Source organism: Lutjanus erythropterus, chromosome 10 (genome assembly GCF_056507025.1).
Source record: "Lutjanus erythropterus isolate fLutEry1 chromosome 10, fLutEry1.hap2, whole genome shotgun sequence".
Taxonomy (NCBI): domain Eukaryota; kingdom Metazoa; phylum Chordata; class Actinopteri; order Lutjaniformes; family Lutjanidae; genus Lutjanus; species Lutjanus erythropterus.
In genome coordinates this window covers 22,347,855-22,402,826 of record NC_139326.1, presented here as the reverse complement: position 1 = coordinate 22,402,826, position 54,972 = coordinate 22,347,855, and the positions used below count along the sequence as shown (strand labels likewise).

Genomic DNA, 54,972 nt, shown 5'->3' with positions numbered 1-54,972 from the left:
TGGAGACAGACACGTTGGAAAAGTTTCACATATGAAACATGAAACATTGTGGATGACTTAAAACTTTTATCTCGATTTATTTCCCCGATGTCTCCAAAACACCGAGTAGCCAGGGTGACGGTGGGAGCATTTTCTTACTAATATCTGACCAAAGTACCGACCCGCATCGTTAGTTAAAATACAGGTGGACATGTGGCTGTGATGAGCTGCATCATGTGATAATGCATTGACGTCAGTGTGACAGAGATTGTTCAGGCTCAATTTCATAGTTTTAATGCCAGACAAAAACAGTGTTGTTTTAAAAAGTAGTATATGGTATATGGTGAGTTAACTGCACTGTCTGAATCAATGCGATGAGAAATAAAATCGCCCCCTGTCACATCCAAAAAAGGGAAAGGCAGTAAGATCTTCACCTTCTCTAAACTCGTGAATTCATTTAATAGTCATCGTCTGCTTTTGATAGTGAAGTCAAGCTGCTGCATTCATATCTAAACACGAAACAGGTTTCCTCTGAAGAAAACTCACGATTCCCAAACTGTCAATAAATGTTTAAAGATGATAGAATAGTGAATGTGATTGCTCATGCTTGTCAAAGCCTCTAACACACCCAGCTATATTATATGATAAAGTGTTCTTTCGCGTCACACGTGCAAGTGCGCCAGGCAATCCTGGCCCAAAAATTGCGTTTGGCAGGCTCCAGACGCACTGGGCAGGGCGCACTTGACTGAAATCTGCGCCGCAGGATTCACGTAATTACTGCAAGGGAGTCAGCAGCAGCTGCACTCGATGCAAGTTTAAATATATACGATCATATGGATCATATTGTTTCTTCTGCTTTATTTCCACGCAAGGTTATTTATTGTTTACAGTAAGATGCAAGTGCACGTACGCGGTGGCGCGCCTGCTCGTAGTCGCACACAGGGCAGCCCCTCCCACTGCAAATACTTCTTTCCCGCCTGGTTCTCAATGAATGTTATTCGCAGTTAGAGAACAACAGACAAAACAATCAATCGTGATGAACTTTGAAACATACTTGTCCTGCATGCAGGTTACATATGGCGTAAGTAACTTTTTATTAGGGAAATAGTCTTCTGCAGCCTGTAGACTTAAGGTAATATAATTAGGTGTAATTTCATCACCAGATTCACAATCTGACCTCATACCGGTAAAGAAAAATGCAGAGAAATGTACATGGTCACACACGTAATTCAAAGTTTGAATATAATGTTAATTGTTAAATAAGGCAAACAAAGCATGAGCCTATTTTCTTTATTATGAGCCTATAATTAATTATTGTCTGCACGTGTAGTCGTGGGGGCGTTAGTCAAGTCCAGACAGACACCTGATGATGTTTTTCTGCGTTTTTCCCTCAAAACATAAAACAAAAAGTCAGCGTATGTGTCTAAAAAACCCTCAGTGTCAGACTCATTGGTTTAAAATTAAGGAAAACATAATGAGCTCTAACGAGATTGTTTAAACTATGCTCGAGGGCGATGGCTCTCAGAATAAATAGCCTAATAAAATGATTATTTGCTACCCTATTTAAACTTTGGCTCTCAGAAGGAGCTTTACTGCATGGGTTTTATTTTGGAAGTTTGTCCCGGCAGTCTTTCTCTCTGCTTGGCTGTCCTCTCCTCTCTGTGGCCATAATGGAGTAGATTGGATTGCTGGCGGATGAGGGCGCTTCACCGCCATTTGAAACAAACACACACTGGCACCGTCTCAACTACGCAGTGTGTGTAGCCCCGAAAGTGAGCTGGATGATGAAGTGAGCAACAGATTGGACAGAAAAATCTTCACCAGGAAAGCGACACAGAGCCGATTTCAATGATCGGGTGTTGCGAAAAGTCCTGATCGCAGAGGTCTTTGCTGGGCCGAGCTGCAGGCTGAAGTGAAGAAGAAGCAGGACTTTTCGTGCCTGTTGGGGCTCACTCACGCTGGCCATCAGATGACCAAGTTGTGAAAAGTCTGTCTGCGCTGTCCTTGCAGTTTCAACTTCGAGACTTCGTCACAAGTAAGTGTGTTTATGTCTTTTAAAGCGTGCAGTGCGTGTCCTTCTGTGTTCATCCGTTTCTCCAAAAAAAAACCCCACGTTCTGGGCAGCGTAAGCACGACTCGGGAAACTTTCCTGGAATTGCATTACATTTTCTTTTACATTGCACGCTGCTCACTGCAAGTTCTTTTCTGCCAATCGTAAAGATTTATTATTCTCAGCCTGCTTCTTAATATCGCGCGTCATCCGTCAAAGTGTCATAAACTTGAGATTGTGTCAAATTTCGCTGCAACTTTTAGCGTTTCAAAAGCAGTTGGACGCTGAATGGATGAGGTGAAGTGACAGCCATGGTTGCTCCCGACGGATGTTGCCTCCTTACCTGGTTAACTTATCTCCTGTGGTAGATAAGAGACTGCTAAATATCAAATCCCGAGGAGGTAATAGAACAATTTGATCGAATGAGTTAGAAATGCTGGTTCATTTAAACTGGGATCAAGCATTTAAATAATCCAGTATACAGCTCAACCTTTGGTACTCTAAAATATCCTGGAGTTGCCTCACTGTTGAATCAGCCTCTTGCATTGATGCATGGATGGAAATCAGTTTGACCCATAATCGCTTCAGTGACCATAATATGCCTGATTATATTACAGTAGACAGTAACATAAAATGATTAGATGACATGGACAGTGTAACTGTGGTGATTATCCTTTTAGCTCTTTTAAAATGTTAATCCACAAATAATGTTGAGTGTCATTGAGAAGTTGGCAGAGTTCCAGATGATTCCTTTAATTGGCTTGTTTACTTAAGCAATCCACAACCCCAAATTAATTCACTTACTACTTTAATATGAATATAAAAAGTTTTTTTTTTTTCTTGGAGGAACTGGGACCAGTTCATGTTTAAGATTCTTACTGGTGAAATGTCTAACTATTAAAATGAGCCTGACTGATCTTATCAGCCTGATTATTACAGCTATATTGGTCTAAATCGGTATTGGTGTAGGTGTTGTCCTATATGCTTCTGAAACTTTAAATTTATTTTTATTTGTTATTTGTAAGCCCTACACATAATCCCTGTTCTATATGTTGTTGTTTTTTTTAAATTAAAGTTTATTTATAATTGTTATAATAGAGTTTTAGTGTTTCAGCACCCTGATATCATTTTGGACAGTGATGTTTATTGTTAAACTGTAACATATCCTGCTTCCATTACATATCTTTGTCACAAGTGTTAACCACTTTTAAGGGATCATTGCAAAAAATGTGTGTTTATGTATATATTCTATATACTGTAGATTGTATTCTTAATATGGCTAATATATTGATATCAGAATTTGTTTTACTCTCTAATATCTGTATCAGCATCAGCCCCAGAACTCCAGTATCAGCTGGGCCCTTCTTCAAAAATATATAATAAGTTTGCTTCTCATGCCAGCTTCTCCTCTCATTTTGGTCGTTCTTCATCAGTGATGTGCAGACTCTTGAACTGACTACAGGAGAGCCCCTCTGCTCCTCCGCTGCTTAGATCAGAAAGCACACCACATTGTGATGAGGTGCAATGTGCTCACTTGGCCACTATAGACGGCACACTACAGTGGGGTAATTACCTCCTTAAGAAAAAGGTTTTATTGCACTGTTGAGTCTCGTAAATTGAGTTGAGCCTTGACAATAGCGTTGCATGATATGGCAAAAATAATCATATTGTGATTATTGCCACAGCATCTCTTCAGCACAACGGTACATATAATGTAATGTCGTCTCACATTTTACTTGCATCACAAATTTACAGCTGCTACAATTTGGATATTGCCCTTGACCATATTGTGGTTTTGATAATATTTTGATTAATTGTGCAGCTGTACTTGCCAGCAGTGTTTTCCGCTCAGCAAACCCTTCTTTAAGACCACACAGTGTGTTAATATTCACCTGAATATAGCTGAACCACAATCAGTGGGATTTTGTTGTTGCAACAGTTGCTCAGTAAGTACTAAAGCAGGTAAAAGGCATGATGAGAGACATGCATAATGACAGCTATTATAGCATCCGACAGGCAGCTGAAGTAAGATACGTTTTAATAGATGCGGCGAGGAGTTTTTAAGAGACATTAGTTCCAGTCTCAGTGTTCGCTACACTCCCACATATAACAATAAATACAGCTGCAATGTACTATACCCTTTGACAGCTCAGCAGCACTCTGGAAACTATTAGATGTTACACACATGCATGTACACTTGGTCTTCAGTGTTGTCAGGAGGATGTGTGTGTGTGTCTGACACAGAGGGAAAAAACAGCTGAATTTAGATCATATTAGAGAGATACATGCTGCATGTCTATACTTAGTCCTCTAAAACAATGAGTGGGTTTATACAGGACTTTTATTTATTCTTTGCAATAGGATTGAACTCTCTAAAATGCTGAATCAAGTAAATCATTAAATCCAGATTAGTTTACATGTGATTTTCAATTCTGATTAGTTTGAACAGTCGTTTGTGAGCATGAGTGACTTGGAGTTTGTCTGCAGCTAAACTGGCAAACTACTGGACCCATCAGCCTAAATTGTTTGAGCATATTAATGACTGTATGGTCAAGGACCTCTTGTGACTGTGGTAATTCATACCTAATCCTAAAAAGAACTTACACTGACTACTGACCAGCAGCATTTCTAGACTTTTTTGACCTGGGCAGCCCAAGTGGGGCACTAACTTATGCAGGGTTGGCATGAAGTGTGTACTTTGATTACTATCATCACAGTATCTCACAGTTTCTCATATTACTCTTACCCTTTTATTTAAAAGATTAATTGTGCTAGCAGTCACGATACAAGAGTGGCAGCATAAAAATGCAATATAAAGTTCCATACGTGATTCTTTACGTCCTCAAAAAGTAATTGTACCACCATTTATACCTCTTCCCCAGGATGTGAGACTCTGAAATTCATCCTCTATACTCCATCATGAAAGATAATTTTGCTTTTTATTATTAAAGTAAATTAAATTTGTAAACCACCTCACTCCTCTTAACCGGCCGGTAAGGGCTGCAAGTCATCAACAACTGCTAGGCTAAAAACAAGGCTTACGTATGAACAGTGTTGGACAGTAACCATTTACATTTAGTTAGATATATGTGATGTGTCAATTAAAAAATAAATGTAATTGTAATTTGTTACAGATATTGACAAAAAAATGTAATTGAATTATAGTTACTAATCAAAATGTTGGTGATTCTTTTAGTGTTGTCTGGCAGAGATCTGCCCTCTACTAAGTGCACTCTTCTAGTTCTCTCTGAAATTACCAAGAAGTTATTTTTACCAATGTCAAGCAACTGTAATGGATGAAAAAGTTACATTTTAGGGTTAAAATTTGACTTTGGTTTAATATCTTTGACAAACTGCTGCATGCTCATGCATGCACACACCCTGCGTGGAATGCTGCAAAGAAGAGGTTTTCCACAGAGATCAGTCTTCAAATCTGTACAGCAGCACACACTTTCTCTGTTTCTGCTGGACCTCGACTCTTGCTTGCACTCTTTACCTTCCTTGTTCCCACTCCGATACACACACTTGATTTTGTACAAACATGCATGATGCATGCACGCGCATGCACGCGCATGCACACAAGCACCCACTTTTTTTTCCCTCACTTCCAATACACACAGCCTGTAGCGGGGTTTGCAGATGTGTGTCCTGATTCGCTTCCAGCACAGGCTCTTCTCATGCCAGTGTGCTGACTCTGAGTTTTCCACTCTCTCTTATGAAATAAGAGCAGGAGACATTAGACACATCCAGCAGCCAGATCTGGATGCCTGAGAGCCCGCACATGCACGCAGGTTAAAAATGCAACCTGTGTCTGCATGTACAAACACATAAACACACATATACATGCACTGTCACTGCAGGTTAATGCATTCATGTAAATGCATCAGACAGTTGAAAGCATATCAGGAGCAGCTGGTTGAGCTGCAGTTTTGGGGCCCCGCCTCACATCTGAGGGGCTCTGCCCACCTGTCCTCACCAGCGTCTGGTGTGACATACAGCCTCATGTTCAAGTCTATGGCATGTTTACTCAATTTCTGTTTATTTTAAACAAAAAGCTCAATGGTGAAGGGGAGGGTCCAGGGCAGAACATCTATTTGCATGATTCTTGTGTAATTATTGAGACCCAACAGCGGACCTTGGACAACTTTGTGTATTTGTATGCACAGACATGATTATTTTGAAATAATCATAATAATTTCCAGCTTCTCAGATATGAATATTTTCTGGTTTCTTTACTCATCTGTGACAATAAACTGAATATCTTTGGGTTGTAGACAAAACAAGACATTTGAGGGCGTCAACTTGAGTTTCAGGAAACACTGAATAACATTTTTCACCATTTTCAGACATTTTATAGATCAAACAACTAATCAGTGAATCAAGAAAATAATCAACAGTGGTCATTTTGACCGTCTGAATTCCAAACTCTAAAATTGCTCATGATAAACACCCTTTTAAGAATTAATACATTTATTCTACTATGATATATTTTTTTTAAAAAAAAGGAAAGAAAGAATGCTAAAATGTAAGTTATGTGAAGTTTTATTATCTATTTATCAATAAATTGCATATAGTAAACTGTATATTTGTTGACGATGCGCCTCAAATTCTTCAATTATTTTACTGATCAGGACAGTTTAGTCTAATTATTTGTACTTTAATGTAGGCAAATTAATGGAACTTGAGATCTCTTGCGAAGTTTTTGGACAGAGGTAATGATAGTAAGCAACCCAGATGTATCTCCAACCCAGCAAAAAGTAAGAATATAGCCACAGAAATTTTTGTGCAGTCAATATGCATTTCTGCATATGGCAGCAATAGGTAAAAATTATCATATTTTCTTTTCCTTTTCTGTAATATGTATATATATATATATATATATATATATATATATATATATATATATATATATATATATATATATATATATATATATATATACATTTTAAAAGAAAATAGAAAAACTTTTAGGCAAAGTGAGGTACCATCAGTTATTACACATATAGCCATTGTGGCTGTTCTAGTTAATCAACAATAAAAAATTATTATTTTATTTTCGTTAGTTGCAGCCCCAGTATAGTGATTAAATATGTTCCATTTAGTTGATGTAGTTAATCATTATTTAACCGTTTTGGACTATGTTTGTACTTAAATTCATACAGTTATGTTAAATGGCAGATGCTCTTCAGTCGTGTTTCTCTCATTTTCTAGCACTTGTAGTTGCCATTTTATCATGTGAAACTTAAAGTGATTTCAAACTGAAGTCTTTGTAAACCCATCAAAATCTTCAGAGACTATATTATGGGTGTGTGTCCATCAGGCCTACTTTTTCAGAGCTCTTAGCCTTTTTTTTGTTCTATGGCCATTTTCAGGTAGTTTTGAGTTGAAATTCCAGATGACAGCTTGTCAGAAGTGCTGCACTTAGCAGTTTCTCAAACTGACAGTCACATCAGAGGAGGCAGCAGTTTGAAGTTTCGTAATGTAAGAATGGGAAAGCACAATGGCTGAATGTTATGTCTTCTTGGTATGTTTTTTTTATGTGTATATATCTTTTATATTTGCATGGTTTCCTATGGGGGTGTAACACTGGCTACACCACAGGCTAGCTAACGTTAGCACATTCTACCCAGATCACTTGTTCCTCTCTGCGGTTTTACAGCCATTAAAGAGTCCTTGTGGTGTCACAGTCATGCTTTATTCATCTGGGCTTTATTCCATGATTATAGTTGATTGCCTTTGGTTGAATTTTTTCTGGCTTTCTTTGAGAAATCTGAACCTGAATAGCATTGGGAGTTTGTTATGTGAGCCTGGCTGGTAATTCAGTGACCAGAATCAAAGTAATTATCAAGGTCATACTAAATTGATTCACATTTTTCTTTAATTCTCCTTTAGCTCTCAATTAGTCCAGTGAGATAAGCACTTTGAGCTTGGGGCATTGCAGTGTTTGCATTGATAGATAGGCTGGATTAAATGAGAGAGTAGGGCTAAAGAAAGAGTGAAGAGTGCATATGAGTGAGTGAAAGATCAGGACTGCACTAATGGGAGGCATTGCAGTCACACTATTGTATTCAAAGACTCAAGGAGTCCCTGACAAAGTTGCTGGAAGGATAATGTAGTCTTGCATGTCTCCACAGCTGAAACCCTGTTAGACTAAAGGTATATTTGCCTCAGTCTCGCTCTAGAGGCCCCATCTAACTGGAAATACCAGTGGAAATATAGTGGAACAAAGCTGAATGAAAAGAGTGTCTTAGTATAAACAGCAGTGTGCCTGTAGGTAATCAGTTATTGGGTTCGAAATATTGTATCACATTTTTGTGTTAGCGCAGATAACTTTTTCCCTACACACCTGTCACATTAAACACAGTTTTTCTTTTGTTAGTGCAGATTTTTTTTGATAGGACTCCTTCTAGTCCACTGGCTTGTGTTTTAAATATGCAATTCATCCATGTTTTATATTTACATGGAATACATTTTGCTTACAATCTTAAAGGTAGTGTCTGAGAGGCACATAGAGAGAGCGGGCCCTCAGACGGTGTCTTGGGTGGAGAAGGGGCCCCTGTGAATGAGTTGTAGGTCACCAAGTCAGAAATATGCCTGCATTCAATGACCAACTTCTGTTAAAGTGAAGATTATGCCATTTGCTATATATTACCTCAAAAAGACAAAACCATCTCCACCCTGGTTTACTTTTTGTTTTGTCAGTTATTATTCAATCAAATGAATGATGTTGTATACAGATATGCAATCATGATTGCTGTCCTGTAAAAAACGCTTAGCTCCAAATGTGGTGATTTTGAATTTTTTGCTAAAACTAAAGGAGGAAATACTAATTTATGAGTTTAGACACTTTTCATATGTCTTAAGCCAGCCAAACGTTCACAAAGCCACTGGATCATCTGTAAATGTATTGACACAAAGCTGAAAGCATGGTTGTTTTTCTCAGCGCCTGAAAAGTTTTTGAAGATAATTGTTTTTCATTGGACAGCGACAATATGCATGTTGAGCCACGGTCAAATCTTTATTTGATCATGTATGAGATAATATAATATAAGATAACTAGTTTAGGAGCAACATCTGTCAAGACTGACAAGCTGATTGACTCATTCGACTGTAAAATCCAACACATTGTTGGTCAAATATATATATATATGTATGTATGTGTGTGTGTGTGTGTGTGTGTGTAACCAGCCAGCAGTTGATGTGTTTAAGTGCGTCGTAGGTCTAAGGATTGTTTTGAATTGATGATCATATATTCCACCACAGTTCTCTTGCAGTTGTGTGGGTTACTTCCATCCTGGACAGCCCAAAATTGCAATGTTTGACTTCCTCTGAGGGTCTTTGTTCATGTTGTTTTTACCCCCTGTGGCACGTTGCTGCTCACCTCTGCCAGCAGCACCTCTCTCACACTCCGTGTGCGTTACACTTCATTTCCTCAGGACCAACTCAGTTTGTCACCATGACTCTCTGATATTACTGCAGTGTTGACAGAGACAAAGAAAAAAAAAGATAAAGGATAGAGGCTGATGTTAATTATCCTAACTCCGAACCACAGGATAACATTCCATCTATCTTTACATGTGTGTGTGGACCTGTTTGACACTAGTGTCTCACACAGATTGGTGCTGACAGCTAATTTAGGGTTGTGAATGCTTCCATCACAGCATGGGGTCAGAATCCCATCCCATCCCAGGGGCAACCGAATTTTTCTGTGTGCATTTACTATGTTTGTGCATGGATGTAATTATATTATAATGTTAATGAATGTATGATGTCAGTGTTTATAAGCCTAGTCTCCATCAAAAAGCAAACATCTGCATGCTCCAGATTATAATTTCTATTCTACTGTTCAGGTTTTTCAGGATGTTAAAGTCAATAACTGTGGTAGCGCATTTGTACATTACTATATATGTTAATCTCAGATATTTAACTTGCAGCTCAGTGAGAATAAGAAAAAAGTTTCATAAACCACAACACTGATGTGCAAACAGTAAAAAGTTCTCCATGTATATTTAATTTAAGGTGCCCTGGGGAGTTTTTTTGTAATGATCTTTGTTTACATCTCATTGTTTATACAGATACAGATACTAAATATCGAACTTTCATTGTATAAAATATTAACATGCAAAACCAAATGAAACTTTTTGTATAAAATCAATTGCTTTTTCAGGATTAATAGGTTTTTATAATAGGTTTTGCAGCAATAAAACTGACTGAGGTTAGATGAACAGACAAAGTTTTATCTTGTTACATAAAACAGATGTTGACAAAGTTTTTCTTTAAGGATGTACTTTGCAGTTGTAAAAAGGAATGAATGGCATCCCAATATGGTCATCCCAATACTCACTGACTTACTTACTATTGTATCATGATGAATGGTCATAATATTGTGTCGTTGGGTCTGTGGTGATTCTCACCCATAATTGTTTACATTCATGTTTATGTGCTAGCAGTTGGTCTTCACTGCCATTTGTCGGCATACGGCTACACTTCCTGGAATAATGTGAAACCGATAGCAACCTGCGTGCATGAATGTTTGTTCTTGTGCACGAAACAAACAGGCTAACTTCAACCAATCAGATCAATGAATCATATGATGTAGTAGTTTTCCCCTGCAAGGCAGCTGGATTCACAAGATCACGCAAGAATCCTTTCGTTCTGTGCAGCAAGCCATCTGGTGTGTTAGGTCACTGCAAATGGAGCCAGTTGGTAAATCAAATTCTTGATCAAAAACATGTTTTTCATCGAGAAAAGCCTTCAGTGCTCTTCTTTGTTCTTCTTTCAGTGAACAGATACTCTCCAGTTCTGATATGACTGATGCCTCTCACAGTCGTCACACCTAAAACCACACCCCTAGCTGCCAGTAGTCCCTCCTTGGACACTGATTGGCTGCACCACTTTTGGTGTGGACACAAATGCATAATTTGAAGCCTGGCAAGATGGATTATCGCATGATCTCATGATCCTGTGATTCCAGCTGCATCTGAACGTAACCAGAGTGCCAAAAGTGGTCATAAACTTTACGGGGTACCTCTAAGGGCACTAAGAAAAATTCAGAAACCATTTTGTTATTCTTTTAAAAAAAAAGCTTGAATTGTAGAATTGTATTTTTAGAGAAATAATGTAATGTTATTATAGATAATCATGAAATACTGGATTAGTACAGTACTGACTTTTTGTTCAATAAATGCATCCAGGCACTTGATAATTTATCTTCAGCAATCCAAGACACAGTACCTCAGCATGAAAACAAAGACTGACTGCATGTTAGATTGTTATACTAAGAAAACTTTTTCTCCCAAATCGGTGTCCAAAGCTGTTGTATATATTGAAACTACAGTATTAAAAAAGTTCAGTACAGAAACTTAACTTTGAAGAAGTGTGTCCCGTGTTTTTTGTCCATGGACATTTATGTCATTTAGAGCCCTTTATAATCTTCACATAGTGTGTCTTAAGCTTTTCTGTCATGCACAGTCAATAACAAAACTGCATTTTTAGACTCAAAGGAGCCTAATATCTCCCACTATATTTAAATTGAATTCAAGAGTAAGATAAGCTTTGTGTTCCCTTGATGATCGTCTGTTTCTTTTCTTCCCTATCAAAATGGATGCCATTCTCTGTGAACACTCCTCACAAAATTGCATCTTCATTGCTTTGCAAGTCTCAGAGCAACTTTTACCTTACTTATTAAACGTATTTACTTAAACCTCTTTTTAACCTCCCCTGCAATTACTCCAGATTAAGAAGATTTGCCCTAACAAATTAGATAAAGGAAAGTTTGTGTTCTCAATAACGACACCTCAGCTTTCTGCTCTAACTTTGGAGAAACCTCCTTAACTTGAGCTTGCAACATCTCTCTGCTTATGTGTGTGTGCACACTTTTCTTGTGCAGCTATAGAAGACACTAACACAGAGTTTATGTGACCTCTCACCCCCTAACCTTTCTTTTTCTTTGGCTGCACCCTCACACCATCGCCCCATCTCCTCCTTACCCCCCTCCTCCCCATCTTGTCAGCTTCTTTTGAACAAACACAGATGATTAATCGAGATTTGAGGAAACATGGGAGAAGCATGGTGCTGGCAGTGGGGTGCCAAGTCAAGATGTTGCATGGATGTGTGTGTGTGCGTGTGTGTGTGTGTGTGTGTGTGTGCTTTAGGGCAGAGGTAGTGGGAGGAAGGTTGACCACAGAGGCCTTAAATGTTTACCAAGGGACCCCAGGAGGCCAGGGCTGAGCCTCCCTCTTTTCTGATTGGTTTAGGTTTAGGCAGCCTTCCTCCAAGTCTAGGAGCCTGTAATTGGCCGAGAGGAGGACAGGAATGGGGGAGAAATGTGCACAAGATGGAGATGAAGCACTAACCTTGCCAGGGCTTTCACAGACGCTTTCACATGAGAGAGGGGGGTGGGCTAATGTTAGGGTTAACATGAGGCCACATGTTGGAGCGGAGGGACTGTTTGGCCTTCTTTTACGCTGCAGTGCTTTGGTTCCTCAACTAATTAAAGAACATTTGAAAAAAGAAAAGGAAGGAAACTTATTTGAAAGTACTTATTAGAGGGTAAATTTAGCTTCTGATCAGGAGAGGAAAATTAGATGTTTTTAGTAATTTTGGAAGGACAGATTAGGGTCAGAGAGAAGCAGAGGACAAATTTGGGCAGGATGTCAAGTGCGGGAAATGAGCAGTAAATGTTTGTAAATGGAGCATTCTAGTCAGGCCAGATGAGCCTGCTGCTTTACAGCTCTCTGCCACAAATTCTTGCATTGTATAACTTGGCCTTGTATGGCCTCTGTTGCTTGGAATTCATCCATACACACATAGACAGACACACACTTCTGACTTAAAGCTGGGGTGGGTTAGTCTGGAGAACAACAGACGATTGCTGACTCTCTTTCCTAGGTCATCAGAAGCTGCATTGGAGATTGGTTGTTTTCATTTGGGCATGGTGGATTCTTGCTTATGCCATTAGGAGCACTTGGAAGAGCCAGAGGAACCTGATTTGGTTCTAGCAAGCTGGCTAACGCAGCCATGACAACTTCGCTAGCAGCTATGTCGTCCTTTGGAGTCTTTCCTGGTATGCTGTGGATTTAGAAGTCATTTCGTCTTTAGCTCTTGAAGGGGCAATTTGTAGCAGTTGCACATTGAAAAAATGAGTACTGCAGTCCAAACAGCAAGTTGGAGCCATAGATGGTATATTAAATAGTCCTATTTGATATAAAGTCCTATTTAATATACAATCTGTGGTCGAAGTGAGCTGTTTCCCTCTTCTCCAGACTCAGGAAAGCTCAAGCAGGCTGCAGGAACACTTCAGGAGTGCAAGACGCATCCAACTTTGTAAACTGACGATAACATGCGATGACGAGTCGTACGCTGTTAGATGTATCCAGAAAACTAAGGACCACTGCTCTTAAAATACACACTCTGAGTTAAGTGATTGCCTGTCTGACCGCCTGCCAGACTCCACCAACATATTGCTGAATTTAACTGCTATAAACACCTATGCCTTCTACTACTTATTATTGTTAATTATTACTAATATTCTAAGATTATCTATGATGTCTTATGACTCATAAACAGGCACTCACTCTGCAAACATTCAGCATTAATTTTAACTCTAATAAACATGAAATGGGCAAACAAAAACAGAAATTATGGCCCGGAATAGAAATTTAAAAGTAAATATACTGTTGTCAGAGAAGTCTCTATTAAACATTTTTCCTTAACCTCTGATGAAATTTCATTTTTTGTTTAGTACAGTAAGTATATTACATATTTCTCCTTAAATGTTTATGCTGATGCTAAATTTTGTCACTCAGTGCATCAGGGACATTTGTTACTCTGCAAGTTGACCATTTTTACAATCAAGTAACAAACTTAAATTTTGCAAAGATGTTGAGTTTGTTTTTATGTTTTTTGTGCCTTGTTTTGGTTGTGTGTTTCTGCTGTAAGTGCACTTTACAGAGTTTTATGTTTTAATCTGCAGTAAATCTAATCCACAGTAAATGGAGCATTCTTACAGTAAAAAGGTGCCAGTGTTTTCTGTTTTACAAACACTCATATGAACTTTGCCCAGGCATTTTTTTGGCACTAGATCTTGCAATGCTCTATCCGAGCTTGTCAGTCCTGAAAATATGCCTGAGGTGGCCACTTAGTTACTCAGGGGCTGTCACTCTATATGAAAGTAAAAATGCTGGGAAACTATCTTTTGGCTCACTGTTTCTAGGCATGGAGCCCAAACTTCTTTTCCCATAAAATGTACAAGAGAATTTGATATGCCGTACAGGTCCCTGGCTCGCAGGCTTGAATATCCTCTGTCCTCAGGCTACACCAGTACTGGGGATAATACTGGCAGTGTTGCCCTCAGAAACATAGCCTCCTCGTTTGGGGTTGCTGGCTGCCCAGCAAAGTTGTGGAGACACTCGGCTGTAAATAGCCAAGGGTGCGGACAGAAACGTTTGGCCTATATTTAGAGGTTGGACTTGACTGGCAGGACTTGTCCGCCAACACCAGCTTATAGACCAGGAAGTTTATTCTATATCACAGGTCGTACTGTTGAAAAAATGGCCTGGTTGACAGAGGCAATCACCACATTTCTGTGTTAAAGGTTTTGTTGGGAAATTCAAGTCTAGTTTTTCAGGGGAGTCAAGCTCAGGGGAAATGTTACTGTGTTGGTGTGGTACAAATTTTGCCAAGAAGTTTTCCTAGATTGTCCTGTATTTCGCCACAGCGTGTGACTACTTCTTAATGTGGAACTGATTTGATTTTGATTTGAGAAATTTAAAGCTGCTATGATTAATATTTTGTATGAACAATGTATTATATGGCTTTATGTAATTTGAAAGGTGGCACTCATAGTGTTGCTCTGTTTTTTAGATTTTGAGGCAGGCAACTTTATTGATTCACTGCTTTCATCTGTCTTGTTTCCAGATGCAACAGACAGCTGTTTTGGCAGCATTTTCCCTACTGTGTACACTATCAGCTATTTTGGTTTTTGTTTTTGGCAGTTTTTCCCCTCTGTGTATACTACCTGCCCAGCACCAGATTGCAGACAAACACAGTTATCGACTAGCTGGTGAAAACAGTGGAGCATTTAGCAGCTAAAGAGGTAGATATTTTCTTTAAGAGCTGGTGGAGACCAAAAAAGAATTAATAGGACAGTGAATATTGGACTTTCATCAGGTGTTCAGAGTAGACCGCCACTGACTCAAGTCCAAGAGAGTAATAACTCAGCCCGACTCCAACTGGCACATGTTCTCTTTTTATGCTGAAAACCCACCCTTAGATGGAGTGTAAGCTGTGTTAGACCTGTCTCGCAATTGTAAGTACTATGGTTACTCACCTTTTGACCCAGATTACACGTCTGGGGAGTGTACCTTGTAGCTTAAATAACTATCAGAAATGTTTATAAGCCATAGGTAGAACTCAACTGTAACTGCTAAAGAGCCAGCTATGTCTCTCAAGAGCTGGTGGAGGCTCTGGCAATAGACTCAGCTACCCACTGAAGTCATTTTTCACTGTCCTTCTATCAGGCTGCAGATCTCTGATATGTTCAAAGGCACACTACAGTAAGAGCTGTGTGCTCCCTGCCATCTTGTCCTTCAACAAACTGCACAACTGACAAATATGGACTTTTTTTTAATTTTTCTTTGTGACTTTACTGTATACTGTGTTTCCCTGTGGCTGTTTTGTGTTGATCCTTAAGTGCTCGCATGTGTGACAAATTTCGTATTTTGCAGGACAATAAATTATCTATAACAAACTTAAGTACTGAACACAAAGCCAATGTGTGCTAATGTTGCTCCCTGTCTTCTAAATAATGTCCTAATGTAATTAAGAAACTCTTTTTCTGTCATATCAGCTCAAATGCTGCTAAGGAGTCAGTGTAGTGTTCACAGTTTGTTTCTGCTGCCCCCCAAATGACCAAAAGAATCTGTAACTGCAGGTACAGCTAAACATACAGCCTATCGGTTAGCTGATATTATTAGCCTGGTATTGGTCTAGCACTGCTATATCGGTCTTTACTGATGTATATGTTGTCTGATTTTTTTTTTTTAAATTTTTACAGTACAAAATGCAGATTGTTTTTATTTTTTAAATTTTTAGTTTTATAGGCAGGCATTTATGAATATTTGAAAATTTTTCAAAGTTCTATTTGTATTTGTATTTGTATTTGTATTTGTGTCTTTTTATTTATATTTTTTATAATTATTAATAATATGAGTGAATGTTTGCTGTTTCAGTGCTCTATTGTCATTTTGGATTTTTATAAATAAAGAATATTGGCCCATATATTGATATAAGAATTTTCTTTTTGCTCCCTTATTTTGCTTTTACTCCTTAGTATCAGTCTGGCTCTAAATGCAGGTTTCGTATTACAACGTGTGGAGTTACACTGATACAGTTCTATTAATTACTGCTCATAAACCAAATGACAAAATAATTTCAAACGAGTATAAACTCATCTACACTGAAAAGCGTGCTTCATGCTTTCAACCTCCAAATGCTGCAGCAGCAAACTGACATGATAATTAATTATGCCAGGTTCCGTGTTAGGTTTCACATGTACCAGCTGAAAATAAATGGCACTCAGTTTGTGCTCACAAGCCAGAGAGAAAGGAAAGAGAGAGAAAGAGTGAAGGAGGGAGGGAAGGAGGGTTTTTCACATGGGCATGTCATCATGGAGTCCAACTGATAATTATAATCACTGTGTCTCCGTCCTTCTCTCATTCTCCCCCCTGTCTCCCTCCCCAGCGTCATGGCTGTCTCGTCGTCCTCCTCTTCCTCCAATCTCCTGCTCCTTGTTCTAATTTCCTCCTTGGATTGGCTGCCTGCCCCAGGATCTGCGTTTCTAATGGACCGGGACCACATGACATCATCAGGTAGGTAACTGGTCTTTTCACTTAGTAGAAGGAATAGATTGATGAGAGACAAATCACTCCTCAGACAATTTATCAATCTCTCTACATGGATCTCATCAAACATTAACAAATGTGATTCAGGTTCTGTGCACAACATACTGTTGACACTTGTTATCACTTCTTATGTCAGACATCAGTTGCAGAATACTGTGTTTGCTCAGATACATGTGGAAATGTTCACTGTTGAGCAAACGCCGCACTTTCCTGCTTTGGCTTGTCAAACAGGCGGGTGATCAATAGAGCCAGGGTAAATATATGGCTGTGGCTTCTCTGTCAAAGTCCAGGGACAGGACTATGCAGGATGTTCGGCCAGCTAATCCAGCTGTCAGTGAACCATTTGAAATAATTAGGTGAAAGAATGCTGTGACTGGGAAAACAGGCCAAACTATCATTTCAATATAATTTACAGCTTGAAGCACTTCAAGCAGCAGGTGGTCAAGAGAGGAATTTTAAAATTAATTGTGCTGTCTTTTACCGCATAATTTCCACAATTGATGCTCAGAGTCCCAGTGACAACACTGACAGAGAATGCTGATTTGGCATCTTCCTCTAATGGCTGAAGAAGCCACTGCACCTGGAATTGGGTGAAAGTGTGCATCCCTGCAACCTTAGCCAAAAGATTCTTGTTTATTTTAAGTCTACCTGTGCTAGAACAGCACATGATTTAAAGAAATCCTCACAGCCAAGATGCAGCAGTTTCACAGAATGGATCAATGCTGCAGCTGACTTTGTCAAAGGGAGTCTCGAAAACTTTTGCCGTCTGTCCTTGGTTCTGCTGTGTCTGCATTCCCGGGTTTTACATTATGAGGGATTCTACTTACGGAAGCTGGAAAAGCACCAATTTTCTTAAAAAAACGTTATTATTCATGGGTGTGGTTCAGTTTGCATAAAGTTATATATGAATTGACTGTTCTTCAAAATACTGAATACATACACTGTTTATTTTAGGCATGTTTTTCATTTGTGCACACCCTGGTGGCGTGAAAACCGTGTTTCTTATCTTTAAATTGAAATTGGGAAATATCAGGATATGGATTTTCTGTCATGTCTTAAAGTTGAGATGTCATTCAGTTTTTGATGAGGATTTCAGTGCAAAACTAAACTTAATTCTTAACCTCCTTATCTCAGGACATTGATTGGATAAAATCACACATAAAACAGCAAATTATTATTTGATTTGTGGAGAAAAAAAAGATTATCATGATAACTGATTGATTAAATCAGTGGTTTTCAAACTTTTTGTGCCCAATTAAGGCATAGCAATGAGAATGCCAAAATCTCAAGGCAACTAGCCAATCAGAGGCAGAGTTCCCAGAGTGTCAATTAATGAAGGCCTTTGATGTGTCATACTCTAATAATTCCCACATCCCGGCAACTCCTCAAACACTGATAACTGGAGCTCACAATGACAGAAGTGGTTTTTAAAGGATTTTTTTGTGGGGTATAGAACTTGGGGTAAATTGTTGGGGTAAATTAATATTAATTCATAAGTTTTTGCGTAGTTGTATATTGAATTGTTGCCACAAAATCCCACAGCTCACCTGGACTTGCATTACGGCACACTGTTCGGGAAACACTGAGTTTTTTAAAGTCTTTTTTTCTTTCTCTTTTTTGATTGTCTTGGATCATGGTGAAGCTTCATCCAATGCCTGTTAAAGGAACATTTAACAGTCAATGCAGTTAATGGCACTGAAAACATTTCGCAACAATAAAAAGCGTGTCCTCGAATGTACATTTTGGCAAGTCTCTGTCTTACTGGTATATTCTTAGGCACACCTGCTCATTGCCATTAGGAAGTGATCCAGAGAGCATTAGACTGAGGTCTGAGAAATCTCCAAACAATCTCTTCATGTCTGGCTGCTGCAGCAGCTGTTGGTAGAATGGAAAGAATGCATGTTACCTGAAGAAGCACTGGGGGAATTTTGACCATGTTCATATATCTAGACTTGGTACCTGCACGTGTCCTCAGCACACATAAATGATTTCTCTTTACCCTCCATTTTCAATGGTACTGCCTCTCTGTACTGAGGATCAATTTAAATATGCTGTTTGTGCAATTATTGAAAGCTTTTACATGACTTAAATGCCATTTCAGTTATTAATAGTACAGCAGCAGCATTGTAAAATGTATTTCTGCTCTGCTGCGCAACTTAAACATTCACAGCACGTTTGATGTCGCTGACATTGAATGCATGGGTTTGTGGGTTTGACCTTTAAATTTTTACACAGGACTTTATAAATTAAAGGCAAAGACTATATATCATAACGTGAAGGAAGAAATTGTGATTTACACATTATTCAGTGCACATCTTAACTGGTAAGCAATGACCAATAGGACTCATAAGTGGTAATACATTTGTTATTTTGCCATATTTTTATGGCATCTTATGTAACGTGAATACTTCGGCACTTACCACTGGCATCTACTGGAGAATGCCAACTCATCTTGTCCTCTTCTGCCAAGTTAAAACCAAGTCCGCAACCTTCCTCTGTTTTTGGGTGGTCTGTTATTCAGTATGCAGCTTTGTAAAATGCACTGATCGGGGAATAAATCCGAGCTTTGCCGGCTATTAAATGGAGAAAATAAATTCAGTGGGCCAATGTGGTGGAGAAGTTTGAGAAAATTGGTTCATTTGCCATGTGCTGTAAACATACTGTTCTTTCAGCTCTGATGTTTTTAGTGTTGAAATAAATTTTGGATTTTCTGAGAGAAAATAATTCCTGTGCCAGTTCTGGTACCAAAGCAGCCAAAATGTTTGATTTTTGATTGTGAATCTGACCAACCCCTCGTGTTTTCTTTTCGAGAGCCTGTTGCTCTGAAGTATATCTGCGTGAACATATTGTGAGCGTTCCCAATTGGATGAAGCAATCATGTTTAACGGCCCTGTTGGCATTCTGATTAGAAATTAATGACTATAATTGGGTTCTGGGTGTGTGTCATAAATTCTTGATTATTGCTCTGCCTTTGCCTTTCGGTCATGGTTTTGTTGCCGCTTGTGTTGGAGAGAGGGGAGAAAGTGGTTTCACTGGTTAGTTTGGTGTAGCTTAGTGAGAATCAGTATCAGAGAGTTGTGATAAGATACAGCACTGCCACAGTTATGTGATAACTAGCCAAACTAGAGTGGCTCCATCAGTTACGTGATTCATATAAAGTCGGGGTAGCCAGAGATATATTTATACTCAAAAATATAAAATGTGACACTTTTGCTTTTGCTCAGTTTGCCTCTCCACATCGGGATTTGCATCTCCATTATAACAAGGAGGTAGGTGTGTATTTTAATTGCACATGCACTTACCTGGAGTCAAGCAGCTGTAAAAACGGTGGATAAACACTTAATGTCTTGTACATTCATCACAATAAAAGCCCCTTTGGGAACCACTGCCTTAGCAAATTACTCCCCATGCCTAAAGTTATCCAACCCAACCAAGGAGGACAAGTAGTACTAGCCAATCAGAGGCAGAGTAGGCCAAGTCATGACTTTGGCCTGCTGAAAAAGAAATTTGGTATCTGTAGTCGTATATGAAATAGCCATAGTTCAGTGCCTAATAAATTTTCCAGTTTTAAAAAACTGCAGATTTTAGAGTTGCCTTTCTTTGGGACCAGGCACAGACACAGCTGTGTCATAATGATTTGAGAGTAATTAATCTTTTGTAAGCACAAAAATAAGTCTTGCTTTTACATTTTTGTTGACTATATTTTATAAAAATATCATGATAATATTCATACAGAAAGGATGATTTTGACTCATCTAATTTTACATTAAAAGTACTAGAGTAAAACAGATGCGTTTTACACAAGCAAACACATGTCTGCGCTGTACTGTATATCAATTAGTAAACCACAGACTTTTGAGGTCTATGTCTTTGCCCTCAGGCTTTTTGGCTTATTGACTTCGTATTCGTGACTTTGTCGTGTTCACAGACTTTAGAAAATTACTTTATCTCTGTGTGTTTATATTACCTTTCCGATAAGCTCTCAGACAAGCTGCTGATAGCAGGTGAGGTCAAATCATCAAACACGCTGACTAGTCCGCCTCCTTCAATCGTTAAAATGCTCTCTGGCGTGCGCCGCTGTGGTAATCGAGCCCTGGTCTTCCTCAACAACCGTTAAAACATCTGTAAACAAGAAGCAGCCCCAGATAGCATGAGCAAACACGCACAGCCTGTGCCTTTCTCAAGCTCACCACTGTATAAACTCCAATCCTGACACCTGCTTTCTACATGTAAAACAATCTTTATTTGACCTTTTACCCACCACTCTTTCTCTCAGACACCTCTGATAGGTTAAAGAACCCGTTCACTCTTATTTAGTAGGTGAGTAACTGCAGCCATTGTGCTTTTGGTGTTGTTTAAAACCATTTTGTTGTTTTGCTTAGGGACCTAATAGAGCCTTCCTGAAATTATGTGGGTTCTGCTGTCTCTGCAGCATTTGTATGTCTGTTGTAGAGGCAGCCACATAACAAGCCCAGAGTAGACGTTTGGAGGTGCTCCTATGTATTTAAAGGTTTACCAGAGTGATTATAGCCAGTGGTAGTCGTTTGTCTTGATCTGTCTTCACACACACTCGCACTTTCTTCTTCTTTCCTTCAACCTTTCCTGAGCGTCTGTCTGTGTGTCTCAGGAGGACGTGCCCCTCAGGTCCATAAATCGATTCTGATGAGTGAGGCTTCTTGGCTACAGAGGTGGTAACCACCGCTGGTAAAAGTACAGATCTTTGGTCCATCTGGCAGTTACATCTGCTTCAAAGACAAGAAGCAGTGGGTGTGTTTGCTTTGAGCAGTGAAGCTGGGGCCTTGTGTGGGATATGGTGTCTGCAGTTCAATAGAAAGTTGGAAACTTAAAAGCAGAGGAGAGAAAAATATTTTAGATAGTGGGAGAGAGAACACATGGTTGGTGAAATGCTCTGTAATGAAAGGTTAGCTGCAAAGAAGCAGATCCAGCAGCAATGTTTTGCATGTATAAAACATATCAAGGGAGTCTAAAGGCAAAGGTTTATGTGCTGTGAGGCAGACTGAGGAGTACTACAGACAAAATTATGGAGAGCTGAGTGAAACCGCAACTTTTTTACAGGACCAGTGTGTCGGATTTCGGATCATCTAAAGTGAAGTTGCAGATTGCAACCAACTGAATACCTCCTACCTCACCCTTCCACTCCAAGTGTATAGGAGAACCTATGGTAGCTGAAGAGAACGCAAAAAGCCCTGTCTAGAGTCAGTGTTTGGTTTGTCCATTCTGGGCTACTGTAGAAACATGGCAGTGCAACACGTCAAACTTTGTGGAAGAGTATCAACAATATCATTTGTCAAGACAGATGTAATGAATTCATAAAAAATGTGTGACATTGTTGTGACAGCCCTGTTTAACTTGCTGATAAGAATGGATACTGTGTTTTCTTATGCATATGAAGGCACCAGAAGTTGCACCAGCCAGCCAGATTTGGCGCACCTGGGCCGAACATTCCTTGGATGTAAACAGCTAGTCCAACTTTGCTGGGTCTCTCTCACATACTTGGACTTCTTCCCACTAGTGTTGGCACATTATGTATTTGTATGCCTTTTGTTTTGTTTTGTCTTACACCTCATACCACTGACACACCCATATCCACATCACTGATATTCCTGACTGACATATTTGCAGATATTTCTTCAGTTGGTTACTTTATTACAATAAATGTCCTTTCTTCTCTTTTCACATTTCTCATGGCCTAGTAGTTGTATCTTATGACAAACTGAGGGCTTGTCTGAGATCATTATTTGACTACCTGGGAATGAGACTCAACAATCAGCTATCTTACTGACCTGCGATTGGCCAAAGTTTCTTGTCACAGGCTAGATTTTCTAAGGACAATTGGAGTTGCAGATGTCTAATTTTCCCTCAGACCACTTGAATGCTGAAAGGTTATTGTGGATTGTTTCCTAATGACATCTTTTTTTATAGGTAAAATTTTTCCAATTGTGCCCAGCTGGTGCTTATCAGGCTAACTTCAGCCTGGGCTCTGCCCTGCAGTGCAGCAGCCAGTTTTCTCTCTCACATTAGCACCTGATTGTGACTGACTGGACTATTTGTCTCCGCTGCTCTTAAAAATCATTTTCTTTCAACATTGCGGCACCATTCCCAGATTGATTACCACAAAGCAAACGTACGATGTGATTTACCAATCGCCTGCTGAGCTAAATCACACAGATCCCGACACATTTCACCTTGTTATCAATGTAGTTTCCAGGTGATTGTTTAAATCACCTCACTATATACTGAAATGTCTTCATATATTAACAGAAGCATTCTTTAATTCAAGTAGGATGTCTCCACTATAAACACTGCAGAAAATCCTGCTTCCCTTAAATGAAAGATCATCCCAAAAGCTTGGAAAGAAGTGAAGAGAAGAGAAACTGTTACAATACAAAATGAAAGACTTTGTTAAAGCTTTTAACTTGAGATTCCAATAACAGATGCTGACAAACCTTGTGAGTATATGAAAACTAAACCCTGGGAACAAGTTTAATTTTTTTTTCTGTGAGGCCAATGAAGAAACCCTCACAGGAGACAGCTATATAGCCCTTTTGACTCATTTCCCACACCTCAGTGTGAGACCACACAGACACCAGCTGAATTTAACATGTTCTTTTGTCCCCTGAGAAAATGTCTGACACCCTGCTGAAGGGCAGAGGGTGCCACAGTACAATAAGCCAGAAAAAAAGAGACAGAAAGAGGAAAATGAGGAGAGAAAATGTGTGCAGGTGTCCGTGCTGTAAGCCAGACACCCCCGCTCATCTTTATTAACTCTCACTTGGATGTAATATGACATAACTAAGCCAATGCTGTGGTCTGTAATGGCATTAGAGGAGATTAACATCATTAGTTCAGGCTAATAAATCGCTGGGACCAGAAAAAGCTGGCTGGGTCACTGCCTGGTTAACACACACCAGATTGTGTCTGTGGGACTTCAAAGCTATGAGCGCTGATGGGAGTCATGAGGATCAGATGGAACAAGCGATTGTCGTGCTTCGGTCCCAAACTTTACGCACAGGTCTGGTTGTATAACTGGGAGGAAAAGCCGAACGTATTCAAGGAATTGGACAATGGCACTTTGATGATCTTTGTCGGTTTTTGTTTTGAAGGTGTAGGTCCAGTGTGTGTGTCTGTGCACTCGTGTGTGAAACTGCGTGTGCATGTTGGCAGTTATTTATATCACCTATTTACACTCCCTTGTTTGTATCTTGTTGCAGTATCTCACCTTTCTCCCCCTCTCTTCTGGCCTGCTTCTCTGCCCCTCTGGCTCTCTCAAATGCCACATGGCCTCCTGACTCAACATTTAACCTCCGCTACTAATCTCACTTAGGAGGTTTTAATTTTCTTTTCCTCCAAAACAATGTATAACTCTGAAGAAGGAATAATAATTTTTGTCCCTCTTCTTTTTCCGTCTTTTCTCCCTCTTCTTGTCTGCTCGTTCTCTCTTTTTCTCATCATCCAAGACACGTGGAAGACAAACTATGCCGTCTGCTGCACACACATTAACACATCCACTGGTGTGTGTTACAGAAAAGCGCAGGAGTGTGTGTGTGTATGGGCTATGGAACAGGGACATAATGTAGGACTTGGCCTGTGCAGACTGACAGGCACTTTGACTCTTAGCACAGCGTCAGTGTGTGCTGCCAATTTCTCCATCTGGTTAACAGAAACACACACAGAAAGAAGGTGCTGCAGAAAGTGATGTGGATCATCTGGCATGGGTGCGGCAATGGCAGTCAGAAGTCAGTGCTGCAGAGTAGTATTATATAAGTTTACCCAACTAAGACATAGAACAGGTGAATAGTGGACATTGCAGCAGTAAAACCTGAATTGGTAGTTTAAAAGTTATGTTTTAGGTTACCACTTTACAAAAAGACTCCTTTATAAATTATTAATGAACAATTACAAACATAGGGAAATCGTTAATAATTTAACTGATTAAACATGTATTAATTGATAATCAACCAGTAGTCTAGAAATATCAGTAGTTGTGCCTCATTTGGTGGAGGCATTTACTGAATAAAGAAACTTAAGCTAAAATTAGAAAAAAAAATGATAACAACTAGAAAAAATAGAGAAAGCGAAAACATGCCTTTTGTATCTTTTGAATTATTAATGATAAATTGATTCATTGATGGTTAACATTTTCAACAACTGGTTAAGAAAAATGCACAAAATTTGAAACCCTAATAAACAAGTTATAACACCAGTTATAAGTCAGATCCAGTTACAGTTTAGAGTTACTTAATCTTACTAATGAGTTACTACCTTTAATAACTGGCAGTATAAAAAGTATAAAATATCTACATCACCATTTATTAATGGCTTAATAACATTTATTGACTGACTGAAAGAGAGCTTCATTGTAAAGTGTAAAATGGAACATACTGAAAATATCAAGGTAAACAATATTGCTGTTGTCTTGGTGTATAAATCTGGTAATTTGGTATGACAATTTGTTAGCAAATTAAACTTTCTGACCATTAAAATGCTGATGGTGCTGCTGATGGAGAAGACAAAGCAGGCAGTGAGATCTGAGGCTTGGCAGTACACATAAAGAAGGCTTGCTATTTGGCAGACACCAGTTCGCTATTACCCTTGTCATCTAATGTATTGTGGCAGCTTTTTAATGATAGCACTTACAACCTAATTAATATCCTAATTATAAACCATTTCTAAATTATTTACGAGGGTCGTCTTATTGTGAAATGGTACCGATTTTACTTCTCCCAGTTAAAATTAAGAGTTGGAGTGGCAATTTAGCTTTTGTAGCTGTGTTTACTTAGTCAGTCAAAAGCACAGTACAAGTTATGTGAGAGAAGTGATCGGGGATAACAGGTTCTGCTGTTCAGCAGCCATGTCTGTGTTCTTTTCAAGCATAGGGCAATCAAATCAATTATGTGCTAATACTAGGGTGAAGAGACACTCAGAGTCCATGTATCTGTGTGTGCATGCATGTGTGTGTGTTTTTGTGTCATTTTTGACAGTATAGTAGCATAAGTAAGAAGTAGATAAAAACACTCCTGAGAACCTGAGCACAAACTGTACATGCAGTTCCAAAGTAATGGATGGTGAAGTTAATTTATGTAATGCTGAGAAAATAAACCAAATTTGTATCAGAGTGCTTTAAACCAACCACAAATGTTTTTCTAGGTTCAGACAGCACTTCAGTAGCAGCATTCTGCACTAATTGTAGACAGGAAATAGCAGTCTGTGAAATTTCAAAATGCAATGCTGCAGTAGTCAGGTCTGGGAGGGCATTAGTACACCAAAACCTACCCTCTCCATGTAGGAAATGCTTAATGCTATTTGGAATTCTGTTTTAAAAAAGCACAATTTAAAGCTCCCCTTAACTTATTTTTTGTTTTTATCTTTATATCCGCTAACATGACTGACCTTGAGTATAGTGAGTGGTGTTTTCATATTCCTCTGCTGATGAGGCCTGTGCGCTTCCCTAAAACCCAAGATTCAAGTGTACCCTGGGCGAGATGGATTTGGTATATAGGCCTAACAATTTCCAAAACACAATCGCTCTCTAATATACAAATGAGAGCAAAGCAACCTGAAAACTCCTGTGCAGAATGGACTTGTCAGCCCAGAGAGCAGCAGGTAATATTAGCTCTGTCAGTCACTGCCAGTTACAAGCTAACAAGCAACATTAACAAATAAATTATACTAAATACACTTGGGTCTGACTTGGGCTCAAACATGTATCAAACATGTAAAGATGTATCTCTCCAGTGTTTCCTCTAATGGTAATTCTAGCCATCTTGATGTGCACTGTTGGGCAAAGGGAGGCCAGACAAGGGAGAGCTTCGGGGTGCTTCAGAGTTGTTGCATTTTTACGTGGAAAACCATGCTAAGCAAAAATATTGATCACAGCAGAAAGTGTGTCTGGAGGGGAACAGACTTTGTCTCTTAGAAGGTAATGGACCATCAAAAAATCTCACCCAGATTCAGAGTGTCTGATGTCAAGCTGCGATAACTGCGGAAGAAGTTTCATTTTCAGATGCAGACAGTCACCTGATGTTCATTGTTCTGAAGTGTTTCTGTCAACGTGCTGAGTTCAGCTTGGTTTCTAAATTTTAGTGAAACAAATGAAACAAACGTTTCATCTGCATAGAAGTTAAAATTGATTTTGTGCCTGTCATTAACTGTTCCTGGTTGTAGCCTGTGCTATATAAAAAAAACAGTTACAGACCCCAAATTGAACTCCGAGGGACGCCACGCAGAGCGATTTCTGGAACATATAATGAATCACCTCGACAGACTTACAGAACCAGTTTTAGATGAAGTGCAGATCTCATGTCTGTAGCTGTTTAAAATGATTTTGACTTGACATTTTAAAGTGAAAGTTCGCCCCCAGATCTGAGTCTAACTCCACCTAAGAAAGCTTAGAAAGTGGACAAGGCGTTGTAACTCTGTTCAGAGGACATTAACATTATCACTTTAATATGAATCTCATGAAGTGGAGCAAACAGTCTGCTGTATTTCAGCATTATCGTGCAAGGTTCAGGATTATTAAAAACATAAGTCGGCTAATTCCACCCATGAAATTCTGTTTTTTAGAAATGTATCAAGGAATGTTCATATTAATACTAGCACTGATGTGTTTCATCACAGTACAGTAATATAATTTAGTTTACAGCTCAAAAAAGTCAGTATATTATGATATAAATTTTATTTTCAACAGTATTTTGGTTTTATAGCCAAAAGATTCACTCATTCACTCTCTCTGTTGCCATCTATCTGTCTCTCTTTGCCTCCTCCTCCTCACTTCACATCTCGTCTCTCCTTTTATCAGCCTTTTGAAGCGTTATTAATCTCAACACTAACTTAAATCTGCAAATGAGCTGGAAAAGGTGGTAATTCTTACAGCGTCATAGCCTCATTTCCGTAGTGCTCCTCCATGACAGTCAGGCATTTTGCAATATGGTAACTGATAAAGCCTGATCGCACCTTTCTCACCACCTTTTTAGTGCTGTTTACCAGCTGGCGCGAGGGCCAGGAGAAGAGTGCTTTATTTAGGCTTTTTAGAGGATTTTAAACCTTAATGACTAAAGCTGACATCGAGGTAGATAAGTGGTTTCCTAGCTCCTCTGTATGGACTGATGAAGACAGGACGTGAGGCTAAGAGCTGTTTATCAATCTCAGCTGTACATGCAAGGACAGAGAGATACATATGAACAGCCAGGACGAGGCTGCACACACACGCACACACACACACACACACACAAATTAGGTTTCGTCTACCAGCCGAAGGCTCTCAACTGCTGATCATTTAATGGCAGCTGGCAGGTACAGACAGGATTTCGCCTCCCATCAGTTAAACTGGTTATGTATTAGAACATGTGGAAAATCGGGAGCAGGGCCCTGCAACAACATTTCCAACCTATGCATGGCATGTAATTAATGTCTAGCTGTCAAGAAGTTGCCCCCTGGCTTGTGAGCCAGTTGCAACTTGATCAGTTGTGTGCTTTTTTTATCCTCTGAAAAAGACATTATGGTGACAGAGTAATTTTTTCACAGCAACTAATAAGATTAAGCCTGTATGATATAAGAGAAGTTTGCCAGCAAATATGTGAGAAAGGTAAGAGTGTCGCTTCTCAATCTTTCACCTGTGACACACTTCAGATTCGACTACCATCCAGAGCCACGTTCAGAAATGCAAACAACCTTTTTAAAAATGACTGTACTTTCTGACCATCAGAGCCCCCCACTGTCAAAACATCGTCTTTTGAGTCTTCTCCACCCAGACCAGAACAACAGCAACAGTAAATATTTTCATATGTATTACAGTTTCAAGTCATTATTAATGAAATAATATACAAAACATTGTACATGAGGATCAAACTTACATGAACTAACAAAACGTACAACCTCAATTCCAAAAAAGTTAGGATGTTATGTAAAACATAAATAAAACACAATGCAATAATCTTCTAAATCTTTTTGACCTATACACAATTAAATACAGTACAAAGACAAGATATTTAATGTTCAAACTGATAAACTCTATACTGGACTGCAGGCAGGCCAGTCTAATACCTGAAGTCTTTTGCTACAAAGCCACACTGTTGAAACATGCAAAATGTGTCTTACTGAAATAAGCTGGGATGTCTCTGACAGTGAGGCAGTCTGGATGGCAGCATATGTTGCTCCAAAACCTGCATGTACCTTTCAGCATTAATAGGTCCTTCACAGATGTGACAGTTAGCGATGATGTCATGGGAACTAAAACACCTCCATACCATCACAGATGCTGCTTTTGAACTTTGCACTTTTTTTTGCGTCTTTCTCCTCTTTAGCCATATTAGGACACTTGTCACAGCACCTTGTGTCTGTCCATCTCAGGTGAGCTTAGACCCATACATCACTTTCTATTTACATTGAAGTTTTAATTTGCATTTGTAGTTGAAGCAACAAACTGTTTATTGATGACGGTTTTCCAAAGTATTCCTGAGTCCATGTAGTATCCTTTATATAATAATGTGGGCATTCAATATTGGGTTTCAGTATATCCTGTCTTTGTACTGTCTTCAGTTGAATACAAGTCAAAAACTATTCATTGCATTCTCTTTTATTTATGTTTTACACAGTGTCTAACCTTTTTTGGAATCGGTTGTATGTTGTAACCCAAAAACATGCATTCCCAAGGTGTTAGTTCACTTTTTATGTAATCTCTCCTGCTGTAGCTCTAAGCTCTACTTTCCATCCAGTGTCTGCAGAAAGCTCTTTGATGGTGGCAGCTGGAATTTGTTGGATGGGGGGAGGGAAGCAGCGTTGAAATAGCAAAGCTCTGGGAACCACGACAGTGTGCAGAAGATGAAGGGAGGGAGGGAGGCAGGGTTGAGAGCTGGAGGCACAATGGCGTAGGAATGCAATGAAATATGAGGTTACGGTGGCATCAAATAGAAAGTAAGCAAAGTAATCAAAGTAATGGTACGTATTCGGTGTGAACAAATGATGAGGATTTGCAGCCTGGTCTGTCTGGGGATGGGGTTGTTTGTTATGGTGTTTGTTGTGATGGTTAGAAGTGTTTATGTTAGTGAGGGATGCATGCTGGCTGGGTGTGTGCTTGTGTGCAAATGCTGTATACATGCATGAGCGGTATATGCTGCTGTATGAGGAAGATTTAGTTGCATTTGGTGAATATATGTGGAGGTAATTCTTGCTGAATACTTATAAACTCAAGAAAGTACCCTATGGCAGTGCCCTGCAGCAATTGCAGAGTATTACTCCAGCCTGCCTGTAATTCCTCGCCCTGTGTTGTGAAGCATGTTTATGTTCTGGTCCTGTGTGTGATTTATGCTGCAGCCAGAGCTAGAGGAGAGCGGGTAGAGCAGAAATCAATGATACCTTCAGCTGCTTATTTATGGTTGCACCAAACCCCGGGACTCTCAGCTGGATGAGAAACTGGCCTCCAACGAGGGGAGGGAGCTGGCGGGGGATCGGTGATGAGGAGTGACAGGGTGGTGAAGGGGAGGTTGGACGGGCTGAGTCAGGGCTTCAGGGTGGGGCAGAGGAGAAATGTGTGTGGACGGATCTAAACGTTATAAAGGCTTGGTGACTGAAGTTTGATGCAGCCATCTTTCAATAAACTGCTTCCCTGCTCACATGTGTGTCACAGGTTTATAGGTAGTAGAAAACAATTTTTAGATTTAACATAAGCTGCAGACTGAAAATTAGTCTTATCTCCCACCAGCAGAAATTGTCACCCCCATTGCATATTACATGGCTTTCATCAGGGTTGTGTGTTTTTCTCATGACCGCTGGCAGCTACAGGTTGGTCATCACTGAAGATATGTGATGCTAATGCAATGTACGCTGACACACGCTTGTGCTGGTGAAATGCTTCAAACATCATAATATCACATGCTACAGGAGTATTCTGAATTTGTGTAACAGCTCTTTGTGAATAAATGATTTTGTGCCATGTCAGAGGCTCAGAGCAGCGTTAATTTTCACAGCAAAGAGTTTCTGGTCTTAAAAAAAATGACTGAAACCGATTAATCAATTATAGGAACAGGTGGTGATTAATTTAATAGATGACAGTAAATGATTGCAGCTCTAAAGTGCAATGTCACCACCAATATGAAGTTTACTATATTTCTTCAAATGTGCGTCCTTCTTTTGTTTCAGTCTGAGGGCAGTAAAACTTTACACTTATTATTTTGTCGTGTCAAACAATCTTTTAATTTGCAGTTTGGGTCATTCACTTCTCTGATCAGTGCAGGACAGGACAGTTCTTTTAGAGAAAACACCAACAGCTGATAAAATAATGTTAGCTTAAAACACAAAAAAACATTTCAGTGTATTTACAGCGTGTTTCCTCACTCTTACCCTAAGGTTGATTTTGAATTGCAGCAACCTCAGTCATATCTACTGTAAAAAAGTAACAAAAGTGTTTTTGTCGATTATCAGAAGTCGTGGTTTACAGAGGAGTGGGGATAATGAGGGTTAGGTTTTATCAGTATTGTAGCATTGATAAATCTAAACCCCCATAGATTTCATTAAATGTGATTGATCTGCTTAAAGCGATCTGAGTTGTTCTGTTTGGTCTGTCTCTGATCGGTGCCTTTCTTTGTCTTTCAGCTCCCCTTCAGCCTCATTTCACAGAGTGCATATCGAGGGACCAGGAGACATTCCGGTGTTGGTGGAGTCCAGGCAGCTTCCACAACCTGTCCTCCCCTGGAGCAATTAGAGTCTTCTACCTTAAGAAAGAGTGAGAGTGACAGCCCACTTTACCGGGAGAATTTAAATAATTGTGTCTGTGCATATTTGAGTCCCATTAAAAACACTATTTTTTTTTTCCTTCAGCTCACCCACCAGTGATTGGAGAGAGTGTCCAGAGTATATCCATTCAAATAGGGAGTGCTTCTTTGATGTGAACCACACGTCCGTTTGGATCCCCTACTGCATGCAGCTCCGCAGCCAAAACAACATCACCTATTTCAATGAGGATGACTGTTTCACTGTGGAGAATATCGGTTAGTAACAAACATTTGTTTTGCAGTATTTCCAATTAATTAGGGGAATTCAACATTGCATGCTTTTCCAGACTTGTGAAACATGTAGAAATGTAGAAGGGGCTGATGATAGGTTATTTTCGTAAATTGCTGAGTAAATGTATTCTGACTGAGAGAATTGTGTTTTGTCAGCCAGCAGAAAATGGCTGCTGCTAAAGTAGTACAGAAAATTACCTGCACACAAGGTTTCCAATAAATGGTACATTCTGCTTCATATCAGCTAAACCTGCAAATGTCACACGCTTGTCAATATTAGAGCAAGTGTCAGACACGCAGTGTTCACATGGTAGATCTTTTGATGTGTGACAGTTTCTGTCTAACCAGGACTGTGGAGGATGCTGATATAATGTATTATCACATGTCAATGTCATATGTTTGCTGACCTTTGTTTATCAGCACTGCTCATGTGAGCAAATTGATCATCAGCATGTTTTTATCAATAATATTTGGATGTTTTTGTTGCTTTTAAACCCACAATAGGGTATAGAGGAAAGAGGACATTGATGGTTGGTTTGTCCATTTATGCAGGACTGTGTGTCCAGGGCAAAGTATGTCAACAGCTACCAGTTGGATTTTTGGGAATTTTGCTATGAATATTCAGTCCTCAGAGTCCTCAGATGATGACCAGTGCCACCATCTTCTACCCAAGAAATATCAATGTGTAATGGCCAACTTTCCATTAAATGTACTGAGAGTATTTGTGTTCCTCAAAGGATGAACCCTTTTCATTCTTTACACTCTATGAGTTTCCCTCTTTCATTCCTTTCACAACCATCAGGCTAAATTGTGAACTATTTACATAAAATAACTGTTAGGACTTTATTTGGATAGTCCGTCGCTTACAGTATTTGTAATATTCAACATTAACTGAGTATAAAAGTAGTTGTAAACATGTTCTTCATATCATTCAACACCTTAATACTGTGGAGTGTAATGAATGCTACTTCTAATTTTTATTTATTTATTTGGATTTTGTGAATACCAGTTTGTTTTTTACGACATGATTGCTATTAGAAGACAGTGAAACTCGCAGTAGCTCTGTAAGGGATGGATTATACTATTAACAGGGCGTGTACACAGACGACTGCCGACACCACAGATGCTTATTAGTTTTATTTATACTACTTTATTTCTTGTCTGCTTGGAGGACATGTTCCACACATGCGCAATACATACTGGTTTCTGGACAAGTCTGTGCAGTCTGGAGTTATAAGGATGTCAACACAGAGACTGTGATGATGAAATTTATTTACATACATATTTACATATTTACGGACGTGGAAAGCATAATACAGGCTTAAGTTGGTAAAGGGCACTTCATGCTAACACATAAATTATGTACCCATCTTCAATGATAGAAATGGCTCAAAGCGTTTTCATTCTGTTCAAACTGAACTTTTGCCCTCTTCCTGGCAGTGCGTCCTGACCCACCGGTGTCCCTAAACTGGACCCTGTTGAATGTAAGTCCCTCTGGGCTAAGTTATGATGTCATGGTCAACTGGGTGTCCCCACCCTCTGCAGATGTCAAGGCAGGCTGGATGCGCATTGAGTATGAGATCCAGTACAGAGAGAGAAATACCACAAACTGGGAAGCAGTAAGTCGTCTCTCTTTTACTTGCTCATAAATTCCCTCTCCTCCTCCACACACACAGTAACATGCCCTGACACATGTAAACACACACCTTAAAACTTGACAAAACGCCTCTGTGCACATACACAAGTTCACCCAAATGCAAACACTCATGCACCCTCTTTAAAGTAAATTGTATGGAGGTCATACAGGCACAGTGTCGTGTTTCCTCTCCCCTCCCCCCCTGGACTCTTGTGGCTAAAATACAAGAGTGGAAGCCAGAGCAAGGCCCTCTGGGAAAACACAGTCTCTCTGAAGGAAGTGAAGGGAGGGATCTGTAGGTCAGGGGCCATGGGACCTTGAACAGACTCATATTCATTACGGTCTGGCCAGCCGGTCTGACAAATGCAGCCTTGGAAACTGTTTTAGAGCCCTCCATTATAACAGTATGTCCTACATCTAATGTATCTTGAATGTCTCAACAATTATACCGTTGGAAAGGTCATAGCTACAGGTACCAAAATAAAAATAGATCTCTTGACTGTCAAGCTTCAGTAAGCTTCACAAAAGCTTTTTTTTCTGTTTAATAAATAAAACTGTTTAATTCCTTCTCTATGTTTTTGTTTTCTGTCTTTCTTTCCTATGTGCTCTGTAATTCAGTTGGAGATGCAGCCACTCACCCAGCAGACAATCTATGGTCTGCAAATCGGAAAAGAGTATGAAGTGCACATCCGCTGCAGAATGCAGGCCTTCACAAAGTTTGGAGAGTTTAGCAGCTCCATCTTCATTCAAGTAAATGAGATTCCAAACAAAGGTGGGTCATGGGTGGAGCAATCAATCTTTTGACTAGATGCAATAAATAAATATGACTGGTCCGTTGCTTAGATCGGACACCACCTTGAACAACTGGAAACACTGTAGTTGAGATGACAATGATGGCAAAATTACATTTTTCACCTGCTGCTTTATGCTGGTTCAAATCCAACCATGAAAACAGAAATTGATGTGTGAGGATCAAAGATGCAGTTTCACCGACTATAAGCTGTGATGTTGGAGTGCCCCAGGGCTCCGTGCTAGGACTGCTGCTCTTTAAATTATATATCAGTGGTCTGTCCTCAGCATACAGTGTATTGGAGCAGACATCCAAATGTATGCAGATGACACTGTAATATATTTACATGAAAAACTGTAATGAAAGTACAGTCGTTATGTACTTTTTTCTCAAAAAGAGCAAACAATGTCCCTTATCAACATTCAATATATGATATGCTATGATCTTTTCACACGTAACACACTGTTCAACCACTTGTTTTCTTACTGTGGATACAATATTAAACAATCTATGTATAAACAAGCTCTCAAGATCCTAAATAATATACCTAAGACTGTAACATACTCATTAGATATGATCCTCTTTGCTGGGAAAATCAAATTTGACAATGCTTGTTTAATATTCAAAATATTCTGTTTTATGTTGTTTTTTAGAATCTACTTTCCCGTTCATGTTGGTTCTCATTTTTGGGCTTCTGGGCATCCTCATACTCATCATGCTAGTTGTCATCTCTCAGCAGCACAGGTAGGAATGGACTCTCTCACTCATTCACGCATATTCAACCTCTCCACTAAATTAACAATGGCAGTTACAACAGGATGAAATGTTTTCAAAATCCTCATCACATTGTGCAGTGCTGCTCTCAGTGTAGCTTTCCTTTCTATGCCCCATGCATACACATACACACAAATACTGACAACTGTGAACAGATTATCTTCATCATGTCTGCCCTGCCGTTGCAGGTTAATGATGATTCTGTTGCCGCCAGTTCCTGCACCCAAAATTAAAGGCATCGATCCAGAGCTGTTAAAGGTACAGTTATATCTGCGTTGTTACTCTTCCTTGTTTGTGATTTTTCTTATCAAGGTATCAAGGTAATTTATTTATAATTATATGACCTAGGGTTGCACAACAAAATGAAAGCTGTAGTCTCTTCATACTACACACACAGAGGACATATATACAGATAATTACATAGAAAAGAAGAGGATAGAAAATAAAATGTGTGTTAGATGTGAAAATTGTCTGGCTCTGCAGGCTGATTTCCTCCCACTCATGCACCCGGCTCAGTACACCGTCGTCCGGCCCAGTGGGTGTGTAACAGTCCTGCTGAGTGCGTCAATGAGCAGTGCCTGCTACTCATACAGACCATTAAATTAGCAAAATAAGATGACAAAAACTAACAGAGTCCATCGCTGGTGGCCAACATATTCATCCAACCCTATGGCAGTTGTTAAAAGATGGTCCATTCATTGAACAAGTGCGTACAGGTCGACCACTCTGGTCCAGTTGGTTAATGTTAACTTTTTCAAGCAACACTTGCGGTCCTGAAGAGTGAGAGGCCGTACATATGCAGAATAGCTCGTGTTTTATTCAGCCATTCAGAAACAAGCAAAGTCTTCAAGCTATTGGAATGGAACAGCTTTCTAACTTAAATTAGCAAAATTTATCAAAACAAGCCAGAGTTTTCCTTTGTCCACCATGATGAAATGCCCACTGGTCTTGTTACAGATGTGTTGTAACAAAAAACTGCAATACCAAAGATGTCAAAGGTACCATGAGCATACAGTAAGTCAAAACACTGTCACCATTATATAGTTAATCCACCAGAGAACAACTGTATTTTTCAACTGTAAAAAGCCTTGCTTAGTCCATATCTTGCTCAAAATTCTTTAATAAATCATTTTAATTGGATTTATTTTATATATGTTTTACAAAACAAATATCAACTTATATATTGTAGTTTATAAATTTCATAAATCCAAAACTGGCCAGACTCACTACACACAGGGCACTCCTGTATATATTATGTTCTATTGTATATGCATAAAGCGAGCAGCCAACATATGATATTGAGCTGCCTATCCAGTAAAGTGATTATATAAAGTGTTGTGTAACCACAGTTTTTTTGTCATTACATTTTTATTGTAATTTTGATTAAAAACAGACTCTGCTGGGCATCCATGTGGCTCAGCTGGCCGAGGTTCTGCAAGCCACATAATCATCACATCACCCTCAGTCTCTCTCACAATCACATCCTGTTTATCATTTGTGTAAACTATAAAATAAAAGCAAAAATGTCTATAAATAATTTGAAAGCAAACAGGCACTCTTGTTTTGTGGAAGTAAACATAGACAGGATGACCACTGAGGGATAATAAGATGTGAAGAGGGTCTTGTTGTGGGAGTATTATTGCCAGATGATGTGGGATGCATTTGTTTGCTCTTTACAAAACAACCCTACCCGTGGACCTCAGAGAAAAAAAACTGATAGAAATGAAATGAATAATAATGCTGCTGTTTCATGCTCAGACAAAAGTGAAGCACAAAGCGTGTTTGGTTTCCAGCTAAAATTTACACATTCGTCATGATTACATTACTCTTTGCAACCTGATTTTTCACATACGCTTCCATCCAAATCCGTCGTCATGCAGAAAGGGAAGCTGGACGAGCTGAATTTCATCCTGAGTGGTGGAGGTATGGGTGGCCTACCGTCTTATGCACCAGATTTCTACCAAGATGAGCCATGGGTGGAGTTCATCGAGGTGGATCCTGAGGATGCAGATACTGGAGAGAAGGAGGACAACCAGGGCTCAGACACCCAGAGGCTCCTGGGTCTGCCGCAACCTGTCAGCCACCACATGAACTTAGGGTGCTCAAATGCCATCAGGTACTGCACAGATATACATGTTAAGGCTGGTGCACTGGTTACATAAATCACCTTAGGTTTTTCCCTTAAGTAAAACATTTTCTTAAACTAAGGGACTCACTTGTTGCATAAAGCCTGTTAGCTTGTCTCCTTGCTGAGGTGTTTAGAAGCTTTCACAGCAGTTACTGTCATAATACAGCACATATGCACTTCAGTTACAATGTTTATGCGTCACCCACATCAATCTCTAAGGTTAGCATTAATGTCAGTGTCATTAATGTTACCTAGCTTAGCTAACATGCTTAAATAGTCTGTATTAGCTAGCTTCTCAAAAAACAAAGAGAAAACAGAAACAAAAAGAAAGCCAAACTAGACAGAAGGTGAGTTGTTCTCCTAGAAGAATATGGAAAGCACAAGCACGTAATCCAAAGTAAATTTAACCTGGCCGTAACAAATATACACAAGCAGCAGATGTGAAAAAAATCAGTGCAAGAAATCTGCTGTGAAACAAACCATAGATGAAGTAATGAAGAAAAAATATTACCATGAACATCATCAGGAGTTGACAAGAACTTGAGTTTGAATAAAACAAAATAGTTTGCTAACATAAATATATGAGACAGAATTATGTTAATGTTGGTCAGCCACCTACAGAGCTGTTGATGCTTCCAAATCTATACTCTCTAACAAGTTGAATATAGTCCATAGTTCCTTGTAGGTTTTACATGTCCCTGGAGATGTGTCTTGGTATCTCCTCCCCTTCCTTAATCACAATAAATTTGTTTTCGATTGATCTTGAGCTTTTAACCGATGCAGGCCGTCTGAACCGATGCACTTGTATCTAACACATTAAAGTCCGATGCATCGGACGCATGAGTGAATCGTTACACCCCTAGGATTTATTGAAATGGACAGGGGCTTTCATGCTGTCAGATGGTTCTACAAATATGAATTTCATCTGTTGTCCTCTGTTTCCACCTGTTTCTCTCTCCCCCAGCTTCCCTGATGATGACTCAGGCCGGGCCAGCTGTTATGACCCAGATGTGCCTGACCAAGACACCCTAATGGCCACCCTGCTGCCAGGCCAACCCGAGGACGGAGAAGACTCCTTCGATGCTGTAGAAGGAGCTCCAGCCCCGGAGAGAGGCGAGAGGCCCCTTGTCCAAACCCAAACAGGAGGGCCCCAGACTTGGGTCAACACAGACTTCTATGCCCAGGTCAGCAATGTGATGCCCTCTGGAGGTGTGGTGCTGTCTCCTGGCCAGCAACTCAGAATCCAGGAGAGCTCCTCGGCCACAGAGGAGGGCGCACAAAAGAACGGAAAAGAGCCAAAAAGCAACAAGGACTCTGAGGAGAAAAAGCAGAAGGAGCTGCAGTTTCAGCTGCTGGTGGTGGATCCTGAAGGAAGTGGCTACACCATAGAGAGCAACGCCCGGCAGATCAGCACTCCCCCTAGCTCCCCCATGCCAGGTGAGGGGTATCATACTATACACCCTCAGCCAGTGGAGACCAAAGCTACAGCCACAGCAGAGGAAAACCAATCACCTTACATTCTTCCTGACTCTCCCCAATCCCAGTTCTTTGCCCCTGTCGCAGACTACACAGTGGTACAGGAGGTGGACAGTCAACACAGTCTGCTCCTCAACCCACCTCCCCCACGCCAGTCTCCCCCTCCCTGCCTGCCACAGCACCCCCTCAAAGCCCTACCTGCCATGCCCGTAGGGTACGTCACCCCAGACCTGCTGGGGAACCTCTCACCATGAACTGACAATGCCTTTAAGCCTTTTAGGTATAAGATTGATTGACCCGGAAAGTCCCCCGCGGTCACAAAAGCCTGTTTCTACCCGATTCCTGCTGGAAACCAAATAACTTGCAGCACACAGCGTGGATGAGAATGTACAGGTGTTTGTTTTCAGAGGGTGCTGAAAGGGAGAAGCTACAAGCTGTATTCTTGACTCTTTTTACATCTGCTCCATCAATTCATTTGATGCAGAGGCAGCCAAACATGAACATCACAAACCAAATGCACAGTTTGCTCTGTTTGTTGACATCCATGCACAAGAAACTCACAGATAAATAGGCTGAAACTGTGATTGTAATGAGTCAAAAAGCATTAGCTCACTGCTAAAACTGCCTCGGATCACATTGCACCTCTGGCTTATAGTGTATCGAGCAATGACATCGTTGAAGTCTTAATCTTACAGAGAGATGTTTGTTAGTGTGTGATTGATCATGCGAAGACAAGCACATTCACACGGAGAAGAAGTTTGTTGATACCTCTTGCTGGCAGAGGTGCGTCGCCGCTCAATTGTGGCTTATTTTATATTCTTAAATTTCTTATCTCATCATGTCATCTTATTAGTACTTCACTAGAGATATATTTTTGTACAAAAAGGCATTAGCTAAAGGAAAAATCCACCATAAGATACAGTTAAAAACACAACTATGCAGTTTTACCTTGCATTCCTGGATTAATTTTACTTAATGGTATGCTGTTCATATTTTCAAAAATAAGTGGCCCAAACGTTGATTAATATTATTGATGTCAAGATAGTTGTTCTCTACAGTGATACTAGAGTTTAATACAAGAAATACTTTCATCAACTGAAGAAACGTACAGTATAAATGTACACACAGACACGAGTCTCTCTTCCTTCCTTGGGGGATATTTAAAGGCATTCTTGGAAATAAAGGAAATCACTAACTAGGAATAGAGGTGCCAATTAAAAGGGAAATTACAACTTTTTATCACAAACTAATCCACAGAATACATTTAATATTACAGACTGAATATACATAGAATTTCCCTTTAACCTGAGTTGATTTATTGTCATTTCTTTTCTGCATTCTGGCATGCATACTAAGAATGCTTAACAGCAGTTCATGTAGCGCTAGTAAGGATTTATTTAGATTTATTCACAGCTTCACAGAGACACTCAGTACAAACTACAACATTAATTGTCCATTAATCTGCTGATCATTTTCATGGTTAATCGTTACATTTTTTTAGTCTATAACATGTCAAAAAAAAAGTTCAGAAAAATGCTCATTACAATTTCCCATAACACTTGAAATCTTCAGATTGCTTCTTTTGTCCAACCAACAGTCCAAAATCCAAAGACTTTTCATTTACTAATGACCAAGAAAAGCAGCAAATCCTCACATTTCTGAAGCTGGAAGTGGCAAATTTTTGCTTGAAAATGGCTGCAACGATTAATCGATTATCAGGATAGTTGTCAGTTAATTCTTTTTTCAATCGAATCGACTAATCGTTGCAGTTGTAGTACAAATAGTGTGATACAGTATGCTGAGCACCACCAAGTGCCTTGCTCAGGGGCACATTTATATAGCTAAGGGACAGAGATGCGCAACCAGCAACTTGGAGAAACCAGATATTGCAGTTCACCCTGTAACAGCAGCCAGATCTCACCTTTACAAACCAGCACTCACTCATAACCTGTCGCTCAAACAGAAACCTTAAAGAGTATGCTTTCTACTCGGGAGTTGTTTTCTTCTCATGTTGCATAGTTATGGCAGGGGCAGCAACTGGAACACGTTGAAAGACTGTGAAAGTATGTAATAGCTGTAATTAGCTAACATTTTATACTTATTATCTGCTAAGTGCACCGTGTTAACAACCTGTGCCTATGATAGTGTTAATAGCTTGGAATTTCTGTGCTAAAGTATGCATCATAATTAGGATTTGTGCTTTTTTGCATCGCTATGTACAGGCAAGTACGGCCATGTATCGTGAATTGGTGTAAAGCCTCTTGGTGCATAGATTCACTACTACAAACTTGCACATGCACTAACATGCATGCATACACACTACATCAAAAAATGCCTTAATTTATATGTAATTTTGCCTTCCTGACGTATTTCTAAATATTATGAGGTGAAAATTGGTTACAGGGGTGAAAATTTGTTGAGGCCACTAAACCGCAATTTGCACATTTCCAATCATCCTTGTAAACTGACCACAATTTCCAAGCCAAAAATTTGAAAAAAGAAAAAAAAATTGGTTTGACTGGAGTCAAATACAGTGGACTATATGTGTATAATTATTAGGCATGTATTCCTAGTGACTTTACCCCCATATCTTACTTAGAATACCCACGTTTAGGATATTATTTAGGAAGAATCTGATGCTTAATCAGTTATTTAGTCAGATTAGCTTGTAGTGTAAGCTTGCACCAGATGACAGTGTAATCTTATAATAATCAGTAAGAATGTAATAATGTGGGTGAGGCGACAGCAGAGGAGACCTTTTGTAAAGGTTTTATGCTCCTCCTGTTTCCATCATATAAATTTTATCATAAAGGCTTTGACAGTATGCCTGTGTCACATAACAACATGTGTCACTGCATACAAGAAGCCATCTAAACTTAAGTCAACAGAGGTTGTGTGTTGTGCATGGTTTTTGTGATACGACACAATGAATTTTCATGTCAACACGTCCATGAATGAGTCAGGAGCATTGTTATTATTGTTCAACATCAAGGCAGCCTCCGATTGTCACATCACACCATAAACAAAACATATTTCACAATGCAAAGGAAACACATGCTGCCTGTGAATCATGTTGTTTTGGAATCATCCTTGAGATAAGCAGGCAAATGACTCGCATAGAATAGGTCTTTTGTATCAGACAATCCCATAATGAAGAGAGACAAAAGCAAGAGCCATAAAATGACAGTTTTGAAAAAATGTGAATATGATAGATATGTGTCATTTCTCTTTTTGTCTCTCTATGTTTGAAAAAAAAAAGCTCAGTGTTCTGTTACATAGTGCTGATGATACCAGCAATCAAATGCTGTTGCAGAAATGTCTTAATATATTTACTAGTGCTGTAAGATGACAAGTATATATTTTTTATGTCATTAATGTTACTAATCACAATGTATTGCTGCTCGGTACATGTATTTTTCCTACATCAGCCTTACTATTGTGGGAAGGGGTCATTAAGAGAGTGCAACGATCACTATTGTGTACAAGTGTAAATGTTTGTGATAAACCCTGCAAATCGGATGATACTGATGTCTGAAAATGTTATGTTGCCTGGGGAAAACGGGAAGGCATGATTTTGTTCAGTTATGAGTAGCAACAGTAGGACAGTTTTGCCCCAAAGTCAAGCTGCAATACAGCAGCTCCTCCTGATGCTCATCCAACGTTCACAGTGTTCACGCCCATCCAAAGATCCCCTCAAGGCTCTCTGTGTATATGAAGGAAGATCAGATTATGGAGAAAGCACTGTTAAGGTTCTCTTTCAGTTGTACCATGGTGATTGTGAATGTGTGCAAACTGGAAATATGCAATGCAATTATTATATTGTGGGGAAGTTGTGAAAACAAAACAAAAATGTTAAATCACTGAGACTGGGTTGTACCAACAAAGACTGATTTAATCTAAGATGAGCTGTAATCAGAGTGTAGCAAAATTAGGTTTAAAATGAGTTAAACAATTAAAAATTCATCTCTGTTTAGTAAATCCACCTTTATTGATTGCGTTATAGATTGAGTTTAGTCAGTATGGAGATGCGTGCTTACCCAAATTTGATTAAATAAATAAATAAATCTGAGTGCTGTCAGAACTTTTGATTGTGAAAGAAGTGGTAAAACTTTCATTTGCTCATAACAAAAAACATTAATTAGTTTGCGAGCTAGCTAAAAAGTTAAAACAGTTTGTTAGCTGCCTAAAAAGTTAACAAAATATTACATAGTTTGCTGGCCAGCTAAAAAAGTTTACAAAATGTCACATTGCTCTTAAGCTAGTTTTAAAATTTGGTGCAAAATCAGGTTTAAAAATTGGTGCAACCCAGCCTAATGAGAGTTTTTTAAAGGTTACAGTGAGTATAATAAATTTACAGGGGCTTTTTTTGTTCAAGCTTATTGTACAGGTGTTTACTACATTGTGTCTGCATTTTTTTTTTTTTTTTTGCCAGTTCACAATGAGCTCATTCTTAATGTAGTGTAAAAGTTTGCAACTGTTATTTCAAGCTTATAAATGTTACAGACACTTTAGAGCAAGCACTTTGTACACACATATATCTGATGTTTAAAATAGTATTCAGATTTTGTATTTTGGACTATGTCAAGTCTATGAATTACTTGTTATTATAAAACAGCATTATGTTTTTTATTCAGCACAATAATTAGACAATGGGGGATCCTTCGATATCAATAAGCTTTAGTTTTGTTCTACAGAGTTTATGTTTATAGGACATATTTTACACTACCAGCTTGATAGAATGATGTACTGTAATGGAGTATTTAATGTTTGCTATAAGATTTGTGGATAGAGAGCAGATAGATATAGTCTTTTATGAAGTCATATCAAAATATAGGCAGAGTGAAACAGTTATACTGTAACTCAACACTCTTACATCGCTCCCCATGTGATTTAAGTGCATTTGAAGGGGCTACAGTATTTTATAATGATCTATTTTGGCCTCCAGCTTCTTGGTTTTGCATTGGTTCAAGGGTGGCTTTTGTCACTTGGGTAAGCCTGGAAGTAATCCTGAGTGCTGGAATTTGTGCTGGTTGTGACTCTCTATCAAACAAAGAGCGTTCATCCAGATATTTTTTCAGTTTGTTGGGGAAATAGTTTAATTCTTACCTTGAGTACAGCATGCACACCCTGGTTTTTATGACTGTGGCAGTGGCTCCACTCTATATTTCTATTCACCTGCTATTTATTTGTCTGCTTAGGGTCCTCAGATCACCCCACCACCTGACAACAGTGGCTGGGGCAGCATGAGTAATATGTGTACTGTTATTCTTTGAAGTTCCATCCAGGCTTATAAAAAAAATAAATCCATGTCAGCATTGGCAACAGCTGCATTGCTCAACACCATAATTTATCAGTTTGCATTGACTTCATGACTTTGCTCCATTTATTCCATGCCTTAATCATAATTTCAGACCCTCTTGACCTCGGAGCCACTGTCCTTGTTTGTTTGCTGTTGTTCTACTTAAGGCCAAGAGCTATGTTGATCTTTGATGATTTGTTATTGTTCTCTTATCAGTTGAGCCCTTCCGGTGTTGTATGTGTGATCAATAAGCTTTCAACAAATTACACAATAAATGTATATGCAGCATCTCAATCATCTTGTCGATGTTTTTTTTTATCCGTTGTCCACAAAAATAAGATACGAGATCTTCTGTGTCTCTTGTCAGACAGCAGCAGGTTAAGCAGGCTGTGTCTAGGATGGGTATTGTCTTTTAAGTGACCTTTTGAGTAGTTTTTAATTGTTACTACAGCAGCTTATTGCTGCTTCACCAGAAAAAGAAAAATCAGCTATTTTCACACACAACAATGACATACAAACTGGTGTGGTGGTGCAGTGGTTAACATTATCGCCTCACAGCAAGAAGGTTCTGAGTTTGAATTCCACAACCTCTGTGGCTGGATGTTTGCATGTTTTCCTTGTGTCAGCGTGGGTTCTCTTCAGCTTCCTCCCACAGTCCAAAGACACGCAGGTTAATTAGGTTAATTGGTAACTCTAAATTGCCCCTAGGTGTAGATGTGAGTGTGAGTGGTCATCTGTCTCTCTATCTGTCAGCCCTGAGATGACCTGGCAACTTATTCAGGTTGTACCCCGCCTCTCACCCAACGCCTGGATAGGCTCCCATGACCCATCAGGATAAACAGTTACAATGGATGAATGGATGGATGGAACTTATTGTAATAACAAAATGTTTCAAATTATAACATGACAACTTATACTGTTATAATGTTATGCTATAAACAACTTGTTATAACAAGAAACCTTTTGCATAATAATGTGATTCTGATTTGTCTTTCTTTTTCTGATGTGGCAGCAATACACTGATGTAAAGCACTGATTCTGAAATTTCATTTGTTTTCAAAGTCTCCTACCAACCCGGTAGGATTCAGTATCTAATTTAAATGATTTATTTAATGTTAGTTTTGGACATGCAAAGTAAGTTAAAGAAAATTAGATTTCACTGGGTTATCAAGATCATTTTACAGATTGTAATTTCAATTCAATTTTCAGTGTAACTCTGTTCACAAGACCTCCTCAACTCACTGCCAACTGCGTTATTAAAAGACCACAAGCGGCATACTCACAGAAAAGGTCAGCTCAGAGCTGCGCTCAGTGACAGAAAAAGGATGGTAATGAACAAAATGTACAGCCCACTGTGGGAGAGTTCAGATGCAAATGCATCATCTGTGTATGTGTGTCTGAGAGAGGGGAAAATACTGATTGTGTGGTGGTCGTTGGGTAGAGAGTGTGTACTTGTTTGTGAGAAACACAGAGGCACTTTGTGTGTGTGAATGAGTTCACAAGTGTGTGGTTCTCTCTCTCCCTCTCTCTCTCTCTGTCTTTATCTCGCTGCCAGAGTAAGTGGAGAGGAAATGGCTGCAGAGCCAGTTGTACATCGTGGGGAAAGCATATCGGACAATTAAGACAGAGGCTGTGTATTGCACTGCTCTGTGTGGGGCTGATTGAATCAGAGAGACAGCCACTCACAGCTCTTCATCTCAGGACATTGCAGGTAATTACCCATAAGTCACTGTTCCCCAGTATTGGATCTTCAGCCCAATTACGCCCACACAAGCAGTCCACCTCGGCCTCAATTATTACCTCCGGTTGCTTGTTGACCTTTTCAGACACACAGTCCGACAGGCAATTCAGATACATTACACTGAGCAGAGGGTGTTGCACTTTAAGTCTAGAGGACAGACTTAGGGGTTCTGAGCTGTGTGTTGCCATCATTATATAAGTGTTTCTATAGAAAAATGAGCTTAAGATGCTTCTTGTGGTGATGGCACATTTTACTGTATTATATGCACCCAAGGCCATTCTAAATAAAAGTACAAACACAAATAACCAAAGCAAATGGACTGCTTTTATTTAAAGAGAATAAAAACTATTTTCCTATACAAAAAAAGATATGCAACAAGTCGGTCTGTGATATGTGTATGCAAACATGTACATCAGGAACCAGCTGTAGTTGAGGAACTAAAAAATTTGAATCCACAAACAACCAGCAGACAGAATGGATTTTCCATTTAAAATAAGTTCCACTGAAGTGAAAACATTTTCTGAAAGCACAGGAGCTCAGTTTTGCCTCCAATAGATTATTCTTGCAAATATTTGTAGCTGACACCAGACATATACCGTATGTGTTGCTCATGTGCATGCAAAATCAGGATAGATTGAATCACTGGAATTGAAATAGCCTGCGTTTGTACATGTGTGACAGAGGAAAATTGAGGAAGGCCAGTTCTATGCATAAGAAATTCTTAAAACTCAGGTCTCTATAAACTATTTCACTATGCTCACCTTCATCAACAGAGACGAGTAGAGCCTGACCAATAGTTTTTAATAGATTTTGTGGGACTGATATCCATATTAGGGAGTAAAAAAAAATCCAATATCAGTATATTGGCTGATAAATGTTGAAAAATTGTTTATATTCCTTGTAAGTAAGATCAGTATATTGGCTGATATTACTTACAAGGAATATAAACATTTTTGGTATGATCTCCTCAACTATGTACTGAAGGCAGGAAATTTTACAGTTTTACAATAAATATGATTATCCACAATGATACTTGGGCACAGAAACAGGAAATTTTCACAAGTATTTTTAATAGTTATAAATAACTAAATAAAAAATCTGTCTATTTGCACCCTGGTGAGAATAGAAACACAGCAAGTATTCAACTATTTACACCTGACCCCCTTAGTTTAGCTATAAGAGCGTGGGTTAAGATTTACAGGTTTTTCTGATTATTATTTTCAGTTTTCAGTTGTAATTTGCGCAGGTTTAGGCAATAAAACTGAGTGAAAATAGCATTCTACAGAGACCAGAGTTCAAAAAGTTCAAAGTTCCAAACACAAAACAAACACAAATCTTAAAAATATCAAACTTGAATTAAGAAAAGAGATCAAATTACATACATCATATAAATACTGCCTTAAAAGTATATGGACAAACAAACAAAAAAAAACCCAATAGTCACTGACCACAGCACAGGACCCCTGCCTCTTCCTCAACCCATGCTTCACCCTCCTCCCCTCTGGCAGCAGATACAGACAGCCAATCTGCAGTAAAACATGCTTTAGGAGTTTTGTACCTTCAGCTATAACTACTTTAAATAGCCTGAACACACTGTAACAGGCTTGTGTTGTGGCAATGTTTCTTTTTGCTCATACTTTGATTTGAATGTGTGTTTGTGCAGCCTGAGAGAACAAAATCACTCTTTATGAATCTAATTAATCAGAATAAAAAAGTCTCTTTTTTTAATGATTTGAAGCGAAGAGGCACTCTGTTAGGAGCTCATTTGGGTGGAGCTGTCAAAGAATGTGGTGAGCCTGTATGAGGTCAGTGAAGAGGACAAACTTCATCAGTAAACTCAGCAGTTCTGCGTGCACTGGTATTTTATTTCGCAGAACTCTGTCACCATCTGCTGACAAATGTTGGACAAAACAGTTTAGTAGCATGCATTAATTTAATAAAAAAAATAAGTGGTGAAAAGTTTAATCGGCCCTAACAGTATTAGGGACATAAATATTTAAGATATGTGTATAATTGGACTTTAATGACATGCTACAGACTCATTGTGAATGTAAAAGTATTGTAGGTAATATGATCCCTGTGCTTTTGTCGAAGTCACATGTTGAACCTCTCAGGCACGTGCAGGCCAGTTGCCAAATACCACCAAGAGTCACTCCCCTCAAACACACAGTCCACAGCAGACCCCTCTCAGTTCCTCTTACACAGCACATTTGACAGCCAGTATGCTTAAATATACAGGCTTTACTTTGACAAGAAAGCACTCACACACAAGCTAGAAAAGTAACTCAGCCATCTTTATTCAACTCTCAGTTTCCATGTTTGACAACTTTTACACAATACAGTTCTCTGTGCAAGCATCAGGGTTTCAGGGTGACCGTTACCTTTCCGCAGAAGCCGTCATATAGCACAGAGTGTATTCCAACAATCATTCAATGCTTCACTCTCTTTTTTCCTTTGACCTTTCCTTACCCATAGAGTCTTGTATAATTTTTTAAGCAAGCCTCGTATCAAGATGTGCAATTCGCAAATGCAAAGAAGACCATATAGAGGAATATACCTGATATATGTTTAAGCTTGTGGAATTTATCAACATCGATACAAAGCAAAAAGAATGTCACTTGTGGCAGTTACTGCTGATATATGTGCTCAATAGCAAACCCACTGCTATAATTTTTTTTATGGTTTTCTTTTAAATGTTTATAGAACTTTTTTTCCCCATAATGGGCCAGTGCTTTCAGGTTTCCCCAAATAATGATTTCTGATTTTTACCCAGTTCACACAGTCTGTTGTACTCTAACCATCATCTCTTATTTTTTCTTTGTCATTTTTGGTAGTATTTGCAGTATTTTCTTGTTCCTTTATTTCAAAACTTTGAAATGCTTTTAGTGTTTCTCATGTTCCTGAACTACCCTCTCCTCTCTCTCCTGCCTGACTTCAAACAGACGCCACTAGAGCGTAGTTTCTGCGCCTGGTTTCATAAAGGATGGAGAGAGCAAAATGGAGAAGGAAATTTATGCACATGACAACCACATACACTCCTGAGAAAGGACAAGAGCAACCCACTTACAGACATTCTCAGGCATTCTTTAATCAGTTTGCAACCATATGTGTCACCAAATTTAACAAGTTAACAAGCTGCCAATATGTGCTTTGGTTGGTGTGTTTATGAACTTTATTTTGTCCTCAGACCTGTTCTGTCAGGGGTTGCCCCGCCCTCTCTCGGGGTAATACTTGTTGGTAAAAGAGCGCTTGGCCTCTGGTGTGGCTGATATCAGAGCCAGCTTACAGCTGCTCTCACCCTCAGTTCACACCTTGTGGTCAGGCTCATGGGGTTGGCTGAGGCTGCTGTCAGTCAGCAGGAGGCGAGCGTCATTGTCAGGTCTCCCTGACATTATTGGCTGCATCGCCGATCAGCCCGTGTCACTGTCAGGAGGCAGGCAGCACCTCATCACAGTGTCAGAGACCGACCGGCTGCTCGCTCCCTGCGGGGCCAAACAGCCTGCGTCAGTGTCAGCATCAGCTGGCCTGAGGAGAGGCTTCGTTATCAGAGCCTGCTGTCCACTGTCAGCTGTGTTTTGACTTTCACCTGGCCTTCTGAGCTTCTCATGGCCTTATAGGAGCATCATGGGCCACGTCGGGCATCTGGTGCATGTGCACTACCTGCTGCATCTGGCCTACATCTAAATGATCTTGCACACCACCATCTTGTTCCTGCCCCTGCTGTCTATCACCTGTCTGACTTGGACGGTGTCCATGGTCAACGCCATGGCCACCATGGTGATGACCGTGGTTGTGATCATGGCCATGGCCAACGCTACGGGGGTGAAAACCATGATTATCCCCTTGGTGGCCATGACCATGGTGAGGGCCATGGTGGTGACCATGTCCAGTGTGTTCTTCTACAGGTGGGACTGCGTCTCCGTCAGGCTGTGCATCTGCTTTCGCTTTGCACTCCTCTGGGATCTCAGCACTCTGTGAACAAGAGTGAAAACAAAAAAATAAATGACAATGTATGAGCTTATCTTTGATGTAAATAGGTTACCAACATGTTACCTTGGGCTTTATATTTGTTTAAAATAATGAGTATTCTGGCAGTTACATATGGTCTGTACCTCATGTGTGCACTCGCCACAGAGGCGTTTGCAGTAGGTGTCTTTGATGGCACCCTCCACATGGCCCTGTCCGATGATGGAGTACGGAAGGGAAATGTGGTGGGTGAGACGGCCACACCTAATCACAAAGGGATAGAACAGCATGGTGAGTAAAATAAAAAAATAAATAAAAGGTACACTGTATAATAACCATCATTCATAAATGCTAAATTGATAGTTAATTAAACCTCAGTTAATAGTTATTTTACTGTTAACAAGCATTCCACTAATGTTTATATATGCTTTATAAACCATTTGTTAAGCAATTGTAAAGATTTATAAACATCAGTTGCGACTTTATAATGGCCATCCAAATATCGCTTAGATGCATTACATAGTATTTATTAACCATTAACAAAGTGTTAAAAATATCTGGTCCATCTCTCTGATTTATTTAAGGTTTACAAATCATTCAAACACTATAGTAAAATACAGTATAGAAAATACCATAATGTGTGCAATAATTTTACTTACTAATTGTAATTGTATGTAATCTCTTATCAGCTGTGATACAATATATAATTTATAAAGAAATAATTCTATATTACACACAAATAATAAATTAGTACACATAATTATCATTTCATTGTTCATTAACAGTGACTGTTAACTAAGTTAACTAAACTAAAGCACAATTTATTATCATTGTCAGTTGCTAAAAAATAAACATAATTGCCCTTGATTTCCTTTGCAAACTGTAAATAAAGTGTCCAAACCTGTCATAAATGAGAAAGTCATCTTTCTCTCCACTCAGCGTCTGCCAGACATCAGGCTGTTGCTCGTCCTGTTTGTACAGGGTGATGTTCTCTGCTAGTTTGCTTGCCAGCAGGCTGTGCAGCCGCTGTGCTTGCTCCCCCTGGTGGTTAACGACCATGTAGACCACATCCTTCAGACCCTGACTCTCCACCTTCTGGCGCAGGCCCTCCATTCTGCTCACAAGAGGGAAATCAGCAAGGATGGGTCAGATTGTGTTGTACTAAACACACATTTCATGGCAATTTTTGTAAATATTAATGTAATCCATCGGAAATCAGATCATGAGTTTAAAAATCAGTTGCCAACTAACAAAGTTGTTAATAAAGCTTTGTTGGATAGTCTGCTTAACAAACCAGTGTGACCAGGATGCACTTCTTTGACAGTGAACTAGTGAACCAGTCTAAGCTTGCTATAACTTGCTGCCAGCTTGGCAAGTGTTGCACCATTAGCCATAAAATGTAACTGATCTAATATTGTTTTATTTTCACTTCCTTTTCATTTTCCTGTTGTGTTGCAATATAATCACGTATTTTCTTGAATGTACAGAAGTGCATAACAGAAGTTCAAGAGGTCACATTGGCCAATATCACATGATGACCACATACCTGGCGGCCTGCACCAGGCAGAACAGTCAGCTGGCCTGGAAGAGGGCCACCACCGTCACATTGCCCATCGCCCCCGCCATCGGATCCACCTCCCCTATCTTCCAGGCTGGTGGTGGCTGACAGCGAGGCCCGTCCCCGTCACTCTCTGCACTGCCCCCATGGAGCAGGCAGAGAGTGAGGAGCAGGCTGAGGCACGCCCACATCCCTGCTGAGCACAACGAGAAGAGGGGGAGAGTGGTGGAGAGGAGAGGGGATAGAGGGAGGAGAGGAAATCAGAGATTGGTCAAAATCAAAACAAACAAAAGTGATAAGATGGTACAAAAGGTCAGAGAGGGGTTATGATTTCTACATACTCCAAATCACCCTACACTCTTAGAAATAAGGGCTGCAAAAGGGTTCTTCCTGAAGGGCTGAGGTTCTACTCAGAGCTATTTGTCTCTCTCTGTAGAACCCTTTTTGAAGAAAAGTTAGTCAAAGAACTATAATTATAACAACAGAAATATTGTTTTATAAATGAGCTATAATCAAATGTAAAGTTGCAGTCTGGACTCCACCATCCAACTGAGCTAAAATGAGTTTTAAAACAAGATTTCTGTAGTTATAGTTTTAGTTATAATTGTAGGTGTGGATGGCCCCTAAAGGGTTCCACTAAGACCCCTTTTCATGCAAAAACCCTTTTTGGAAGAAAGACTCCTTCAAGGATTGTTGGGTGACAACTTTCACAGATGTTTCTACATATATCTGTTTATGTTGGATTCTTGGTATGGCTCTAAGTAGCACCTTGATTTCTAAGAGTGCAGATATCCTCCCAAACTGTTACATTTTTTCACTCAAGCGCTTGTTGGACGGGATAGAACTGTAGAACTGAGGCTGTGCACCTAGCAGAGTGAACATTGCATTTTATTTTAAGTTCCTAAATCTGTACTCATGCTGTTTCTGTACAAATTCAGATTCATGGATGCAAATTAGCTACAAAGAAGCAGAATATATTTGAACAGGAAAGCATGAAGTCTCTGATTTCTGCAATGTATTACCACATGCAGGACAGGAAGGTTAAAAAAATGTAGAAAACGGTTCAGTGTCTCTTTAAAATGGTGTACATTTGCACATAACACACTCTGCATACATTTGCACTTAAAGGTTCAAACATACTGTATTGCAAAATTCCCTAATACCCTGTCTTTTAGCATTTATCCATTAATTTATACAGCTGTAAAAGGAAAAATATCTCTTTCTGGGTATTTAGTGTAAAATGTAATGATTTCTCTCACTTACCGTTTAGTTAAAAACTTTCCTTCTCTCTGTTCAGCTCTGCGTTGCTGCAACTCCTTGAACAAAAACAAGCCTCTTCCTCTCCTGCCCCCCCCTTTTATACTCTGCCTGTTGTTTTTCTGTCTGGATGGAGGACAAAGTTCACTCATAGCTGTGTGCTGATGTCTACACTTTTCTCAAGTTGAACAGTTCCCCTTGTTGACAGGATGCAAAAAGTTTTCTTATTTGAAAATGTTTTGTAGCAGCTGGCAGTTTGACAAATTCCTTCAGGAGAACAGTGTGAGGAAAAACAGCTCTTTATAACGGCTGGTTCAGATATGCTACCTCTGGAGATCGTGCATGCATTTGCCTTGTAAATCAAATGAAATGCTTCTACATTGTATGAAGAATATTATAGAGGTACATCATGAGTTTCCAAGAACATAAAATAATAATTGTGCAACTCTGTTTTTTACTTTGAGCGCAGCGAAGGGAATAGAGAAAGGACAGAGGGGCTGGACTCTGGACAGGGGGAGGGACTCTGGTCAGTATCCAGCACACAAATACAGCTAGACAGGATTCATTCAATATGCACAAGTGGAATGATTTAAAGCTTTACTGTGGTTAAGGTACCAACAGGGGTCCTTGAATGTTTTGTAGAGGGTCCCTTAACTTTTCAAGTTTTTTTAAAAAAAAGGAACAAAGGAAGAAATGGGGTTGACAAATTTGATTGACTGTAATTTTGAGTGATCCTAGTTTGATAATTGATTGACTACAGTCAAACTAAGATCATTATAAATTACATTTCTTTATTTACTTAAGACCAATTTTGATTACTTTACAATTTTCAGACCTAAAAATAACTATAAGAAAACTCAAAGAGGTCAGAATCCTCTTAAATTGGAGGTCTGTGGTCTACTGTACATTTATTTTGGAAGTTCTTGTCATGAAAAGGTAAGGGAACCCCTGTTGTATAGTACTGGACATGAAAGATCATAAATGAACAAATTATATTCTTATAGTTTAGGCCAAGGGAAAAAAAGTCACTAACTGAACTCACCCAAGCAATGCAGGAATTTAGGCTTCATGAATTTAAGTTTAACTTACTACACTTTACTACATTAAAATCAACACAATAAAAAGTATATAAAAAGGTATAAACAGCTTCAGAGTGTGCGGGTGTGTCTCTGCAGATACAGGCCTTGCAGCTCGGGACAGTAAAAGCACTGTTATGAGATTACTAAGTCAAAGGACAATTTTAACTAGGTCAGCAAACATCAGTGACACTGTGGTTTGACAAAGAATACAATGCATTTACACACACATGGAGTTAGAAATGTGAATACAAGCTATTATCTGAAACTATGATGAGCAGCACATGGGATAGACACAATAAAATCTGCACAATATAAGACAATCTAATACTGCATTTAGTATAACAATTGCAGCCTATTGTTATATTTGTGTTAGAGAAGTGTTTGTTTCCTCCATGGGGACACTAGGCTGTATTTTGCAATGTCGGTTTACTGCATATTTAAACACAGTGTATCTTTGTGATATTTTTATGTATCCTCATGGTCTCTTTGTGCCTCTTTGCAGTACTTTTTTGTCCATTTGTCGTACTTTTGTGTCTCCTAATAATTGTTTTGTTTCTTTGTAGTACCTTTGTGTCTCTTTTTGGTACTTTTTTGTCTCCTTTGCAGTTGTTTTTTTTTTTTTTTTTTGCATCTTCGAGAGGGTGTTTCGCCTTGTGATCTTCTGTGTCTCTGTTTGTTTTGTGTCTTCTTGCAGTCATTCTGTGTCTTTTTGGGGTACTTATGTGTCTCCATATAGTTGTTTTATGTCTCTTTTTGATTCTTTTGTGTGTAGCACTACAAATAATCCCTCAAGTAGATACTAAGATCTACAAGGACATACAAAAAGAGTAGGTTAAAACAAAAACACACTGAGGTTACAATGGAGCACTTAAAGCAGGAAACATTCATTATTATTCAAAGTAAATGCAGGTATCAGTGTCTGTAAACATCACTTGATGAGATGTGACTGTGGTGTAGCAGTCAGCTGATACAGCAGAGCATGATATGTTACCTAAAGTGTCCTGTCAGGACTAGCTTATTCTTTGACCCCGTGTTACTCATTCACAGTGTATGGCACAGTGACAAATGCTCTTTATCAGGGCACACTGACCTGCATAGAAAAATGCATGTCATATTAGTTTCAAAAGATCTGAATATTTATCAACACTAAGCTAAGACTGAAAGGTGATAAAGGTGGCACAATATCGTAGAAACCTTTGCCAGCATAAAATTTTATTTTAAAACAAAGAGTCTTCTCAGTTTGGTGCAACTAACACTAACAAGATTTGTGATCATGAGTCTCTGACCTGTTCTTGTATTGTTATTTCAGGATCGCT

The 54,972-nt window shown here is 39.3% G+C and overlaps 2 protein-coding genes across 2 annotated transcripts; one reads left to right on the top strand and one right to left on the bottom strand.

Moving 5' to 3' along the window:
* The first annotated feature begins 1,056 nt into the window (after positions 1–1,056).
* Positions 1,057–39,953, top strand: ghra (growth hormone receptor a). Its single transcript, XM_084728693.1, has 10 exons — positions 1,057–2,014; positions 16,772–16,899; positions 31,543–31,672; positions 31,768–31,937; positions 33,393–33,571; positions 34,207–34,360; positions 35,032–35,122; positions 35,341–35,410; positions 37,033–37,268; positions 38,245–39,953. Exons 2-10 carry the CDS (start codon positions 16,776–16,778, stop codon positions 39,008–39,010), a joined length of 1,920 nt encoding a protein of 639 aa, XP_084584819.1. The 5' UTR covers positions 1,057–2,014; positions 16,772–16,775; the 3' UTR covers positions 39,011–39,953.
* Positions 39,954–48,069: 8,116 nt separating this feature from the next.
* selenop (selenoprotein P) lies at positions 48,070–51,516 on the bottom strand. The gene is made up of 4 exons (XM_084728692.1): positions 51,309–51,516; positions 50,664–50,876; positions 49,909–50,026; positions 48,070–49,768 (listed from the first exon to the last, which is right to left on the bottom strand). The coding sequence occupies exons 1-4, from the start codon at positions 51,509–51,511 to the stop codon at positions 49,097–49,099; spliced, it is 1,206 nt and encodes a 401-aa protein (XP_084584818.1). The 5' UTR covers positions 51,512–51,516; the 3' UTR covers positions 48,070–49,096.
* Between the last annotated feature and the right edge of the window lie 3,456 nt (positions 51,517–54,972).

Excerpts from the sequence above, each read along its gene's own strand:
- ghra (XM_084728693.1), top strand. The coding sequence starts at position 16,776 with ATGGCTGTCTCGTCGTCCTCCTCTTCCTCCAATCTCCTGCTCCTTGTT. Across the intron at positions 31,938-33,392 it reads TTTCACTGTGGAGAATATCG|TGCGTCCTGACCCACCGGTG; the intron begins GTTAGTAACAAA and ends TCTTCCTGGCAG. Across the intron at positions 34,361-35,031 it reads AAATGAGATTCCAAACAAAG|AATCTACTTTCCCGTTCATG; the intron begins GTGGGTCATGGG and ends GTTGTTTTTTAG.